This window comes from Bidens hawaiensis, unplaced genomic scaffold, assembly GCF_021521415.1.
Source record: "Bidens hawaiensis isolate Kalapana, Puna unplaced genomic scaffold, B.hawaiensis_p1.1 tig00005637_1, whole genome shotgun sequence".
Taxonomy (NCBI): domain Eukaryota; kingdom Viridiplantae; phylum Streptophyta; class Magnoliopsida; order Asterales; family Asteraceae; genus Bidens; species Bidens hawaiensis.
Window position 1 is genome coordinate 636,438 of NW_027491366.1, and position 72,089 is coordinate 708,526.

Sequence of the window (72,089 nt, forward strand, 5' to 3'; positions counted from 1 at the left end):
ATAAGGTTTTGGATAATCTGGTTCAGTTCATTTTTCGGTTAAACGTTTAATTCGGCTTAAAACGAGGCTAAAACGGTCGTTTTTCGGCTTAAAATTGAAATTTATATAAAACCGATTTAAAAACTTCAAAAACTTAAACCACGGCATTTATTATCTTAGAACATCATATTATTAATAATCGCGCATCTTTTTCGGCTTGATCGATCGTCTCTTGCTCGGTTTGGTATTAAAGGTTTCGTTTAACGTACCGACGTACCATTAAATCGAAATTCTTTTTCTGTGCCGTACTTTACTTATCCCGAAGCATTAATGCTTCGTAACATCACTAAATATCATAGATATCGTCTATAATTGAACCCTCAATTCGTTCGGGTTTCAATAACTATCGATCGATTAATCGCATAATCAATACGATGAATTATATATTCACGTACAATCAATACAGTGAACCCTGTATCCTCGTATAATTACTATGGTAATTCATGTATCCGACATTAAATATGACGTAACTATTATCTACCGGTTAGGGTATACCGGGTTTCGTCGGAATCGTTACAGGATCAGCAGGACAACCCTGTGTTTAATGAGGAGCGTTTCAGGACTGATAGGTCTCCACTTCGACCTCCTCCTCAACAATCATCGCCTTTCCCCGTTCGCCAAGAACCTTCAGGTTCCCGCTATTATGGAGACGCGAACTTGGGCGACAGGCATGATCTGTTTGTCCCTCCATGGGATCTTACTAACGGATCTCGGTTTACTGACCCCGGGGTCTGTATGAGTTTTATGAAACATTGTGCGCCGCATGCTAAGATGGCGTAACAACATGACCTTTCCCGCCACGATCTTCATACGAATGTAGCTTATCACCTGGCTAATGCCTTAGCCGGTAGCCAGGAGATTTTATGTGAGCGGCGTACTCTAGGTGGGAAGGTGGGAGAGGCTCGTCGAGCCGCTGAGAATGCAAAGAAGGAAGCTGAGGAGCATCGCGTTGCGGCCCATACTGCTAGATGGAAACAAGCCGACGCGGAGAATGCCCTCAAGAGTGAGCAAGACCGTAATGCTGCAGCTACTCGCTGATGGAAGGAAGCTTGTGAAAAGCAAAATTCCCTTCTTGAGGCCGCTCGGGCTAAGGCTCAAAAGGAGAAAGAAGATTTGGCCCGGGCGCAGGAAACAAACTCGGCCTTGGAAAATCAAGTGACCCTTCAGGGCACTCGAATCCAGGAGCTTGAGTCGAAGTTGAAGTTGCAGAGGGAGCAAACTGAGCTTAAAGACAAAAGTGTTCTTGAAATTCAAGCTGCTAATGACTCCCTCCTGCAAACTCATGAGGAAACGGTTGCGAGATCTCAGGTGCTTCAGGCGCAACCCGAACGCGCAGAGCAGGACCGTCAGTGGTTCCTAACTCGAGGGGTTGATGCTGTAAGTTTTTTCCACTTCGATGCTTGTTGCTTACTTCTGATTTTTGATACTGAAAACTTTGTATTTTTATCCTGACAGGTCGTCCGCCATATCAAGGGAAGTAAGGAGCTTACTGACAACTTTGCTAATGTAATGGTTGCTTCTTCTTCACTTAGACGTGTGTTAGGCTTTCACGAAGGAATGAATATGCTCAAAGTAACCGTTCATTCAAAGATCACCCTCTTCACGGTCTTGACGTTAAACACGAGCGGAGAATACGGGTTGAGGAGCACGATGGTCTACGCTTCCCGCTTCAAGACATGCTTCCGGAGTTTGCATCCGCCGAAGATGGCGTGCAGCAACTGAGGAGTTACTTAGGCGATAACTCTGAAAATGATTCGTCTGAAGATACATCGCCGAAGGCTCCAGAAGACGCAACGACCTCAAACCCTTAGGATAGGTTTAGGTGTCTTTTGACTTGTAATTTTTCTTTCCATGTTTGTAATATTTTCCTTTTGAATATTTAATGAGAAAGAACTTTTTGTCTTTTGTAAATATCCAACTGTTTTAAAGAAAATAACTTTAGAAGATATTTTTGAATTTTGAAAGTCGGATAACTTGTATGACGTGGCGGAGAGAGAAATTTCTGTGGATAATTGACAAGATGTGTATGACGTCTTTGACAACCTGTCTACAGTTTCTTGAGTCTCCCGCCTGACGTGTCACTCATCTGGTGGTCCGCGGTTTCTCTCTCCTCTGGCACACCATCAATCGCATTAATTGCGATGAGTATAAATATACCGCTTGAGATTTCATACAACTTTTATTGCTTTCAAACTTTCTTCTTTTCGAACCTTCAAGATATACAAGCTTTTCTGTGATTTCCTTCTTCGTCTTATCAGATGGCCGGAGAAAAGAAAGGTACTCCTAATATTCACGACGTCGTTGTAAATCTTAAAGACAAAGAGATTTTGATGATGTTGTTAACGTATACGGTCTGGCACGTCCAGCAGAAGATTTTGTTGTCACCAGTCCACCACCGAAGAAGATGGCTTTATATGTGGATCACTTCACGACTGGGAATTTCTGAATTCCGGTGACGAACTTCGTCAAGTCGGTTTTGACAACCTATGGGATTCATATTTCCCAGGTTCATCCTTTTGGGATGTTACGAATTCGACACTTCGAATTTTGTTGCCAAGTTCGGAATTTTGAAACGTCTATCGGCATGTTTGCCGTATTCTACAAAATGACCTTCCGCGACGGATGGTACAGTTTTGCTTCCGCTGGGAAGAACGTTATAGGCACAGAATGGATCCGCAGCCTTCATGGCTGGAAGCCTAAATTTTTCTGGATCCGTGAGGAGGTTATCCCGTTCCCGATGACTTGTCGGAAGGCGGAGGATACCATTCCTGTGGTTTTGGCTTCCGCCCACGAGGGGCTTTCTTGGTTTAAAGCCTTAACTGCTACTCCAACTCCCATGCGCCCTATCCACGAAGGGGTAATGTTTAGTGCGAAGATGAGCCGTTTATGGCCTTTTCCCTCGTTGGAACCGTACTACTAACAGACTAACAAGAGTAAGTTTTGGGAGTACTTCTTCTCTTGTTTTAATACTTTTCAGATTTATGACTGTTATCATTATTTGTGCAGGTGAGGGTTCCGCCTTTAGCACCTTGTTAGATCATGAGTGGGGGATGATGGTGCGCCGCCCAATCGATGAAAGGGATGCTCCCTTTCTTGAGCGCACCCGCCCGAATTTTGTTTTTCCCACCGCTTTTCGCCCGGAACCCATAGTTTCCGAGGCGATGTATGCCAAAGGTGAGGCATACGTTAAAGATTGCATCCAGAAATGTGAGGGCATTCTAAAACCCCGACCTGTGACTGCTGTGACTTCCAGCGGGGTGATTGTACTCTTTTCCTCCAGCGAAGAGTCGTCACTCTGTGAATGAAGTTTTCTAGCTGATGCTAACAAAGTTGTGGACTCAACTGCATGTCTTACCCGGCAGAGAGCCACTACTAGCCAAGCGGCGGGTCAAGATGATGTTAACGCTGCTGCGGGGGAAGACCGTCCTTAACCTGATGATGTTATCACTGAAGGTGAACATCCAATTATTGACGCAGACGGTTCGAAGGTGGCTGGCAAGCGTAAGGTTAATCCTGCCAAGGCCGCCCCTAAGAAGAAGTCCAAGAAGGCGAAGCCTTCTGCTTTGGAAACACGTTTGGACGAACTTGACGCAAACGATCCTTCGTTAGGTAAGCGAACTCTTTTTACTTGTTAACTGCTTTGGATTAGAATGTTTCTAACATTTTGTTAATGTTTTTCAGTGAATCTGGATAACCTCTCTGAAGGTATTACCGGTTTGAAGGGTTCAACTTCTCTTCCGCCACCACCGCCTCCTAACACTGCTAAGGATCCGGTGATTGTGGCTGATGATTCTTCTTTGAAGAATAAGGAGGTCGACAATACTGAACATGTCAGTATGTCGCCTTCTTACGATGTTCATCACTTCAGGGACCAAGGAGGCGTGAGCATGTTTCCTCACGCTCCTTAGACTTCTCCACCTCCTCAGGAGGAAGATCCTGCCCCACACCAACCGCGCTGGTCCTTACGTCGGGATTCAACATTCCGTGACGTGGACTTATGTTTTGAATACTTGCGGGAGAGTCCTCCTCCTGGTGAAAGGGAGCGACGTCGTCGTAGTATTCGCCAAGAATTACTGAACTCCAATTCTTATTATCTGGCGGATACTATTTCCACTAACCAGGAAATAACCAAGGACTGGTTGGCGATGAATGAGCAATGAGATGAGCTGGCGGCCTCTGCAACTGAGGCCAAGGAGGAAGGTTTGAAAGCTATAAGCGAGGCCCGAGAGGCCCGCCAGGCTCTGGAGGAGGAGAAGGTTGCTCGGTCCGATGCCGAGGATGCCAGGATTGTTCTCTAGAAACAATTAGATGATCAAGCCAAATTAATGGATGATCAATCCAAATTAGTGGAGGCTCTTCGAGCTGAATCGGCAGCCAAGGACAAGCGTTTATCTGACCTTAATGCCAAAAAACCGGGATCAAGCTTTGGAGTGCGCCGGTCATAAGATGGAGCTTGTCCGGGCCAAGGCGGACCAAAAATGGCTGTTGGCGGAAGCTATCCCCAAGCTATGTACCTTGTTTTTATTATAAATAATCTAAGTATTTAAAGTTACTTATACATGATTGTTCCAATAGGTCATCGCCGATGTTCGGGCAAGTGATGAGCTTGGGAACTGTGTTGCTGTTCTCTTGAAGGCATCCAAACAAGCTGGCCGCAAACTGGGTTTCGAGGAGGGTTACCAGTTTGGTTCAACTTTCAGGCTTCCTGAGGAGTATATTTTGGCTGGCCAAGATACTATTGCCGTCCTTAAACAGAAATCAAAGGATTTTGATTCTTTGAAATTCTCTTTGACGGAGCAGATATCCAAGCTTGCGGATAAGGAGGACAGCATCAAGCAGCTAAAATCTCTTCTTGAGCTTGATGAGGAAGATGAAGAAGATGCTGAGGATGCGGAAGGCGGAAGGGCGGGACACAATGATGTCGCGCCATAGATAGATTTTTCTTTTTCTTTGTAATTATCTTCCTCATATCTCTGTAATCCTTTTGTATGAATAAAGAAGACGTATTTTTTATATCCGGTACACTTTGTTTATTTTTTATAATATAAGTGTTTTGAGGATCTTCTTTGTAGGCCAATAAAGGATTACATAACAATACAAGTCTTAAACGATTGAAATGAAAATTTCTATAAATGAAGCATAAGCCGAATTACAAGAAATCAAATTACATAAATTGTGAATATCTAATTAGGCACGCTAGCCAAAAGAAAAACAAACTATATGTAACATTTCTTTAGTTGGGCCCCATTCCAAGTTCTAGGGATCTCAGTCACATCCAACTTTTCTAACTTGTAGGCACCTTTAGATAAAACTTTCTGAATTTTATAGGGTCCTTCCCAAGTTGGGGCCAACTTGCCCGGAGGCTTCATTATTGCGGAAGACATAGTCTCCCGCATCGAACTCACATCTTTGGACCCGCGAGTTATAATAATTTTGCAACTGTCGTTTGTAATTATGCTCGCGGATAGATGCTAGTTCTCTCCTCTCTTCGAGGATGTCAAGGTTCATCCGGAGTTCATGATCGTTGTTCTTAATCAATAAAACTCGGGCAGATGGGATTCCAATCTCAGCTGGAATCATGGCCTCTGTGCCATAAGTTAGACTAAAGGGGGTTTCAGAATTGCTTGAATTCTTTTGGGTGCGGAAGGCCCATAGTACGTGGGGCAATTCGTCGACCCAACCAGTTCTCTTAGTCCCTAGTCTTGTTTTGATTCCTTCCTTAATCGTCCGGTTGGTTCTCTCAACCTGACCATTTGCTTGCGGGTGAGCTACAGAGGTGAAAATTTGAGAAATGTGTAACTCTTTTAACCATTCTTGTAGCCCACTATCCGAGAACTGAGTTCCGTTATCACTAACGAGTTCCAGAGGAAGACCAAACCAGCATATTATGAATTCCCACAGGAATTTCTTAACGCTTGCTGCTGTTATGGAAGCAACCGGTTTAGCTTCCACCCACTTTGTGAAGTAGCCGATGGCTACTATCAAGAATTTGACACGTCTGGGGGCCTCGGGGAACGGTCCCATTATATCAATTGCCCATTTCTGGAACGGCCAAGCCGAAGTGACTAGAACTAACTCGTTCTTTGGTCGTAGCGTGTTAGGAGCATGACGCTGGCATGAATCACACTTTCTGATTTCGTGCACAGCATCCACATGCATTCCTGGCTAATAATATCCGGCGTTCATTATTTTTGCTACGACCATGCGTGGACCAGCGTGAAGACCACATATGCCTTCATGAACTTCTTTAATTAGATAATTCGCGTCCTCGGCATCCACACAACGAAGTAGTTGTCCGAGGAAGGAACGTCGGTATAGAACACCATCGTGTAATTGATAGTTCAAGGCTTTGTGTTTATCTTCCGGGCCGCTTCCTTTCCTTCTGGGAGAGCTCCGGATGACAAGTATGATATAATGGGTGTCATCCAGGATTCCACTCCCGTTTGGATCACTAGCACTTGATGTTGCGGAACAGACGGGCGGTCTAATATTTCGATGCGGATGTCTTTGGCAAAATGCTCAAAGTTTGTTGAAGCCAATTTACTAAGAGCATCTGCTGACTTGTTCTCGCTTCTCTTTATGTGAATGACCTTGCATGAGGAGAACTGAAGCACCAAATCTTTCGCCTACGATGCATAAGAAGCCATGATGTCACTCTTTGCTTCATATGTGCCATTAATCTGCCCCGCAATTAACATGGAATCCACACGAGCTTCCAAATGTTTGACCCCAAGCTTTTTAGCAATCCGTAAGCCTGCCAAGAAAGCTTCATATTCTGCCTTGTTGTTAGTACTCTTGAAGTCTAACTTTATGGCATATGTGAATTCGTGGCCTTCGGGATTGACTAGCCTGAGGCATGCGCCACATCCCTCACTGCTTGAAGCCCCGTCCGTGAACAAAGACCAAATCTGTCCTTGTTTCGGAGGTACTTGGGGCTGTTGCTCGATCCAACATTCTTTCTCTTTGTGTTGCGGGACTTCAGTGACGAAATCCGCCAACACCTGCCCTTTGATTGCTGGTCTAGGTTTATATTCTATTGTGTGTTCACCTAGTTCGATGGCCCATTTAGCCAATCGCCAAGACAATTCCGGCTTGCTGAGAACGTTTTTAAGCTTGTATCCGGTTAAAACGTTGATGGGATGCCCTTGAAAGTACCTGTGGAGGCGTCGTGCTGCATAAACCAATGTTAAGACAAGTTTTTCCAACATGGAATATCTCGTCTCCGGGTTTGACAGTGTTCTGCTGACATAATAGATCGGTGTTTTAACATTTTTTCTATCAATCAGAAGGACAGCCCCGATAGCAATGTCTGATGCTGACAAGTACATCGTTAAAGGTTCTCCAACATAAGGTGCTGTCAACGTAGGTAGTTCCATCAAACATTTTTTGACCTCCAGGAAAGCTTGTTCCGCTTCCGCGGTCCATCTGAATTGTGCTTTCTTGAGGCAGTTTCTCAGCGTTGTTACAAAAGGATAAGACTTGGCTGCATGATTCGCCAAAAAAACAATTCAAAGCAACCAACCGACCGTTGAGTGTCTGAACTTCCTTGAGGGGGGAAGAAGAAGGCATGCGGGCTACAGCTTGGACTTTATCTGGATTAACTTTGAAGCCCGCACCCGTGACAATTACTCCAAGGAATTTTCCTTCCTCCATCCCAAACGAACATTTAGCTGGATTCAGCTTCATGTTGATGCTTCTCAGGGTTTCGAACGTCTCTTCAATATCTCTCAACATCTGGTCTTCCTCAACACTTTTGATCACAAGATCGTCCATATACACTTCCAGATTTCGACCAATTTGTCCTTTAAACGCTATATCCATCAACCGTTGGTATGTGGCACCTGCATTCTTCAATCCGAAGGGCATCATTTTGTAGCAAAAAGTGCCTTGGTCGGTGCGAAATGCTGTTTTGTCTTCGTCGCCCGCAGCCATGCGGATATGATGATAGCCTTTGTAGGCATCGAAAAAACATTTGAACTTGAACAGTGCCACAACATCAACTTTGAGATCTATTTCGGGCAGAGGATAGCAATCCTTGGGGCACGCCTTGTTGAGATCCTTGAAATCTATTCACATCCACCACGTCCCATTGCTTTTGGGAACTATAACCAGATTGGCGACCCAAGTTTGATATTGAATTGGTCGGATGATTCCGGCCTGTAAGAGGTCCTAAACTTGCTCATTCATTGCTTTTGTTTGTTCCGGACCCATCTTACGTTGTTTTTGAACGATCAGTGTAAACATAGGGTTTACCCTCAGTTTGTGTTCCGCAATGCTCCGCGGGACACCAGATATGTCCGCGGGCTGCCACGCGAAGACATCAATATGTTTTGACAATAGCTGCTTCAAAAAAGTCCTCACTATCTCGGAGATAGCAGGTCCAATTGTTACAGTTTGATCAGGAAACTTCTTGTTCAAAACCCAATTTTCAGGCTCAGTTCGTTGAGTCTGTTTTGGAATCTTGCTGGGTTTTGAACTCTCAGTTGTAAAGCAATGTCGATTGACATGAATTATTGCCACGCCGGTGGGTGTTGGAACTCCCACCGCACCGTGAGCAGTTGACGGATGAGCATTGAAGTCACCAATGGCTTCTCGCCCAAGGATGATATCATGTTTTGATGTTGCTGGCAGAACTAAAAATTCAACCTCCTCAGTTCTTGATCGAACTCCATCACTCAAAGTATCCGGGAAGGAAATTACCCCTCGCGGATTCATTATTTCTCCCCCGAATCCTGATACTAGAGCATGAATAGGTTTCAACCTTTCTTTATCTTCGTCATCCAATTGCTCAAAGAACTGTTCGTACATGATGTCCGACGTACTTCCAATGTCAAAGAAAACATATTGGGAACGATAATGATCGAAAACAGTAGTGATAATTAAGGGATTTTTGTTACTGGGACCACCTTTGATCCACGGAAAAATCACTGGTTCATTTTTTCATTCTTCCTCATCACATTCTCCTCTCTTTCCTCCCGTCTTTCGTCCGCCTTGGATCATATGGACGTTCAAGTCCTTGACTTGTTTTTTGGATGGGCCCTGGTTGTCCCGCATAGGAGCTTTACCAGTCCCCGGCTTTCCATCTTTCACTAGGTGTCCAAGTTTACCAGACTTCACAGCCGCTTCAATTTCGCTTTTTAAAGCATTACATTTGTTCGTATTATGGCCAATGTCATTATGGAACGAACAATGTTTTTTGTTATCGAGGAATGACCTCCTCGTGAGTGGTTGGGGCTTCCGGAAATTCACGTTTTCAGTGGTGAGGATTTCCGCAGGAGTTTTTGAAAGAGGAGTCTACCTGTGAGGACCCCGACTCGAGGGTCCTGTTTTGTTCTTACTGCCAATGAGGGATCTTGCGTCAAATGGTTTTGATGCCTATGTATTCGGCTGAAGTCTTGACCAAATTGGCCCCTTTGCTTGTTTATTGGGTCGTGGAGTTTGAAACTCAACTTTGAATTTTTGTTTTGAACTGTTGTTCCCCAATATTTTTTCAGTATTAGCAAATAACTTTGCTGCGGTCATAAGATCATCCCACTCTTTTGGCATTCCATCACGGCCAGTAAGTGTACGAATCAATTCGTCACACTTGATATTCTTGCGGAAGGCACCGCGAAGCATGTCCTTACTTATTCCACCAATGTTCAGACTTTCATCATTAAATCTGGTAATAAAGTCTTCAATGGATTCATTATCCCGGCGGACAACATCCAGAATTTCTGATTGATCACGCGTGTTTCTTCTGTTGGCTGAACTGTTGTGAGAATTTCTTCACCAAATCATCCCAACTAGAAATTTGACCATCAGGGAGTTTTTCGAACCATTCTCTCGCTGCCCCTGTTAGTGTCAATGCGAACATATGACACCAATAAGGGAGTGTTCATCCGCTCACACCACCTACCGCCACGAAGTTTTGCAAATGATCACTTGGATCAGTCATGCCATTATATCTACCCACCGTTGTAGGTATTTTGGCATTGACAGGAAAGGGTGCTGTCGCAATGCTAGCTATGAATTTTGACTTCTCGGCAAAGGCTGCCAGACGGTATGGCTTGGTTCCTCAGCATCGCTGTGATACTCGGTATGGCGGACGACATCATGCGGACGGCTACTTCTTGCTCTTGAACTCATCCTGCTATTGCCCGTATAGAAGCTATCTTCCGGGTGATAAGTTGAGTCATAACTGTCATACTCGTCCAAGTAGGAAGGCATCCGCATGTCTATGCGAGGACGAGGACATAGCCTTCGTGGTTCAATAAATTCTTGATCAGTTCGTTGGCTATAACGAATTTGACTTCCTCTCACCGTTGGAGGAGGTGAAAGAGATCTCTGAGGAGACTCACCGTAAGTCAAAGTACGAGCATGATAACGTTCATTACGTACCCTGCGTTCGTATTCAGCCGACAAACTTTCTTGTTGCACGCGGAGCCATTCATCCGGAGACAACATTCCTCTAGATCTGGATTCATGACGATGAGATCTCGCTAGTTCAGAGTCTCCGAAATCAACTTCCAGATCCATAATTGATCTAGTATGACGAGTCTCTCTCGTAATTCGTCCTTGATCTGCCAAATTGGAACCCCCCGGAGCTGTAACACGTCTCAAATCGGCGGGAGTTGGTCCGGCTGGCGCAACAACATGCTCAAGGGTACGGCCTTCCAGAGTTATACTGGGGGCACGTAAACCCGAAGCCAAGCCACGTGCAAAAATACTGGAAGCAAAACCTTCGGGTGCTTCAGTATTATCGACACGTTGTGTTTGTACAGGAGTTCTCGTCGGCCCTTCTGAAAGTTTACTCATACTTTAAATGAACCAAAAAATCAACGAAGAAAAAATTGTGCAGTTCTAACACCAAAACGGATGGCGCCAATGAAGAAACACGGATCCGATCCCCTGTTATGGGTCCTGGATCCAATGAGTCCACAGGATATGGTACGATAACCACTAACACAGTATGAGCACAACTTCCCAAAGTCCAATGACCAGAACCTGCAAAACAGACACCGTGAGTCTCGTTACAGGAAGGACAAGGTGGGGGGTCTTCCTGTAACCACCCTCCGGCGTGAGAATCAGTAACGTTTGTGGTGAAGAAAGTACTGAAGTAAAGTAGACTAAGTGTAGTCAGAATGCGAGTGAGTGAGTGTCAATGAATACCTCATGCAGGTTGACAAGGTACTTATAGCCAAAGAGGTAGGAAGGTGATTGGGCTAGCTGTCTTCTTCTAGAAGATCCTAATAACCGCCTGGACGCGTGTCCTCTTATGATAGGAGCTATATGTCCTATGTGCATGGGTATAACAACCTGGACACCCGTCACCTAATGATAGGACGAATTACACCCTGGCCATGTGCACGGTTATAACAAACTGGCCAGGTGTCCTTCTTTTATTGGTGGGCAAGTCACGTATTCCCCAAGTAACAATCGTGGACGTTCTTCTAAAGTATAGTTAGTTATTGACAGCTGTTCAATTGGCATTGCCCTCCAGTCATATTGGCGGACCAATGTCATGTCCTGCGGATGACTTCTGAGGGTGCCCGAATGCTTCCGCGCATGGTATGAGGACGTTCTTCCTCTTCCGTGATATGCGGGTGATCCATATGTCCCGCGGGTGACATGTGAGAGACTCCTTTATGACCCGCGGGTAGTACTTAAGGGTATTTGGGTCTTTTTGGTACCCAACCTCTATAATATGCGTTAAATTTTCTCAGTTGAACATATGATTCATTTTAATTATACATGAATAAAATGCTACACAATTCATATGTTTAGGATCACCAATAGAAGCTTGTATATATATGAACCCGTGTTAAGGTGATGGTGACCGATTTTATCTGGTTTATGGAGTCGTTAGGTTTGGTTGGAACTTTACATAGGTTCTTCTAGTATGGGCATCACAAAAGTCACGTTTATGATAAGAGTCACTAATCTTGTTCTATCATGGACTCATTAGAAGAGTTACAACAACTCTCTAACCAATGATGCATTATATAGTATATCAGCCCAATGAGGTTCAAACTAACCAGAAAACTCAAGTGTTCCAAGTTCAAAAACAGATAACGATCATTAAACATTTGACACATCACAATAAGAATATGAGCATACTCTTATGCAAATGGGAGCCTGTTGGAGAGAAGATTGTTACTTGATATATAAGAAGATATTCATAAAGAATCATGTAAGGTTTAAATTTTTAATGAAAAAATACGTTTTTTTAGTTTTTATTCACAAATGCCTTTTCTCTACATAATAGACTTTCAGTAAAAGTTCTATATTATTACTAAAATATCACACTAAAAGTTCGATATTATTATGAAAAAAATCACATTGTCTTTTAAGTTTTAATCCCTGATCACACGATTTAGAGTGACTCGTAACTAAAGGCTAAATATTTATACCTTCCCTATTGCATATAAGCAGATAAATAGTTTTGAGTAGCAATAGTGTACCAACACCCCTTTACAGTCTACTTCACACATAATGCATATATTTGTCTAGTCTTTGCAAATTCGACAAATTCGTCTAGTCTTTGCAAATTCGACAAATTCGTCTAGTCTTTGCAACTTCACACGTGTCACGTGAACTCCATTTCATACCAGACTACTGTTATTTTATGAATTTTAATAGTTCTCCAATGGCATATTGGAATATGTAACCAACAGGAACATATCAAAGAACAAATTCAAATAGGTCAACCAAACTTATCCTAAGATAAAACTATACTATACGTGTATACGGTATAGCATTGCTAATTTGCTATTCACATTATTACTTTATTCAGATTTCATGGTTTTCTGAACTTACGCAAAATCTGATTTAATAAGACCTTCATTAAGCCGAATGGCTGCAGCCTTCACCAGTATGAGATGGAGCCGAGTCCGGGTCTGGGTCCATCAAAGATGAACCTTTTTCACTTGGAAGATAGGACCATGCTAATGCAACACTTCCAATTGTAACAGCAGCAGCTATCGAGCCCCAGATCCACCTATGTCTTCTTTTCCTTCCTTCTCTCGCACGTCTCACTGTTTCTACACATAATAATAATGCCAAGATTAAAACTCATTTAACATGTTTTGTTTCATTGGAAACAAAATTATTATTAACACTCACCAATAGTTTCTTGGTTCCTTTGAGACATCTCATGATTAACAGCCTCATAATACCTTAACCTGTCCAACAACCTAGCAATCTCAAAGTTCTTGGACTCTAACCGGGCCTCCATCTCTGCTTCAATCTCAGCCTTAGCAATGCCCCGACCAATAGAACTTGATACAAACCGGATAACATCAATTTGATGAGTCAACTCCTTTTCAAGATCATCGTCAGATCGATCCTTCAACATGATAAGATCTTCCGGAAGATTCAGGCCAACAAGAGACAAGTGTTCACAAATCCTCCTCCATTGGGTTTTCATATCATTCATGCAGTCTTCTGCTTGCTTTCTTTTATCCACTTCTATTAATAAACTCAGTCGTGTGTCACGTAATTCAGCCTCCACATCGTTTGAAGCAAGCTGGGACCCACTCTCAGATGATAATTCTAATGATCAATAATTAAAAGTTATGTTTTGACAGTTGTTTTAACTTATAAACTTAAAATACAAACCAGATGATTACCTTCCCAAGCATCATAGAACTCAGAAACTGAGGAGTTAAGATTCAAAGAACGAACCAATCCATCAGTGCTGCTGCTAACGCTTAATGAATCTTGTGGGTCAAAGAAATCATCCGTGCTATCCTGTCCAGCTACTAGCTTCAAAAGGTATCTACTGCTTCACCCTTTTCTATTTAACACAAAAACAATTGCAACATCAGTAGCAGAACAATAGTTACAGTTCTAATTAAGAACAATCAGAAACAGAAACCTAAATCTTCTCACTACCGCGATATCTGAAAAACTAACATAATTTACAGCTGGAACTCAATCACTTATTAACATATCGAATCACTACAGACTTCAAACACGAAGAAAGAACATATCACTTTATCAGAATATCAAAATAAACTATAGAGATACTTATTCAATACTGATTAAGAAAAAAATATGAAAACTAATAAACCTAAGTCTTCTCACTTCTGCAATGTCTGGCCACCGAACATAACTTAGAACTAAAATTCAATCACTTATAGGTTATAATGATGACGGAACTTCCATATCTTCAATTGCATTTCAAGTTAAATTTTATTTCTTTATTATCTCTAGTTTGAAAATAACTCTTGTTTTAGTTTATCTTTCTTGTGGTTGAATGTTTATGTCCAAAGGAAGGTCTTTAAAAACCCTTTAAGAATGAACGTGAAGATTAGTTTTTTATTTTGAATAAACATTGGAAACCATGAAGGTTTAGAACCCTTTGGCTCCAAAGCTTTTGACTAATAATCCTATGATTTTTTAAATTGCCATTTGACGTGTGCTTCTAACTGCATCATATAACACCTTCTATCTGATTTCACATCAATTATCATGAAAAATTATACATCGAATCACTACAGTCAATAAACACCAAGCATAACCGACTATGAAGGGGGGCAGGGAGGTCGACCGTCCCGGGCCCGATCACCTCGGCGGTCTCGAAATTTTTTTAAAAAACTTACATATTTATTTTTGAAAAAACATTATGTATTTTTAATGTTTTAACCCAATTACTCAACTCATTTAAGATTTTAAACCTTTTTTTTTTAAAGTTGCACAACCCAAATCATAACCAAGTAAGCCCATTTAAAATTTAAATTTTTTGGACCCGATAAAAACTCTTTTACATAAGTCCCAAATTTTTTTTCACCTTCGGCCCAAAAACTTTTTAACGATTCTCGAAGACGCCCTGAAACCAAGAATCAAAATGAACAACAGAGATGATTATTCATCTACAACACAATTGAAACCGTAGAACATCCCCAAACTGGATAATTGATAGTAACAGTAAACAGAAAGTGAAATCATAAACACACTTTCACATATCAAAATCAGATTCACACACAAAAGATATTTAACACCTTCAATCTGATTTCACATCAATTAATATGCAAAATTATGCATTGAATCAATCACTACAAACTATAAACTCTAAGAATCAACATATCCATATATCAAAACAAACAATAGAGACGTACTTATTCATTTATAACAAAAACTGAAACCCTAGACTATCCCCAAACTGAATAATCTCAGCACGAAACCACTTCAGCTTCAAAACAACCAGTAATTAACACACACACACACACACCAAAACAGATTCAAACACATAAAATAAACATAATCACTTGATTAAAGTAAGAAACAGGAAAAAAATAGCTTGTCAATTGAATATGCATACATATCTATGTATATGTGACTAATATGCAGAGTAAGCATAAAGAGTTGTACGGTACCTTAAGGAGTGAAGTTAAGTGCAATAATCAGAAGCTGCAACGAGAATATGAATATGAATATGAAGAGGAGTCGTCATTTGGTAGGTATTTGTTTTGTTTCCGTGGCTTGTGGAAGAAGTCGAGAAGAATCATCGTCAGCTTTGTTGGCTATCTTACGCGCCACGTATAACTCTCTGACTCGCCGGTTTTTTTATTCTTACTTTGGACGAAACTATACTTTCTTTTGCCTGGACGCATTTTAAGTCCTTAAAGAGTGAAGAGGTAGACTTATAATTTATATAACCTAACGTTGCACTTCTTGAATTTAAACTCTCACACTAGGTCGGTACCGTATTGGTAGCAAATTTTAAGAAAAATGGGTACCATATCAGTATCGTACCGATCCCGAAACCAAAAAAAGGTGGTACCGAATTGGTACGACTGTACCAGCGGTATCCGTTTTGATACCGGTTCTGTACCCGGTACCATTTGCTCATCTTTATTACATACATTTATACAGTGCAAACAATATTCCAATTACTATTATAACCGCTAGATCACTAGATTATGGGTTGATAGTTTCAAGTGGTTTATAGTTTTACTAAACTATAATTAACTAATGAATAATAGCTTAGTGTAACAAAACAAATATATTGGTTCAGCCAACACGTTCGAGTCCACCTGATCTCAAGTAAAAAAAATGTCTTTTTAGAAGCTTTCAATTTATTTGGGGTAATGGCGATGGAGAAAGCGTTGGTGGCGGGTGCAGTTGCCTTGACAATAGTGGCGAGATGTTAAACTATCTGGACGCATTCTAACTTAGCAAGTTTAGTAGGAGTAATTAATGTTTTTGAAGATCCAAATCAACTATTTTTTGAAGATGGGTTATGATTGTGACTTAACCTTAACCATAATGTAATATCTATTATGAAATAATCCACAATCAAAATTGTTAGATGACTTTTAAGAGGTAGTAGGCCTTATTTTTGTTTGTGCGTTGTTTTGATTATTAAAGATTTTGTTCACCTTTTTTTTATAAAGGAATTCATTATTGAAGTCAGAATTCATGTAAAAAGATAATAATTAAACTATTTGGTTTCTCTTTTAAGATAAGGGTCTATATAAACTAGGGATGTTCACGAGTCGAGCCCGAGTCGAGCCAGGGTGGTTTCGAGTTCGGGTTTGAAATTAAACGAGGCATCTCATCTAAGACTCTAGCTTGATTTTGAAGCTAAACGAGATTTAAATCGAGCCAACGAGCCGGGCCATGATCAAGCTGAGCCTAGGTCGAGCCGAGCTTGATTATAAAAATGAGCCAACTCAACTCAGAATGTTTCAAATCAAGTTTTTTTAGCTAGTTTTATTCGAGCTTTTATCGAGCTAGCCAAGAGCCCGAGCTTCGAGCCTCGAGCTTTTTGAACAACCCTAATATAAACCCATTAATTTGTTTATATTATTTTATATCTCGTTTTTTGTTTTCGTAACATGATTAATATCAAAAGCTCTTAGAGCAAACCGTGAGTCGGTGGACGTGTGTTTCGTTGTTCTCGATACCCACTTCCAAGTTTAACACTTTTAGACAGGTAGTAGGCATTATAATTTTATTGTTTTTGCATTATGTTGAAATTCAAAGTTAAACCATGGATAAATACAGGGACTTGTAACAACACTTCAGAAACTTGATAGGATTTATATCAGAACAAAATCAAAATACATGACACAAAATGTAACTTTATCATTAAAAAAAGTTAGTGGCCTCCGCCCGAGGCACGATGATGATAAGATTCAGATTCTGGTGTCTCATCGACGTTGATTGCAAAAACAACCAATTCAAGGGAATTTTATCTTCGTTCATACATTTTATTTGTCAAATGATATAAGATTATCTATACATGCATTTTTATGTTTCACAAAAACATTTATTTATATTTAAAAGTTTTCTGCGTGTCACATTTAATATATGGTTAGTTTATTAAAACACTAGCTGGGTGTCCGCGCGATAACGTGGAGTATGCACGCACGCCAACATGACATTGAGCGCGTAATCGGTGTTACTGTTTCATTACGTGCATGACTTCAGTCCTTCATAATAGTACGCGCGTAACCCGACAATAGTATGCTCGTCATGCAACATTGGAAGCTTACGGTGTAGTAAGCACGTCACACAATGACTGTACGCTCGCAATCAGGTGTCGGTGGGCACATAACGCTACATTGAACACGTCTTGACCCGCAACCTATTCGCCTGACATTGTTCTAACCTGAAATCCGTTCTGACTTGACCCCGTTCGACCCGAGCACGTTCGAACCCAAACCAAATTAACCCTTTTTGTATTGACCCATTCCAACTTTAACCTTTTAAACCCATGACTAGAACGGTCGAACCCACCCAACCCGTTTGCCCGTCCTTAATGTTAATCACGTAACACATTAAGTTTTTAAAATGAAAAAAGTATATTAATACCATACTCGAATTAAAAATAATAAAATACTCGTTTTTATGGTATAATGTTTAAAAAAAAAATATAAACGTAAACGTTTGAATACTTATAATTTAAAAAAAATTATATAAACTCATGCTTTAAATTAGGGGTGTCCAAAATACCCGAACCCAATTAACTCGACCCAAACCCGAATAAGCAAATTTGGGTCGGGTTAATTAGGTCAAAAAGTATTAATCGGGTTATTCGGGTCAACCCAAATAACCCGAATTGTTAATAGGGTCGGGTTTAGGGTTCATTTTTGAGAAAAAGTCGTGTTTCGGGTTAACCCGAATAACCCGATTAATGGCGATACTTAACTTTATATACAATGATTAAAAGGTGAAATAAGCACTATAAAGGCAATAATGTTTCATTTATGTTGTGTTCATTTAAATAAACGAACGAGCATGAACACATATTTCACTCGTTCATCTATGTTTGTGAATGGTTGTTTATGATCGTTCATTTAAGTTTGTTTACGTTCGTTCATGTCCGTTTACATATTAATAGAAAATTATTAAATATTATTTGCATTTAGTAATTATATCACCCTAATATGTTTTATATTTGTTTGTTGTGTTTATTTAAATGCGTTCATTTATGTTTTTTAATGTATGTTTGTGTTCGTTAATGTATGTACATATATGTTCCTTCATGTTCGTTTATTTTTGTTTAATTATGTTCATTTATGTTCATGAATTCTTCGTTTAGATTTTAAATGAATGGTCATGAACACAAATATTTTTTCGATTAAGTGTTCGTGTTAGCTAAAAGTTAAATGAAAGAATACGGACGCCTTTATTCATGTTCGTTCGGTTCATTTACAGGTTTATATGTGAAATTATAAGATAATTACTTGTAAAATAAATTGAAAATTAAGTGGAATGAGAAATTGTGCAACCTATAAGTTACAAACACATAAAACAACTTAAAATTATAAAGTAACATGGTTAACCCGATTAACCCGACTAACCCGACCCGACAAACCCGAAACCCGAATAACCCAAACCCGACTAACCCGAACCTTAATAGGTTTAGGTTGTGGGTTAGATATTTTTTAAGGAAAACCCGACTAACCCGACCTGATTAACCCGAAACCCGATCGGGTTGACCCGATTAACACCCCTACTTTAAATATAGTATATACATCAACTTGCTATAATCATCCTAAATGCTTATAAAACGCTTACAGACATATCCAAAATTAATTACATACAAGCAGATGATACAATTATAATAAAACGCTTTGTAAACGCTTAAGAATATATCCATATTAACACAATCATAAAACGCTTGTAATACGCTTAAACCCAAATTTAAAACATAATTTCATTTGATAAAATATAGAATGATACAAAGCAATACAAACGCTTACAAAATCAACGGTACACTGATGAAACCCTAAAACGATTAGAGTTATCATAAAAACCACCTGATTTGATAGTAATCTGAGGTCTATATTGGTTTTCTTTTGATCTTCTTTCTTTTCTCATTGCAGATGATTTAGGGTTCTTTGATTTCTCCATCTTCGTTATTCGTCTAGTGTGGTTCAGTTGATTTTTAGGGTAGTTGTTGCGTACGCTTAATCGTCGCCGAATTCAGTGCGGTTATTTTTTGGAGTTATTTTAGGGATGTTTAAGGAGATTATTTTAACGATCTTACCCTTTTAGAAGAATTCAGGCGCGTGTTTTGAAAATTTTGATCGGACGCTTGAAGTTCTCGAGTACCTATCGTATGATAAGACATTAGCGTACAGTAACTGCACTATATATATATATATATATATATATATATATATATATATATATATATATATATATATATTTATATTTATATATATATAATATATAAAGAATCCTAGTTAAACCCTTACATATTCCAAATAGGTACAAAATATCAAACGTACACGTATCGTACCCGTAGTTGTACCCGATTGTAAATATACCGAAATTCAACAAAAACGAGTACCAATACTTGTACCAAATAAACTAAATCGGTATGGGTACGAGTACAGGTACCAAATACCCCTAGTTGGATCACATTTCCAGAATGGGACTCCATTTTACATGAGGCCTCACCGCTTCCCATGCCTTTATATGAGGAAAACCCTTTTTGCCTCCTTTAATCTTCATATAGTCGGCAAGTAACGTCGTGTACCATTGTCGTCTTGACCATTCGTTCAAACCGATCACAGCTGGTTGTAGATGCAATTGAGTTTGTTAATTTTAGTAGGTATATCTTTCCATTTCTAAATAACTTGGTGGACGTTCCGTTCAGTTGAATCAAGTTGATCGAGCAGCAGAAGTGGTCATGAATTGACTTCCAAAAAGAGTCGTTTTTTTTTTATTTTCGACCTTCTCGTCCTCTGATATGCGCACCAAGCCCTTGCTAACATGACTTATTCCTTGGTCCACATCCTTGGCTTCTTTTGGTCCATTGGCTTTTGTGGGAGTAGGCCCAATGACTCGTCGGATTCTTCGTCTTGATTTGCCAGATCTTCCTCATTTTGATCATCTTCGTTTTGGTCGGATTCTTCTTCCGACTCTTCGTGGTGGTATTTTTGGAATTTTTGTTGTTGGAATTGTTGGCAAAGTTGTTGTTGGAATTGATAATTTTGGTTGTTGTAAAATAGAGTTTACCAAAGCGTCGATGAATCCAAAAGTTTTGTTCAGTGGAGTAACTATTAGTGAATTTCTTGATATTGTGACGTCATTTGAGCCAGAAAATTTCCAAACATCGGAGGTTGAGTCAGTTGAATTTACGCGAACTACCGCCTCTCGATTTCTTCGAACCTTTAGCTCGTTAGGGATCCATACCCATTTTAAGAGAAATGTGCATATAAATGTTGTGTGTAGAGAGAATGTTGATTGATTCATGTTTAAAGTGGTTAATTGGTTTGTTTATATATATATATATATATAATTGTTTAAGAAAAATTTGACCATTAAATGGTCGTGAGAACTGTTGGTAAATGAGAAGGAGGGCGGCAAGAACTAAGCCCATCATCAAGTTTTGTCTGGTACTGTTGTGGACGGGACAGTGTTCCCGCACCTCATGTGCAGCAGCGGGCCTCTCTTGAACCCCATTGCCACCACCCTTAATTATATACTAGCAAATGTGCATGCGCGTTGCTGTGGGTTCGTGCAGATTATCTCCTTGTATTGGTTTATAGTGTTTAGCGTGGTGTGTAATGGGTTAGCAGTGCGAGCATGTGTTTCACATGTGCATTAGGTTTGTTGGGTGTTTTTTTAAAAGGGGGGGGGGGGGGAGTAAAATATTAGAGATGCATATATATTGGATATATACATCGTGTTTTGTGAAATATTTGTTAATAAAATAGATTTTTGGGTTACGTGAATTCTAATCGACATAAAGGATTGAATGTGTGTTAATCGGTGTGTAGTTAGAGTTGAATTTACACATGATATGAAAGAAATGCTCAAATTAAAGCTAATAAGATGTCGGACAACATATGGTGGTAAAGGGGTGGGCATACGTGAATTGGTTGTGTATATGCATACCGGCGTATGCACACATATTGGATCGTTGATGTTATAAAGTAACTTGTATTTAACTCGCAGAAACAAAAAAAATTTATGATTTGGGGCATTACAAAATTACAAGTAGAAATGTGATGGGAATTAAGAAAACGATACGGTGTTAACATAGTCATACAACCAGTTGAGTTACGCAAGACAATTCCATCAACTCACAAATTAACACCCATTCAACCCTACACTCAAATTGGTTACCAAATATATAAACACAACTTTACCATCCTTTTAACAAACTAACTGTTATTAAACTCATGTTAACTAATATTTAAATCGGCTTGAGAATCCCTGAAAATAATATATCAATTACTGATTGACTACGTTCAACATAAAATATCTAAACACATTAAAAAAACCATATGATTGATACTTATCAATTGTGTAAAGGCATGAATGAAGGCGAGTTTAAACAACCTCATATAAAATTAAATCCAATTTATGAAACAAAAAATAAAGAGAAATGAACCTAGAATGGAACTTTGGTTGTGATGTTACTCATAGCAAACATATAAATCCCGATAAAGACGAATTTATTGTGTAGTGAAGTACATATTGTAACTTGAAGTAAGACGAAAGATGCAGCAACTACGAATTGGATCGAAACGTGTGTTTATCAAAGCTAATAAGTTGTCGGATAACATATGGTGGTAAAAGGGTGGACATACGTGAATTGGTTGTGTATATGCATATTGGCGTATGCACATATATTGGATCGTTGATGCTATAAAGTAACTTGTATTTTACCTGCAGAAACAAAAAAGTTTATGATTTGGGGCATTACAAACTAACAAGTAGAAATGTGATGGGAATTAAGAAAACGATACGACGTAACATAGTCATAAAACCAGATGAGATATGCAAGACAATTCCATCAACTCACAAATTAACACCCATTTAACCCTACACTCAAATCGGTTACCAAATATATAAACACATCTTTACCATCCTTCTAACAAATTAAATGTTACTAAACTCATATTAACTAATATTCAAATCGGAATGAGAATCCCTGAAAATAATATATTAATTACTGATTGGTTAAGTTCAACATAAAATAATTAAAAATATTAAAAAAACCATATGATTGATACTTATCAATTGTGTAAAGGCATGAATGAAGGCGAGTTTAACAACCTCATATAAAATTAAATCCAATTTATGAAACAAAAAATAAATAGAAATGAACCTAGAATGAAACTTTGGTAGTGAAGAACACATTGTAACTTGAAGTAAGATGAAAGATGAAGTAACTACGAATTGGATCGAAATGTGTGTTTATGATAGCAGAAGTGTGAGGATCGTTCAGGACAAATGGATTATGCGAGCGAAGAAGGTAGTTTGGTAGGGTAAACTGCTGAACCAGTAACTGAGAAATTAATTGTGGCAAATGGGTTGTTCATAGTCCCAGGGTTTACAATGTGGTGTAAATTATTTGCGTTGTACAAACCTTTCAAGAACAATAAGGTTACATGACGCATGAAATGGTTTAAATCAATACATTGTAAGATAATTTGATAGTTAGAAAGAAAAAAAAAAGGGATGGCTGGTTTTTAATATTAAATATCATAGTGCTGACCACTTATCTTTATTATCACTTTTATTCAACAAACCATGGGTTCGAATCAGGTCATGTTGTCATACATAGATAATCAAAGGTTCATGCACAATGCACGAGCAATCAAACACCTTAAGTTTAATGTATCTGCTAAACTAATGTAGCAATTGACAATAAACTTGCAATATAAATTAACTAAGTTTTTCATAATCAATGTGTAAATAAGAAATACACATAACACATCGGCTTATAAGAAAAAAGAAATGAAAAAAGGCGATTCACCATTAGGAACGGCTACTCGTCAAATTTGTGTACCTTATTTGAATTTTTGAAAATTTATTATAAATACATGGTGTATCAATTTTTTTTCTTAAACATATGTGAACTGCTTGTTAACATATAAACTCTATGAAAGTTGCACCCAAGGTTTTGGTTGATAAGATAAATATTAAAAATACCAGTAACAAACATAAAATAGAAGTGAAACAATACATGTAGTTAGTAAGATAGCAAGACATGACAATTATTATTATAACCTTAATGAACGGTATTATTTTAAAAGCAACGATATGCCTGACGTGTCGTCTTTAGATACGGTGAGTGCGATCCTTGTTAGAAACACTCTTTTTCCTTGGTGTTCCCTGATAGCTATCTCAGCGTTAATCACGGTACGCTTGAACGCTTTGCATATTAGCCTTGTTCCCTTGCCTAGGTCGTTTGAGGGGTCAATGTTTCTTAGCAACATGATAGGACATCCGATCGTTAATCGTAGTTTAGTTGTGTTTGTAGTGGGTGTCGTTATTGCTGAAAACCAACAATGTTATTTTTGTTAATAAAAAACAAAATAAATTTAGTTAAATCATATGAGTAGTGAAATATATTGTGGGTGTATCAGGGTCTGGTCCTTTGGATGTTTTGATGTTGAATCCTTTATTGGAGCAGAACTCATGTTTATCTTGCTTGCTGGTGTATGAATTTTGCTTTTGTCATAGGGTATTTTTGGCATTGGTACCTTGTTAAATGTGTGAATTAAAATGGTGTATGTACATATTTAAGATGAATGTGTCTACTGAAGCTTTGTACTTGCCATTAGTTTTTTGAGAGCATGGTTTGTTCATCTGTTCCCTGGACTTGGGCCAGCGATATCCTTTTTCCTGAAACGTTGTGATGTAGTTTTAGTAACGTGACACATAAAACATGCAATAATTGAAGAGCATGTTACATTTGTGTGATGATCGATGTTATGGTTACAGCCAAATTCATTAATTGGTGTGTGACATTCGTCAATTTTGGGTCAATCGTATATTCGTTTTTGTATTTGTTTATCATGTAAACCGACCCGTTTTGTAAACCGAAACCTTTGATATAATCAAAATGATGGATTTTATGTTACAATATTGTTTTATACTTGTTGGATCTCAAAAACATCCATTTTGGTCCTTAAAATGCCTTAAAAACACTTAAAACCAACTCCAGGGGCCAAAACTGTCTTTTTTCAAAGTTTGAAAATTCTGGCCGCCCACCCCATCGCGCCACGCGATGGGTGAGGTCCCTATGGGGTCGCGTATCGTGATGCCCTGCAGGTTAGCAGCATGTTTGATTCTTGTTTGTGCTTTACATCCTTTTATCCAAATCCGATTTTTACACATTAAACCTCTTGCATAACCCCTTAAATCTTATACTATATATACAAGATCCTTATCTTCATATTTCACTGCTCATACTTCATCTTCTCTCTCAAAAATTCAAGTTTCTTAAGGTTGTTTTTCATTGTTCTTGGAAGTTTGACTTTCAAAAGTCAAATTGACCATAATACTTGATTCCAACTAACATCTTAATACTTATAACTTATGGCACAACATATATATATATATATATATATATATATATATATATATATATATATATAATATACACCTCTTGTTACCTTTGGTGGTCATTTCTACGGTCTCGGTCGATGAAGCGTCGGGCCTCGTAAGGCAAGGCTTTATAGAGGACTTTCGTGGTCCTTGATATATATATAATTATATAACTTGTTTATGCTTACTAATCATGTTTAACTTCTACTCATTTTAGTTTATATACCATATTTATGAAGTTCTATGGTTATGGTTTTGAAGAGACTAGCCTCGGTTTAACCGTAAATAGCTACAAACCGTAAACCGAAATCGTTTACTAGTTTTGTTAAATAATTATATAAACATGTTTTATGTTAGATTTAAGTTTCTAAAATCATTTTTATGAGTTCCATGGTTATGGGTTTGTAGAATCTAACCACGGTCTTGACCCGAAACAAGATCCGAACCGAAAACCGAACTTTCATTTAAAGACTTTATTGTTGACTTTTTGGTTGTAAAACTTAAGTATCATCATTTATAAATTATTATGCAAGTTCTTTGATGTTTGGGCGTGTGGTAACCATTCTTGACTTTATTTCAAAATAGAAATCGAACTAAACCGACTTCCCTAGCTCAAGACATACAAGTGTGTTTCTAGCTGTCTAGACTTGTATATTTCTTTAAAAATTATTTATAAACTGATTTTAATTATTTTCTAAAAGTACTTGGAATGTTGAATCCAACTTGATTTTATAACGAAGTTGGACCGACAAAACCAAACACTCGCTTAACGGACGTTATTAGTTCTAAAACAATATAACTACATACTTGGTTAAGTTTTCTTAGATTTTATTGAGTTATCTCATAACATCTATTATTTTGGAAAGTTGACTTTGGGTTTGACCAATTATCAAGACCCGAACCAACAACCCGAACACTCGTTAAAACCCGTTTTAGTATCTATATTATAAAGGGACTTGCATTCTTGCGTTGTTACCCATCTTATTATTTAACATAGGTTGAGTAAAAGGGCTAGATATTTTAACCCGGTTTCGAGCAAACTTATATTTTAAAGGACTATTATTATAATTTCTTAAATATTTACATTTTAAACCTTAAACTTTAAATTGTTTTGCATTTCTTATAATTTATTTTATTTTATTTCCTAAGATCCTTGCATCTAGGCTTTGCTCGTTAAACCCCATCCTTCCGGTTACTCGTCATTTTACCGATCAAGTTTATTACTTGAACGTGAGTACTTTTCATTCCCTGTTTTTCATCTTTCATTTTTGGGGTGATATTTCATACTTATTCAAACTAAATGTTTTATACTTGAGTCTTAAACCATAAACTTTATTGTATACTTTACTTAAATAAATGCTCGATTTGGTTTTATATGCTTACATGCTTATATGCTAATGTGTTTATCGCTTTTGGTTGGTTGATTCATAAATCCTAGTCTATTTGGCATCCCCTTATAGCAAGGTGTCGTTAGTGTATTCTTATTAACGATTTCATTATCTAAATTGTTGCTATTATTTATTGTTTTGTATACAAGTTGTGGAAATTTCCTATTACATATTATTGTTCAAAACTATGAAAATGCTCACCAACCTTTGTGTTGAGAAATTCTATTTTATGCAATGTTAACTTTAGGTTGACATGAGACTTGAAGAATCACGTAATCAAGACTATTAGGTTATTAGAAAAATGAACAATATATTATTTGCTATGATTTGAATTCGGTTATTTGTATGAACAAGTTGTGTGACTCATTATGATTTTATAAATTTAAATGAGTTGATTAAATATTGTCACTTTAAATAGTGTCTTGTGTTCTTGAGCAATCCGTTGCACCCCGGCATGTTCCGCCGCCTTTGGTCGGGATGTGACATGGTGTATAGAGAATGATTACATTAACTACCATGTATTTGTTGCATAAAACTAAGATTTTACCCACCATACTCGGTATTCACATACAGTGTCAATAATTATCGAAGAGCGTGACCCGAATAATGGTATGTGTACCTGTTTTCTTCGTAAAGTGCAGGAAAGACGATTATGTTTCTAACATCCTGAAAGTGTTGTATATATTATCTTGATTGGGATTACCAATACATATACTTGTTGTTAGAAGACTGGTAGATGGAATGTTTGATATTAACTCTTCTAATTGGCCAAATACGATGTTCTTCAATTTTTAGAGGTATATATGAAATTGCCACTTTATTGAATAAACACTCTTTAGGCGTGCGTTTTGGGCAAATATCGTTCTTGTTATCCAAAACTAATGACTTGACACCTGAATAATCATATAATTAACCAAAATCATAAAAACTATTCACAACCATTTCAAATCGCATTAATCATGAAAATTTGATTAAATTATGATAAAAAAAATGTACAGAAAGAAGGTAAGTATAAAATTCTAATTATATTTAACAGGTATATTTGATATTAAATTTTTTGATCGATCAAACATGATGTTCTGCAAATTTGAGAGGTATATATGAAATTGTCACTTTCTTAAATAAACACTTTTATACATGGGTTTTGGGCAAATAAATCGTTCTTGTTATAAAAAACTAATGTCTTAGACACCTGAATAATCATATAATTAACCCAAAACATAAAAACTAATCATAACCAATTCAAGTCGCATTAATCATAATAATTTGTTTAAATTATTAATAAAGCAATGTACAGAAAGAACAATACCGGCTTATTGAGTTAACACCTGAATTTATATAATTTACCAAAAACATAAAAAAAAACTAATCATACCCATTTCATTAACCAGAATAGTTTGTTTAAATTATAATAAAAATACAATAAAGAACAATACATGCAATTTGCTTTTCTTATTTAATAAAAGGAACATCAAACAAACTAATTTGCATTAACCATCTACTTTTAACATGAAATGTGTAATAATGAACATTAAATCAAATACATTTACAATATATCACAATATAGATTTATGATTATGAAGAGCTTTTCAAGGGCGAGGCATTAACAAAAAAATGTGACTAACAAGTTACCACCATGACTAAATAACAAAGATGGTATTATAATTTCAAAGTCGATGTTGGATAATATAAGTGACAGTTTTAACCTAATATGTCAATCTGGGTTAAGTATCATCTCTAAATTGTCGAACCAGTTAAAAAAAGGTTGAGAGTCACCTTAATTTGATTTTAAGGCATAAAACTCCCTGAATCACTATCAGCTTCTAAATTAGCATACCCAGTTTAAACAGAGAGACACATGCTTAATTCTCAATGGCAAATGGGCAATAGGCATCAAGACATGTAAATATGAATTTTCAAACAAAAAGGTATAAGTAAAGCGTGTAAAACTATATAAAAGAACGGTATGAAAAATTTTAAACAACTCCTCACATCAAGGAATACATTTATGGTCATATATATCACAGTTGTCTATTCCTCAACATCAACATAGTAAAAAAAACCTTTCGATGCCCACATTCCTTACAAATTCATTAGATAATTTAACAAAAAATGATGTTAAATTTTAAATGTTGTTATTCAAAATTAGAGTATTTTGGTTGTTGGTTAAATATCTAAAGTCAAATTAAACCAGTTGGTCAAGTTTTTTTATTTTTTGTTTTCCTTCTTTTTGTTCAAAAGTGCAATAAATGAAAAACGGATCATCATCACATGACCAAAAATAAAAATATCACAAACCTTGAGGTTCATGTAATCACGACTAAGTGTGTATCTTCTAGCTCTTCCAAATTTTATATTATATGTAGAGGCTTTTATTTAAGTGATAATGCTTGCTTTGTCAAACATCCAAATTACATTTACTATTTGTGACAATAATAAAAAACTTTTAAGCTCACAATTACACATGTTATCGGACACATTTATAAGATTAAAAAAAAAGAATAACAAAGAACCTGATTTTGAGCACGAATAACATTATCATCTTGGTTACCAGTATGTTTATGAAAAATCCCCTCTTGCAATTTCTCTCAAATCATACCTCTTACAACTAAAATATATTCTACAAGTATAAACACAGAGAGACATTGTAAAAAGTGAAAATATTCCAAATCAAATGAACAACAGTCAAAGAGATACAAATTATAAGCGTTCATGCTGCTAATTTTACAGAATGAAAACGTCAGTATGTTGGGAACAAATGCAATTACCATTCATCCTTGGAACATAAACCAATCACCGTGCAATGCATATAACATATATATATAAGATTCCTTAAATATACACATATATATAAAAAAATGATGCTACATAAGTAACTAATGCTAACATTATTAAACTTTAAAATGCTAGTATTGTGGATAATAATAATTATCATAATTACTTGAATCCCAATAAATGTTAAACCTTTGAGCTCCTCAAACTAATGCTAACATTATGAGACTTTAAGATGCTAGTATTGTGGATAATAACATATAATAATTATCATAATTACTTGAACCCCACTAAGTTATATTTTTTTAATTATTTTGTTTCTTTTTGTTCAAAAGTGCAATAAATGTAAATCGGATCATCATAACATGACCAAAAAGAAAAATATCACAAACCTTGAGGTTCATGCAATCATGACTAAGTGTGTATCTTCTAGCCCTTCCAAATTTCATATCATACGTAAAGGCATCCAAACTACATTTACCATTTGTGACAACAATAAAAAAACTTTTAAGGTCACAATTACACATGTCATCCGACACATTTATAAGATTTTAAAAAAGATTAACAAAGTACTTGATTTTGAGCACGAATAACATCATCATCTCGGTTACCAGTATATTTATAAAAAATCCACTATTGAAATGTCTCCCAAATCATACCTCCTACAACTAAAAGATATTCTACAAGTATAACTAAGGAGAGACATTATAATACGCGGAAATATAGCAAATCAAATGAACAACATTCAAAGAGATACAAATTATAGGCGTTCATGCTGCTAATTTCATAGAATGAAAACATCAATATATTAGGAAACAAATGCAATTACCATTCATCCTTGGAACATAAACCAATCACCATGCAATGCATTAATAGGGGATGGTTCATGCGAGAAATGAATTTAAAGAGAGAAGTGCGAGAAGTGATCTTACACCATTGATTTGGTGAAATCAATGGTCTAAAATTATAAAGGCAATTGTGTAATTAAATGAAAAGAGTTATGAAAGGTTTTAATGATAAAGGGCACAATTGTCACCATTTGTGTTTTGTAAGTTACTAAATTTAAATAACTCTCATAAACTTAAATAACTTAATTAAATTATCCTGCACTTTTCTAAATGTAATTAAATAAATATTATTTTTTTAATTAAATAAATAATAATAAAAATCCCTACATACACATAGTTATGTAGGATTAACTGTGTATGAGGTTGTAACATTGTGTAGGTACATTATTTTTCTTTTTTACAATGACCGTTAATTTGTGTATGCAATGATTGATCTGTGTAGGGGAATTTTTTGTTATATATGTATTGTATCAGTAGGTATACATAGTATGTGTAGGAAAATACTAACTTAATTAAATATTTTTTAATTGCATAAATAACAACAAAAAAACACATTTTATGTATAAAAAAACAGACTTACGTAGGATTAACTGTGTAGGCAGGTTGTAACATTGTGTATGTACATTATTTTTTTTTCTTACAAGGAACGTTAATTTGTGTATGTAATAATTAATCTGTGTAGGGAATTTTTTTTGCTGTGTATATGCGTTGTATCATAAGGTATATCTAGTATGTGTAGGAAAATATTAACCTAATTAATTTATCCTACACTTTTCTAAATTTTATTAAATATTTTTTCAATTACATAAATAACAATAAAGGTACACATTGTGTAGGCAGGTTGTAACATTGTGTATGTACATTATTTTTTTTTCTTACAAAGATCGATAATTTGTGTATGCAATAATTAATCTGTGTGGGAAATTGTTTTTTCTTGTCGTGTATATGCATTTTATCATAAGGTATATCTGGTATGTGTAGGAAAATATTAACCTAATTAATTTATCCTACACTTTTCAAAATTTTATTAAATATTTTTTCAATTACATAAATAACAATAAAAAGTACACATTTTATGTATAAAAAATACAGACTTATGTAGGATTAACTGTGTAGGAAAATTTTTTTATGTGTTTGTATATGTATTATAATATGTAGTATGTGTTATAATATGTGAATGTTAATATGTGATTTGTGAATCTAACAAAACACATTGTTTAAAGATATTTATTTTGGTGACAATACGTACAAACCAGATAAACCAATATTTGTTAATGTGTGTGTTTATATGGATATGCTTGTGTAGGTATCTGCTGTTTAATATAACAAACCAGATAAACAAAAACTAAATCAAGTTACCTAACTACATTTAAAAAAATATCCTATAACCTAATTAGTTAATTCATAACCTAGTTAATTCAGAACCACCCAACGCTTAATAATTTGGTCATAACATAATTCAATTTCATAATGAAAACATAATTAAAGATAAGATAAATACCAATTACTAAAAAAAAGTTAATGAGATGTAACTTACATTCAATTTAATTAGCATTAGTTATCAAAAACAAATAAATTCACATTTTACTATTGTGCCCTTGTATATAAATAATTAAAAATAAAAGAGAAAAAAAATGTGATTGGTCAAATGTCTTCTCGCACTTCTCGCGCTAAAAACCACTTCTGAAATGAACCCAATCTTACATATATATATATATATATATATATATATATATATATATATATATATATATATATATATATATATATATATATATATCTGACTATCTATATAATTGCCTACCATAAAATCCTACGTGTCGCTCTCAGGTTGTCCCCTCATTCCTTAGAGCCACCAGATTGCTTGATTTCTAAATGAAGGTTTCTCATACATTTGACCCAAAATCGCGGGTATGGGTCTTACCAAACCCAGATAGTATTTAAATGGGTTATAACATCTCATTTATTAGTGAAACTCTTTCATAATCAAACAATAATTTTCGTGAGTCATGGGTGTCAACAAACCCGGATAATCCTTAAACGAGTTATAACATCCCATTTATTTGTGAAATAACTCCTTAATCATCAAAGAATAATTTCCACAGGTTATGGGTCTTACCGAACCCTAATAGCTCTCAAATGGGTTATAAGATCTTATTTATCGGTAAATACTTTCATCCTCAAAACATAATTTAATTTATCTTCTTTACATGTACTTCATTGCTGGTCTATCTGTTGGTGCATGTTTTGTAACAGATGATCTTTTGTGTTTGTTAGAATTGAGAGCAACGGTCAAAGGGGAGTCTGTTGGTGCATGTTTTGTGACCGTCGCTATGCAATTCTGTTCAGCGTTGTGGAAGTACGAAGTTAGGCAACTTCGCCATAGGCGAAGTTGTAACAACTTCGCCTACTGGCCCAAGCCCAAGCCCAAGCCCGTGAAGTTGTGATTATATATATCGGTTGTGTCTTGTTTAGGTTAGTAATCCAGAAAGTTAGTGAGTTTTGTGTCCAGTTCAAGTAGCTAGAGAGAAACCGAGAGAGAGAGCCGTGTGGGACGGCCCGAGGTAGAGCTCACCTCGGGTCGGCCGTGTCATTTGTTTTCATGTAAGTGTTTCGGTTATTATATAAAAGATCTGTAGATGTGTTTATTCCATTCGTGTGTTTGTTCGTGTATGTGTTTGTGTGTAATCGTGTTCTTCGTCTTGTACACCATTAACGAGTCTAGGAGGATTCCGCACTCCTAGACCTCGTGCGGATCTCGTATCGATCGGCGACGTCCCGGGGGGACCTACATGTGGTATCAGAGCCTTCGGCTCTTATGCTATGGTTCGAGATCTGCGTTTTAGTGTTTCTGGCACGTTTCAGCAGCGTTTCTGGCCGAACAGCTGCTACAGGCGAAATTATGTGGTTAAGCGAAGTTGTCGCTTAAATTTTAGGGTTTATGTCAAGTTAGCAGTCAGGCGAAGTTAGCAGCCAGGCGAAGTTATAGCCAGGCGAAGTTATGGACAGGCGAAGTTGACTTTAGGCGAAGTTAACGAGAAAAAAAAAAAGAGTATTTTGGTGTTTTCGTCTGTATGGCCAGGTGTACACGATTATTGTGAGACCTAAGACGTTGTTCTGTCAACGAGTGAAAGTTGTTATCTCTTGGTCTTACGTGTGAACAAATACGTGTCAACTCTGGATATGGAGTTGAGTTTGTGAATGAGATATTGATTGAAACTGGATATTGACACATATTTGGGTGTTTGTGGGCAATAAAATTGTTGTTGTTCGAGGTTGACCAACTGAAGAAAGTCAAATTGAACTGAAGGTTTTCGTCATTACTGGATTGCGGTCAGAGCATATTATTTATGTTATTTTCAAGGCGTTCGAGAATTGGATCCTGAAACGTGATGCTTATTTATTAAAGTGAAAATTCTGGAACAAGTTGGATTTAATCGGGAATTAAAGTGTTTATGTTCTTGATTGTTATCCCTGGTGATTGAAGATGCTTCGGATTAATTAATGGTCATGTGTGTTAGATTCTGTCAAGGTGGTTTTGTGATGAAATTGATCACTTGATGTTGAGTAGTTGAAGATTAAACCTTATCGTATGCCGACTTGTTGGTGAAGTTGTGGAGGGAGCCCAACTTCACGTGTTGGTGAAGTTAGAAGAACTTCACGTGTTGTGAAGTCAGAAGGACTCACGTGATTGGTTGAGATGATTAATTAGGCACGAGGATGCATGCATTTCAAAGACCTCAACCTATATAGTCGGAGAAGCTTACACTGAAGGGGAGATCTGATATGGAAGACGCTGGGTGATTGGTAGATTTGTGAAGCTACAAGACAGTTTCAGACCCGGCTGGTTGAAGAGCAAACAGAAGATCATCAGTTAAGAGGGAGTCTGTTGGTGCATGTTTTGTAACAGATGATCTTTTGTGTTTGTTAGAATTGAGAGCAACGGTCAAAGGGGAGTCTGTTGGTGCATGTTTTGTGACCGTCGCTATGCAATTCTGTTCAGCGTTGTGGAAGTACGAAGTTAAGCAACTTCGCCATAGGCGAAGTTGTAAGAACTTCGCCTACTGGCCCAAGCCCAAGCCCGTGAAGTTGTGATTATATATATCGGTTGTGTCTTGTTTAGGTTAGTAATCCAGAAAGTTAGTGAGTTTTGTGTCCAGTTCAAGTAGCTAGAGAGAAACCGAGAGAGAGAGCCGTGTGGGACGGCCCGAGGTAGAGCTCACCTCGGGTCGGCCGTGTCATTTGTTTTCATGTAAGTGTTTCGGTTATTATATAAAAGATCTGCAGATGTGTTTATTCCATTCGTGTGTTTGTTCGTGTATGTGTTTGTGTGTAATCGTGTTCTTCGTCTTGTACACCATTAACGAGTCTAGGAGGATTCCGCACTCCTAGACCTCGTGCGGATCTCGTATCGATCGGCGACGTCCCGGGGGGACCTACACTATCATCTCCATCGCCGGTTAACTTCCGATACTACCCGACATCGTCAACTTCATCAACGTCCCCTTTTTCATTAAACAAATATTTGTGTTCATGTTTGTTAATTTTAGAAAATCAACATGTTTGTGTTCGTGTATTTTTGTTCGTTAAAAATCTAAAAAATCTACACATATCAATAGAAAATACCCAAAAGCAAAAAAAATATAATAACAAACTAATATATATATATATATATATATATATATTATATTAAAACAAACTACGTTAAAAAATAAAATAAATAATCATAAAATAGCAAAACGATTAAAAATAAAAATTTAAATAAACTCCCGTAACACGGGAGGATCAAACTAGTATATATATGTATATATATATGGTCAAGTTATTCTACAAAGGGTAATAAAAATGAGAAGTGTGAGAAGGCATAAATAATTGATACGTGTCAAGTGGAGACCAAAGGAAAAAATGTATAGAGGTAATTGTATACATTTTCTCTCCCCACATGCAATGCACATGTTAATACCCCCATCATTTTAGAACGTTTATAACTTTTTCGTATGATATTTTTTTTTAAAAAAAAAATCATCATAATAACAAGCGTTTTTTATCTTTAATATGAGTATAATTTTTGTTATATAAAATTTAAAACAAAAATCACGTCATTGTGTCTTTTCGCACACCATTGTGTCTTTTCGCTTATCATTGTGTCTTTTTTCGTCATTGTGTTTATTCGCACACCATTGTGTCTTTTCCCACACCATTGTGTCTTTTTTCGTCATTGTGTCTTTTTTCGCCATTGTGTCTTTTCACACACCATTGTGTCTTTTTCGCACACCATTGTGTTTTTTCGCTTATCATTGTGTCTTTTCGCACGCCATTGTGTCTTTTCGCACACCATTGTGTCTTTTCTCTTATCATTGTGTCTTTTTCGCACACCATTGTGTCTTTTTCGCACACCATTGTGTCTTTTTCGCACACCACTGTGTTTTTCGCTTATCATTGTGTTTTTTTCGTCATTGTGTCTTTTCGCACACAATTGTGGCTTTTTTCGCCATTGTGTCTTTTCTCACACCATTGTGTCTTTTCGCACACCATTGTGTCTTTTCTCGCACAGCATTGTGTCTTTTTTCGCACAGCATTGTGTCTTTTCGCACACCATTGTGTCGTTTCGCTGATTATTGTGTCTTTTTTCGTCATTGTGTTTTTTCGTTATTGTGTCTTTCAACTCATCATTATATTTTTTTAAATACTAATAACACCATTGTGTAATAATAATATGTAAAAATAATGATAAAATAACAACAAATTATCTAATACATAAAATACAATGATTAATACATGTTACACAATAACTTGAAATGCAAAAAAAAATGGTGAATACGCATAACACAATGCTTAAAACGTAAGACACAATGGTGAATACGTATAACACAATGACCTAAAACGTAAGACACAATGATGAATATATATATATAACACAATGAAACGTAAAACACAATGGAAACAACATATTACACAATGAACAAAAAAAAACACAATTAAATAACCCATTATTTTTTTTTTATTTTTATATAACAATATGATACTCATATTAAAGATAAAAAATACTTATTATTATGGTGATTTTTTTTTAAAATAATGTCGTATGAAAAAGTTATGGACATTTTAAAATGATGGGGGAATTGATATGTGTCTTGCATGTGGAGAGAGAAAGTCAACAAAGGTGTGTTATTACCTTCATGCCTTTTCCATCAATTTTTATTTATTAAATTAATCTCAACCATTCAAATTTAAGATCAATGGACTGGATTCCTTTTCACCCTTATCATTTTTGTTGTCCTTTGTATTTTAACTTTACCCATATATATAGTGATGCTACATAAGTAACTAATGATAACATTATGAGACTTTAAGATGCTAGTATTGTGGATAATAATTTATAATAATTATCATAATTACTTGAACCCCACTAATGGTAAACCTTTGAGCTTCCTCCAACTTCATGTAACATCCCGTTTTTCGGGTTTTCGGTTAATAAATTAAAATACAAGTTATTATGAGTCGTGCTAGTGTTGGGTTAAATGGATATGGGTTATGGACTTGGGCTATGAAAGAAAGAGGAAAGGACCATAGGCTTAAGCCCATGATCCATAATTATATAAGTCATTAAATGGCCTTTAATCATTCATTTCACACATTCTATACACCTCCCAAAACACACACTTAAGCTCTCTCTCTCTCTAGTCTCTCTCTAGCCGAAATATCGAGGAGGAAACGGATCCCGACCCAAGGTATGATAGTATTTTGTCGTATGGGCTTAAATCCGTTAGATATAATCATGAAACGACGAGCCGACACCGTTAAACCGTTTAAGTCATAAGATCCGGGTGGAATCGGGTATAAACCGAACCTAATATGAGCTTAGGGGTCACCCTAGCTCAGATCTGGATCGAACGGGACGAAAAACGATGAAAAACGGTGTAAAACGGTGAAGATACGTTTTTCCGGTGAGTTTTCCGGCCGGAAAAACGTGTACGAGGTTGTCAGGGAATGTTCTGACAAATCTGACCTAACCCTAGTTCGCTAAGGAATAACTAGCGAATTAGAGGTAATTCACCAGCTGATTCGCTAAGGAAAGATTAACGAACTAGCTGTAGTTCGTATCCAATTCGTTAAGGGAAAAGGGTAACGAATTACCCTTGATTCGTTATGACCAGTTTGTTAAAGGAGATAACGAATTAGAAGGTCCAATTCGCTACTTGGACTGGTTCGTTACATGGACTGATTCGTTAAGAGTCCAGTTCGTTAAAAGTCCAATTCGTGTAAGTAACTAGTTCGTTAAAGGTTCCAATTCATTACAAGAACCAGTTCGTCATGGCAAGTCAGTTCGTTAAGGATAAGTAACGAATTAGTAGTTTAACAGAATGACCGAATGGTCCCTGGACTTAGAAAAGAATGATTTAATTACAAATAAGCCCTTGAACTTTTAAATAGCATATTATTCAATGATTCAAAATGCTAATAGAAAATGTGTTAAGACAGTTAATGAAAATAAAATTTTTCCAAGCTGACCTGGCAGCTTAACCCCAGCCAGAGGCTCTGCCCTTTGGACCTCGCTAGGGGCTGCCGCCCCTAGAACCCCGCTGCCAGGGGCGCTGCCCCCGGACCCCCGTTCGTTGAGGGTAATAATTAAACTAGAAAGGCGATATGTGTAGTGATAGTTTACTGAAATGTATAATTATTATACAGTTAGTCATGCGCAGCTCAAGAAGGGAATAACCGTAAACGGTGAACGCAACCGCATTGAGGTGAGTTTCTAGCCCCACTTCCTTGTTATGTTTTCGGGGCTGTGTGCATACTCGATGTGATAGTTAATACACTTACCTTAAGTGGTAAGTGTATGCCTTGTATGATGTATGTATGATGATTGCTTGACGGTGCGTGAACAATCTTCGGATATTGCATGTACCGTCAGGTGGTAGCTAAAGACGTGATTGCTATGTATGATGTAAGATAAGATGCATGTATGAATATTTATGATGTATGCATAATGTACGTATGATAAGTTAATGGTACGTGAACGCTCTTCGGAGATTGCACGTATTGTCAGGAAAAATATTTAAGGACAGGTATAGTGTGAAGCTATGGAAGAAAGGGTACCAGACCCTAATAATATCCGAGGATGAAGGGTACCGGACCCTAATAATATCCGAGGATGAAGGGTACCAGACCCTAATAATATCCGAGGATGAAGGGTGACCGGACCCTAATAATATCCGAGGATGAAGGGTGACCGGACCCTAATAATATCCGAGGATGGAGGGTACCAGACCCTAAAAATATCCGAGGTATGTAGGGTGAAACGCCCTTTATAATGTATGGTTAGATATGAATGTGTATGGACGAATGCTGATCTTGATATGTTGTAATGCGTACCTTCGGGCACGTATATGTGTATGAAAAGTAAGTTATGTGATTAACTAGAACTCACTCAGCATAGCTGACTTTTAGTATGCACGCAGGCAAATAGGTTGAGGCAGCTTGCGTGACTGAAGACACATGGCATGGAAATCGAAGATACTGACATCTCAAAGAAATGTTGTGATGTTTTAAAGACTATGTTTTGTTTTAATTGACTGCGAATGTTTTATAAGACATGATTTGATGGTTATGTAAAATGTTATGGTTGAAGTTTTATTATTCCGCGAAAGTTTTTGTTAACTCTGATATTTAGAACTGCGTTTATGAGTAAATCCAACGTTAAAGTAGGGCTACCGGTAACAGGGCCTTACACTTCATTAAGCAAAGGACGTAGGAGTAATTTCGTAAGTGGATGCAGCTTTATCAAGTTGCACCAGACACTTTAAGAATGAATCCACGTGTTAGCAAAATACTTTTTATGCCCAATTATGAAATGTCTCTTTTGCCCTTGTCATATAATTGTGAAATTACCTCTATTGCCCATCACTCTTCATTTATATATAATATAGATATAGATATAGATATATAGTATAGATTATAACTAAAAGTTATATAAAAGTATTAAAAATATATAAAATTTAATTAACTAATAATTACGACCCGAGCCTAGAACGAATTATAGCTTGAAAAACAACTCATGACTTACGAGCTAAGTAGCATGGGAACGGGTACGAGACCAGGATACAGGGACGTTACGAGTAAGGGAAACGGAAAAAAAATCAAAAATTCAAGATATGAATACGATAATAAAAAATACAAATATATTAAACATATTTCAAAACAGATATATATTGTTTAAGAATTGAATACGTTACTTTAACACTTAGGGTTACAAATGAAATACACAAACCTAGATATAATAGATCGGAGAAAATATACTTTTATTTAAAAGTTTAAATGTTTATGGAATAGATGCAAACAAGTAAATGATAAAGAGATTAAATGTATATAAAAAATTAACTTGTTTAAACATAAGAGACGCAATTCTATTTCACAAGTTACAGCCACAATCTTCTTCTCCCTTCTTATTGTGAAATTCAGCAGAAACAGTTGCTCCGCCGCCGGAATTCGCTACGAGGTCGCCGGAAACGTCCCCAAAGGCCTGAAAACGTTTTGGACCCGTCCCCTTTATCCAGATTCGTTTAGGAAATGTTTCCGACGCGGCATTTTACGTCTTCGGGACAGGGACTCAACCCTAATTAGCGTTTCCGTCCATTAGGGCTTACGTGTCAAACTCAAGCTTTAAAAAAGAGCTCAAAACGAGTTGAGTTCACGCTCTCGGCGTGTTGGTTCACACCCCTAATGGTATAGTATTAAACCAAATTAATCGGAGAAAACGGAAGGCTCAAAACATAATACTCAAGTAAACGAAAACAACCGAAAGTTTCCCCATTTTACACCACCATTTGATTACTTAATCAACCTCATAGTTCCCAACACGGTTAACTAAACATTTTAATAACGTAAACCTTTACAATATCAATCAATGGATCACAGGCTTAGGATCATTAGCATTCCAAATACCTCCTTCCTTAAGATACTGCATATACCTTGAGAACTCCGGTTTAGCCGTTGCCTTCTTCCTTCGGCCTCGCTTCTCGAATATACTAAAGATCGGATGAACCTTACTGGCCTTCTTCACTTGCTTGTCTACGTTATGTTCTCTCGCGGGCGTCCTCAGTTCAGCCTCAAACGTAATAGCTGAATCACCGAAGAAACTCGTGGGCAACGTCTTGGATCGGATCATCTTAGCTTCGGAGAGTAGTTCGTCGACCGGGGCTCCGCCAATAACTAAGGGCTCGTATCCCTTGTTGTTTCTCCTTGTGCTCATAGCCCTAAACATGGTTACTAAAGTGTGTGTGTGTGTGTTTAGTGAAGCTAGTGGATGATAAATGGTTTTATATAGGCAAGGAACATGGCAATAATAAGAATTAAGAAACCCTACTTTAACTTCATACGGAATTTTGTTTAATGGTCTTTATTGGTGGGCGATACAAAGTTACAAAGGGACAGGCATGAGTTACTAATTTATTATATCTTGAACATGATATATGTATTTTAGTCACGGAATCATTAGCAGAAAATTTACAGCACAAACGCGTATATCAAAGTAATTAACAAGTGGAGAAAAATCGTTTCAGTATGATTGATAAATGATTATCAATGATAATTATAGGGTTGTTCATAATAGATTATAATTGTATATAGGATATATTTGTATAATTAATGAGATAATCTTATCTCAAAATATGTTCATCTCTTTATATACGTTTTGAGATTAATGAGATTAACCAAGCATTCAATAAATATTTTTATCATGGTATTATTCTTCAGATCCTAACCTTATACAGCCGCCATCCTCTTCTGCCATCTATTAGTTCAAACTGCTCGTCTTTCGTCGCTCACTTGAAAATTGCTTGAGAAAGCCTCGCTCGGTTAGGTTTGGTTCGGTTCGTTTTGCTTGAATTATTTTTTATTTATTAGTTTTATATACGTATATATGTGAAAGTATACTATTTATTTTAAGTTTTTAAAATTTCTCTATTTGTGTTGACTTCAAAGTTCAAATTTAAATCTTAGCCACTTGTTTATATATGTTTTGTTGTTAACTTTGAGTTTAGACATTATAAAGTTGGAAATTTGGAGATTTTAGGGTTAAAAGTCTTGAATTAATGATATTTTGGAGTTTCAGAAATTTAAAATTGAAAACTTTGTGTAGATCAAGCAAAACCAAGCCGCTCGGTTTCATACCAAGCCAAGTTCAAGCATAAAAATATCGCTCATATCTTTAAATTCAATCCGATCAGTTCAGCTCGCTTTCAAATCAAATCAAGTATGAGCAAATCTACGTTCGGTTTAACCCGGTTCGTGAACATCCCTAGATAATTATAGTTAATGGAATTAAATAAGTGTTTATTTTGAATTAAATTAACGTGTATTAATTAAGTGAAGACAAAAATATGACAAATCAAGTGTGCTAACAACGTTTCTGGTAACGTCTAGTTCCAAAGAATAATATTTATAAAACACTGTCTACTTGTTAATTATGTTTTTTTTTAATTTATTTGAAATAGTATGAGAAATTCGTCTATGCAAAACTAGTGTGGCTTTCTCTTCTCCAGGATATCGTAATAATATGTGAGTAAGACTATAAGAGTGCAGATTCCATCGATTCATCATGCCATGAACGAAGGCTCTATCGTTCGATTTGTGGATATAGGCGGCAACCGACAAACTTGGAGGAATCGATATATAATGGTGTGGTTGTATAAAATGCATCATGAGATGTAGAGAATCTTTTTGTGACACCAATAAATTGATTTTATCTATCGTATATAAGTAAGTTTATTAGAGTGAGGAAGTTAGAACCGAAGAAAAGTCGATAAATTAACTATATATAAGGTGCTATTCAAATTTTAGAAAAAAAAATAAAAGGTAATACCCTTTAACATTTTTTATATATAATTAAATTAAAATTTTGTCTTTTTATAACTTATCAAAATTAAATCACACCTTAATTACAAGTTTGTATTTTTGTATGTTACCACGTTTAATATAAATTAAAAAAACTTAACTCGTTGGATCTAAAATATATATTATTCAGGCATTATTACATGATGAATTAGGAATAAGCCAAAATTAGTTGAAAAGTTAACGTGAAGTTGGACATCGTTGAACAAGTATCAAATTCGATTTGTCTAAAATTCTTTCATTTCTTTCTTCTAATAAAGAAAATATCAAGATATTGCGATTATATCCGAAAAATATTAATCTTTTCTGAGTTTTGGCATTCACTAGTTTGAGTTTGATTAACTTTAAGTCATATCTTATTCTCTAACTGGACCGATTACACTTGTTATGGCTTTGTTTTAAGTCAACCAAATGGTTGCTTATATATATATATATATATATATATATATATATATATATATTCTTTACGAACTCTAAAAAAAGTTAAGAACTCATAGAAACTCTAAACAACCAAACTTTTTTTTTTATATATTAACATTATTCAAGAGTAGTCTTATCATATTTTACATAAAAATTGTTGATTACATATATTAATCACAATTTTAAATATGTGTAAAATTTATGTACTAACAAATTTACATAAGTGTAAACAAAACATAGATATGTATAAAAACTAATTTTCAAAATTGTAATCGTAAATACAGATATAAAAAATGATAAAGCTACACTTAAATAACATATAAACATACAAAAAAATTACAAAAAAATGTTAGTTTTCAAGAGTTTCTTCAAGTTCTTAAATAATTTAACAGTTCTGTAATGATACTCATATATATATATATATATATATATATATAGGATCAGGATTATGAGAGAACCTTTTTTAAATTGAGAACTATAGAAACCATTTTGGACCACAAAAAACCCATAAATAAAAAAAATCATAAAATAAAAAAAAACACAAAAATCAAAAAAGTAAAAAAAACCAAAATTCTTATTTTATTATCCCGGTTTCATAAAAAAAATAAAACTCGGTTTAGCTAAGTTATATACACATATGTATAATATATACATATATGTACATTTACATGTTTTTTTGTACACATGTGTATAATTTAAGATAAATGATACTGTACATATGTGTATATTACGTAACTAAAGTTTATATAAAATTATACATATGTGTATAATACAACGTTTTTTTTTGTTTTTTTAATGAAACCGGAATGAAATATAAGAATTTTGGTTTTTTTACTTTTTTAAAATTTTTATTATTTTTTGTTTTATGATTTTTTTAAATATTTTTTCTAAAGATGTTTTTGGTGGTCCAAAATGGTTCTCAAAGTTTTCAATTTGCAAAAGGTTCTCTTAGGATCCTTACCCTATATATATATATATATATATATATATATATATGTTTAGGAGTATTATAATCCTATTACACCAAGCGTAGTCATGCGTTATGACCCAAAACGCCGGGGCACACTGCACCACCCACCCCCAACTCCGCCGTTTTGGGTGGTGAGATTTGTCCCGGCGTTTCATCGATAACGCATGTTTGGCTCGATTTAAAAAAATATTTTTTTAATCTCAACGGTAATATGGCCGTTGTAACAAAAAAAAAATTTGTTTTATATATACTAACCAACTTCATCCCCAATCAAAACTCACCAAATTTATAAATCTTTCTTTCTACTTTATATTTCTTCACACCAACTTCCTTATAAACCCTATATGAATTCTCCTACTTCTATATATAATCAATTTTTCGGGCCCGACCGACAAGCCGAAGACGACGGGGAGGAAGAGGCGATTACGAGTTCGATTGTGCTCGCGACAACTTATATGAATTCTATTAACTCTCCTCCACCCCGTTTCAAAAAGAACATACATCGAACGAGATCGTATCGAAACCAACAACCGGTTGATGGCAGATTACTTCAGAGACTCGCTGAGATACAAGAACCTGAAGACCTTTAGGCGTCGCTTTCGGATGTCTAAAAATTAATTTATGCGCATCACCAATGATTTCGAGCGTTAGCTTGATTACTTTAAGCAAAATCGGATGGTCGAGTGACGCTAGGATTCACGACTATTCAGAAGGTTACGTCAGCCATACGCGTGCTCACCTACGGAAACACGGCCGACATCAACGACGAGTATTTAAAGATGACCGATAAAACAACTAGGGACACCTTTGAGTATTTTTATTACGGTACGTTTCATTTTTTTTAAATAATTATATCACTTGTTTACTTTAATAAATTATTTTATAAAAGTTGTGTAAAATATAGGAATATTGAAACTATATGGACCACATTATCTGAGAGAGCCCAACGAGAACGATCTACAACGTCTTTACGAGGCCCATGCAAAGGTGCATGGTTTACCCGGCATGATAGGAAGTGTAGATTGTATGCATTGGGAATTCGCTAATTGTCCAACTGCATGGCGAGGTCAATACACACGAGGTGATCAAAAGGGACCAATGGTTAGCCTTCAAGCGATTGCTTCATACAACCTTTGGATTTGGTCGTCATTCTTTGGTGTTCCCAGTTCCAACAATGACATAACCATCTGTTCGTCTTAGAACATTCGCCTGTGACGGAGAGTTACATATCTGGGACCGTTCCCGTCGCTTCGCTTCGCTTTGGGCTAATGATAACTTCTACCATCATGGGTACTATCTGGGTGATGGAATATATCCATAGTATGCGATTATCGTGAAACATTTAGAGACCCGTTGGATGAAAAAAGACACTATTTTAAGGAAGTACAAGAGTCTGCGAGAAAGGATATCGAGAGGTGTTTTGGGGTTCTTCAACAACGCTGGCATTTTGTTAAAAATCTTTGTCGTCTATGGTCTTTAGAAAGAATGAAAAGTGTTATGTATGCGTGTATCATAACTCATAACATGTTCATCGAAGACGAGGGAAGAGCAATATGTCCAACTTTCATGCCGGACTCGGATCTACCACGAACTCCAGCAAGTATGAAGCAAATACTTGAAAACTCGTATTTCGTGCGGTCAAGAGAAATACATAACGCACTAAAGAGGGATTGGTCCAACGTCTTTGGATGAACCGGCGTTTGTCAGGTGAAAATGAGAATCAAAACGAGGGCAACAATGAATACGATGATGAAGACGACGAAGACGAGGGTAAAGACGATGGAGACGAGTTGTTTTTTTTTTAATTTTAATGTAATATTTATTTAATAAAATATTATTATTTGATTACTTTTAATAAAAAACAAAAAAAAAAAACAAAAAAGTGTAAAAGTGACTGGGCGCCATGTGACGCATAACGCCCATGGGTGGGGCATTATGACTACACCCTCTTTTTGTAAAAAACCATAACTTTGACTGGACGTCATGTGACGCATAACGCCCAAAGGTGGGGCATTTTGACTACACATGGTCTTAAAACATAGCACATCAATAAATCGCAATTTATTTTTCCTTTTTCAGATGCAACTTCTATAGTAAGTAGTAACAACCTAAAGCATCCCTGCCAGTTTCTTCACAAATGGATTTGATCATTTTCTTAAAAAACATTATTTTTCTACGGCATTTGATTATTCTTAAGAAGATTTTCAAACGTAACTTCACAAATACTCTCATTATGGCATTTGACTGAACTTAGTACTTCATTAGAAACAACCTTAAGTCTCAACGACCACATAATGGTAACGCGTCTTATAGCAAGAGTAGGTTATTTGAAGAAGTGAGGAACTAAATCGAATTTGTAGAATCCTGAAGAGGACTATATATCATCTATAGTTGGCATTGAAGGAGTATGGTTGGAGACAATGCAGGCCCACCTTAAGAAGGAAGCCTAGGTTAAATGACTCCACACTTTTTTCCTTATATGTTATATACATAATTGAAAATTGATTGACCTCATAGTTTTTCGGATGATGATCCCTATAGTTAATTTTGCTATGTGATTAAATTGAACAATGAAAGTTTTTTTTTGGGACGGCTAACTTACCCACTAATCCCACTCCTAAATCTACACCATTTTGAAAAGCTTCATATGCTCTAAGAGGATTTATGCAAAATTTCTGGAATTATGTATTTTTATTATGAACTTTTTCATGGCATTGTATTTTGTTTTTTGGTCATACCCGAAAACATAACTTACTTAAGTTGATGCACATATGTGAACGGGTTTAATTTGCACAGGAGTTAAAGTTATGCGATATTTTAGTCACTTTGCTTTTTGAAAAATTTAAGACACTACAATCATTTTGGGATGTTACTTTCCCTTTAAAATGTTGGCACATTATACAATTAGCAATTAAACAAATAGAACTTAAAATGTTAACAATAACTAGTGATGTCAAAGTGCAGAACCGACTGGATTTCATTTGGGCCAAAATGAAATCAATAATTACACTTTTGTGTCTATGAGTCTTTGCCACTTAAATCGAGAATTGAGTCAAGACTTTTCGATTTGTTTGCAAATTACAAGATGGCCTAAATTTGGCAATTAGGGTTTATTTTATGTTCACTAAGCATTGGCTTGGGCTATTGACAAACCTTGGCTTGGGCTTACATAACAAAATAAGATGTATTTCTTTCAACTATTAGTATTCATCAAGGGGGTCGTCTTTTTTAATTAATAGACTTTAAGTTTAATGCTATTTACTTAGATACCTCGTCGGTGTCACCGACCCACCTTATCATATTTATTTCACTCAAAGGAAACCTACATTTAGTGAGAAAATCCTTTAGCTTAACCTGAAACCCTCTATTTTTTTTGGTCACATGTGAAACTTAATAATAATAAAGATCTTCTACACCCGTAAATGATGCAGCATACTAATAGAGATTGAAGGTTAATCACGTTGATTCTCGGAATACCCGTGAAGTTCCTTCCCCAAACCCCCAAATTCGACCCAAAAGTCAAGAATTTGAAAATAAAAAGTAATTTTATTTAGTTCTGATCAATGATCAATCACAAACATTCATAGCATATTAATAGAGAATCCAAAATAGGTCATGGGCCAAAACAAACAACCAAAGGCCCAACAATAGCCGAAAACAAAACCCGAAAAGTAGACAAAAAACATAAAAATGCCTCAAAAGTGTATCTAGAAGGCTTATTTCGGAAAAATAAATGGGATAACCCTCATGCGGTTGGTTACCACAACGTGGCCCACGTTCCAACGGTCGTTTTGACTGATAGCACGTCTAAAACGGAGGCCCGTAGCCCAAGTTAAGCCTATTTTCATGCAATCCCTTTTGAAATGCGATCTTGGACCTCCAGAAACATCATGGCCCGCTCTTCTACCCTTGGGCCCACGTCGGTAATATCATCACTATTCGTCATTCTTCTTCCATTCTTGTAAGCTAAGCAATAGCTAGCCATCATCTCTCCCGTTGTTGGCCGGTAAATTTTTCTTATTATATTATGTACACTTTGATAACCCTGCAGGTTATAATGAAGAGTCAAAACTAGATAAACAAGTGCATTAAAGACTTAAGCGGATCCGAAAGCTATTAAATGGTTCAATAGCTATCGACAATTACATGTCTCAAAATGGACCAAAAAGTTCAACAACAAAGTTCTTATAAATTCAAATTCAATAGTTTAAATAGTAGATTAACAGAATTCATATGTTTATATAGTAGAGTAACGAATCTTAAATTCAAATAAAAGTCCAAACTTAAAATCGTTAAATTTCATTGCTCTACATAAAAAACACATGTTAATGGAGATTTTTGTTGATCAAAGACTACAAACTCCCAACCTATATTTCAAGCTGATACTCAATTAGGAAGACTTAACAGTTAACTCTATAAAGTGACACCCTTTCATTAGGGAATAAGTTATGTATTATATATCGTGCTTAGCCTCTCTATCCTTTGAATTGAGGTATAGTTTGCTTATATCTCACCATTCAAGATCCTACAAATAAATTTGTTATCCATGGTATTTTATCATGTATGATTATTGTTTGTTGTTTGTTGCAAGTTATGTATTATGAAAGACACATGAAGGCGCACATGCATAATCCTACATAAACGCATCTTTGATATGTAGTTTTAAGTTATCGTGATTGATACTTTCTCATGTGGCCTATGGGCAATAAATAATTCATGAGTCCACTCTTTGTGTGCCCGGTGCTTTTACTGACTTGAGGTGCCTCTAACACACAATACAATATATATATATATATATATATATATATATATATATATGTATGTATATACTATACTTGCTATATATTATAAAACATTTAGGAAGAATAGCTTAAAGTTTCTTTTTTGATTTTAAGAGTTTTATAATCTTCTATTCATATGGTACAATACCTAATGCATTTATTTTAGGTAATTACAATTTTTTTAAAGGGTAAAATGGTTATTTAGTCGATAGCTCTACATTCGGTTCATTTCATTCAATCCAGTAAGTTATAACCAATCATACATGTATTTAAATGAGCATATTACATCAAATGTTATTTTATTTTAGTTTTTTCTTAACATTTTTTAAATCTATTTAAATTTTGTTATTTTGGTCAAGCCAGTACTATTAAAGTCGGAAATAGTGCAGACACCAGTTATCCCGTAGACACCGTATCTAATGACACAAATGTAATCATGCACAGTATTAAATATTAATAGTGGGCTTGTTGTATAGGTTGGATAAGACGCAACATCGGTTATCCCGTTACGTTGCGCTGGTATCGTGCTAGATGTTGCCATGTTGGAGAACTAGTACTTACTTGGAACGTGCCATAAGATGTGTTAATGGCTCATTTTCTTTTCGTTGGACTTGCTTTTTAAATTTATAAATATTTACTAGGGTGTCAGTTTACATTAACGAAAAAAAAACCACCTTGCATACATAAAATCTCGCTATAATTTGCGAGCAGCCTACTAGCCAGTTCATAAATTTATACTATGGATGCATTCAATATAAATTTGTACACATTTTTTATATTAGATACAACTAGAGAAAAAGAGGGGCAAATTATATGGTTGATATTTGTATCACAAAAACAAAAGAACAAATAAATGCTTATATATTGAACGGAACTCATGGTATAAAGTAACAACTTCACACGCTATGCACTTAGTCCTTCTTTCAATTTCTCTAACAAATCAGTATATAACCGGCTTATCTGAATTAGCAGCCCAAACACCTCCTTCCCTAAGATACTGCATGTACCTCGAGAACTCGGGTTTAGCAGTCACCTTCTTCCTACGGCTCTTTCTCTCAAACAAGCTAAAAAGCGGATCGAGTTTGCTCGCCTTCTTTGCCTTCTTCTCTATTGACTCTACTTTCGGCGGTTTTTTAGGTTCCAACACGACTTTCACCGGTTTATCACCAAAGAAATGTGTAGGCAACGTTGTGGACCGGAACATCTTAGGGTCCGAGGAAAATATTAATGGATCGACATCGGATTCGCTGACTAGGGGCTCGTATACCCGGTGAACTTTCCTTAAACTCATGGCTCTAAACATGGTTCCTGAATTGTGTAGGGAAAGAGTTGGAAAGTTGATGGTTATATAGGTGTGGAAAGATTTTTCAAAGTTTGTAAATTGGTCGTGTATGGTTGGCGTTAAGATGAGGTAACGTTCTAGGAAGTTGTGTGTGATGTGAGATTTTCTGAATAAATTGTATATTGATATATTCTTTTGTCTTCCTCTAGTTAACATGACTTATGACCGTGTGTTTATTATATTACAAACTTGTGAATCTGGACCTTTGACAATTTATATCATATGAGATAACACCTTTGATATGGTAAACGTTTGATTTAAGAAATAATGTATTAAAAGTTAAAACTATTAGTATTTATCATTTATTAAGTAACCTTTGAAACTATCCTAGATACCTGAGTTAACCTTTTTAAGATATGAAATCAACCGTTCATACTGAATTTGAAGCTTCCTGTCTGATTCATCCAAAAACTTCATTAAAGAGGAAACTCACTACTTTAAGAAAACTTTCTTAAATCAAGTTTTAAATATAAAAATTTTCAAATATTAACTATCATCCTATGCTATTAAACAAGAAAATGTATTCTTCATATTTCCTCAAATTAAAGTCTCTAGCCTGACTTTTATCAAAAGCATCATGCGACTTTCACATGCCACTAAACATGGAAGTGCTTTGATTTTCAAACTACAAGTTGATGATGTCACATGCATATAAATCTAGATGTCTAAATAGTAAACACAGTAGTTACATACTCATCCACCTATTGTTAAAAAGAATTTTGAGTCCAGAGATAAAAATTTAATATTATCTAAATTACGATATTTTATGTGGTTGGATCAAATTCAATGTTTGTCCATTTTTGTTGTTGTCTTTCATACTTTATGGTTTATTATTTATTTAATTAGTTTTTTATCTTAGCCAAGTCAGATTTACTCTTCACTTATTTTGAATGATGGAAGTATCATTGCTATAACTTTTCGAATTGTAAATTTTTAAAAGCAACCGGCGCAAAAACGCCAAAAACGTCCTCCCCGACCCAAGCCAGAGGCGTGTCGACAACTCATCAAAAACAACCAAACTACGTGAAACTAAAATTACATCAATTTGACCAATATACTGATCGCCTTTTACATCTATCATTATACCAGAAAAATCCGGGTGCTCTAACTCCCCCAATAATTTCTTCAATCTTGACATCTTTCCTTCCGAACACCTTTTCATTTCTCGCTTTTCATACACTCCAAGGAGCTATGATAAGTATACATGAAAAACCTCCTTTTCTTTATCCCTTAAACCCACCTGATTATAAGTTTCCAGGATGTCTCTCATTGAGAACTCGGAAATCGGCCGAACTTTGCACCACCGACTTAAATGATCCCACACCACCGTATGTACCGAGCAACCTGTATAACATGCTCAGTCGTTTCCAGTGCCGATTCACAAAGAGAGCATATCCTACTAGGTCACTGAATTTTATAGCATTTAAAAAGATAAAGCGAAAGACTCATTTAAGAATATTAGATATAAAAAAATATTTTAACCCCCCACCTCCACCACACACACACATTTGCACTAATAGGTCCACCTCAATATCTTCCCTAACTAAAGATCACATACCTCCTACCTCGTAACACCAACGATCCCTCCAACCTTACAAGTAAACCATTCATGCCTCTCTTCTTGATCTCAGTTACCTTGATCGTTTGGTGGCAACTGGGATACATAAGGTCGTCACAAGTGACGAGAGGCCCAATATTGTTTGCAATAGTAGACATGGTTGGAGGGGGAGGTTCATGCAAATGGAAATTTGTTCGATTTCATGGTTGAAGTATATAGTGAAAAATCTCCCGCGATTCCATCGCCATCCTTTCATCAGTTATTTCAACAGACTTCGTTCTTCCTCAAAAACTTTAAAATTGAACAAAACTTAAATACATCTATTATAAAAACTTATTTAATAGTTTACGAATTCCTTAGGAGGTTTTTTACAAAATCACATGTATTTAAGCATACCTTGAACCTATTCTTATTTAATAATTTACGAATTTCTTAGGAGGGTTTTACAAAATCATATGTATTTAAGCATACCTCGTTCCACCTATTATGAATCGGTTATTTATTTATTAATGTTTCAATTTAGGACTAAAAACAACTCCAACACCTTAATCACTACATACTGAAGACGATTATGTCAGTCTTATTTATCATAGTTGAACTTTGTTAAATTTTACTCTTTTTAGGATTTTTTATCGTTTTATTTTGTTTTATTATTGGTTTATTTACATTATAAGTACAAAAGAATATGTTACATTTGAATTTAGCAATGTGATTTTTTTCCTATGATACACGATTAATCTAACACGAAAAAACCCGAACCCGAAAAAGCACGAGGGCATATATCAATCAATCTAAGATTTGGACTTGCATAATGGCCCGCCCATATGGCACACGGGCATAAATCATAATTTTCTCTATTTTATTTGTTGTTTTAAAACTGATCGAAAGACAAGGGTTGTCACACCCCCATCTTAGGCCTAGGGGCGTGACTTGACAGTTGGTACCACATTTGTAAATAAATCAGAGTTACGAGTTTAAGCGGAAGACTTTATAAAACATGTGGATTTAAAGTTAAATATTTACATTACAAAAGGACGAGACGAAAGTCTCGTTTAGATTTACTTGTTTATAAGTGTTTTAACAAAATCATCATATTTTAATATTCAACAAAATATCCGAGCCATCGGATTTCTTGAGCCTTCGTCCTTCAAGCTCTATTCTTGGTTACCTGCAAAATGTTATAAAAATACGTCAGCAATGATTGCTGGTGAATATGCTGACGCAAAAATATTTTCTTTTACTTTGTTACCCCTCGAGGGTTACGCAAGCCTCGGGCCATCTTGGCTTAGGAATAACAAAGTTAAAACAACATCATTATAAACTCGAGTCTCTACACTAGGTCACCCCAGCAAAACACCGCAGCGTTTCGACGTACTTAGGTACCATAAATATACACAAGGTCATTCTCACTCGAACATACTTTGGTTCGGTCCATCGTGGCTGGAGGTCGTGAACAGGCGTGGTGCGATGTGCCCACCGCATTTAACCACATATGTAAGGATCCAGACAAACGTATACTACAACTTGAGGGCTAGGCTTTTACTCTTATTCATAATGTTTTTAGAGACACTTAGTCTCATGTAAAGTTTTACACATAACACGTTTATTTATTTGAAAACAAGTTTGTAAAAGTGGGGGCGTATTCACCTTTGATTGGGATCGGTTTCCAATACCGTCCTTGCGTTCTCTTTCTTGCTATCTCGCACCTATAGTACGAGTATAACTTTTAATAGTCGGATATACAATCCGGCTTAAGACCTTTAATCTTATTTATCTCGATGAACCTTTAGTTCAAAAGCAATATTTATAAACCTTTAGTTTATTATAAAAACCCGACGTTTCTTCTTTTCTAAGAAACGTATTCTTTTTCTTTTATTATTTAAGAATACCCTTATTACTTAAATAATATTCATAACAAAGAATTATATATATAATCACACACACATATATATATATACACACACTTTTATATTTCTTTCTTTTCTTTTCTTTGTTATATATTTTCTTTTCATAAGCATCGAGTATAATTCCGACTTAGGGTATTAAGCCTTTTATAATATTTTATTATTATTTTAGTCGGGCATTACACTTACCTTAACTCGGCTTATAACTCTCTAGATACTCGAGCAACACTTCTACGCCGCTTAGTCTTTTCAACACTCGCTTTGATCGCCACTTCCCTTCGGCACACTTCTCGTGGCACCAATACTTCACGGCACACACTTCGAGGTGATTGTCGGGATATCAAATCAGCACCACCTTCTTGTTCGGGATGTCGTCGAGGAGTGGTACGAATATCGAGGTATGGCACGGGTATTGAGGAATCGGGCACGGTTTTCGAGGTGGATCGAAGGTACGATTTTCGAGGTGTAGTGAGATGTTTAGAGAGAGAAGAGTGTGAATTTTGGTGTGTCAAATGGAGATCCCGGACTTGCTATTTATAGGCAAAATCTGGGATCCCATCGCGGTACGCGACATGTACCAAGGACCCCGTCGCGTAGCGCGACGTAGCCCATATGCGTCACAACGTAGGCCTGCCACGTGGCAGACGCTGTGCCACGTGTTAACACGTGGCGGACGACATGCCACGTGTCGGGACACGTGGCGACCGGTGTGCCACGTGTGGACACGTGGTGAAAAGGTGTTAGGTGTTTCAGGCCACGTCATCGCGGTACGCGATGACGTAGGCTTAACGGCGATCGCGTATCGCCGTTGACCTCTTCTAGAATCTTTGACCAAGCCCCATCGCGGTACACGATGGGCTCATCATTTGTCCGGTCGCGTATCGCGATAGAACAAGAAAACAGAATTTTCATTTTAGCCCTTGGAGTTTGGAAATTGGCAGAATTGAGCCCTTAACTTTGGAAACTTGAAATTTTTGGCTCAAAATTCCTGTGACGTTACATCCTCTCCACCTTGAAATAAATCTCGTCCTCAAGATTGCTTCACGAGAATAAGTGGGGGTATTTCTTTCTCATTTCGGTCTCGAGTTCCCAAGTATGCTCGGGTCCTCGTCGGGAATCCCATTTTAGCTTCACGATTTTTAAGGTTCGTCTTTTGAGTATCTTTAATTTTGAATCTTCGATTTGGATTGGACGTTCTACGAATTTTAAGTTCTCGTTAATTTCAACATCTTTTAATGGCATCGAGAGAGATTCATCGGCTAAACATTTACGCAGATTCGAGATATGGAATACATCGTGTATCCCTTGCATTTCCTCGGGCAGTCGCAATTGGTATGCGACGGTACCAATTCGTTCAAGTACCTCAAAGGGTCCAACGAATCGAGGACTTAAGTTTCCTTTCTTGCTGAATCGGACTACGCCTTTCCATGGCGAAACTTTCAAAAGGATCTTATCACCGACACTAAACTCTAACGGCTTAGGACGAACATTGGCGTAACTATTTTGGCGATCACGTTCCGTTTTAAGTCGTTCACGGATTTGAACGACTTTGTCGGTGGTTTCTTGGACTATCTCGGGTCCAGATAATTGATTATCTCCGGTTTCAGACCAGCACACAGGCGTCCTACATTTTCGGCCATATAACGTCTCGAATGGTGCGGCTTGAATGCTCGTGTGATAACTATTGTTATTCGAAAATTCCATTAGGGGTAAGTGGTCGTCCCAACTTCCACCTAAGTCTATCACACAAGCTCGGAGCATATCTTCCAACGTTTGAATTGTCCTTTCGCTTTGCCCATCAGTTTGTGGGTGATAGGCAGTGCTAAGGTTTAACTTTGTGCCGAGTGCTTGTTGGAAGCTTCTCCAAAAATGAGACGTAAAACGACTGTCTCGGTCAGAAATTATGGACAGTGGTACTCCGTGCAAAGCGACGATGTTGTTAACATAGATACAAGCTAGTTTGTCCATTGAGTACGACTCATTAATAGGTATGAAGTGTGTGGACTTTGTTAAACGGTCCACAATCACCCATATAGCATTATGTTGTCGAGTCGTTTTAGGGAGTTTGGTAATAAAATCCATAGTAATTAACTCCCACTTCCATACGGGAAGTTCGAGTTACTGGAGCAGTCTCGAAGGCTTTTGGTGTTCAGCCTTGACTTTTAAACAAGTAAGACATTTCGCAACATGCGAAGCGACATCCCTTTTCATCCCATTCCACCAATAGTTAGCTTTGAGATTATGGTACATTTTGTCGCTTTCGGGATGCATCGTATATTTAGACTTATGGGCTTCGTTTAAGATCTTCTCAGCAATCCTCCAACAATTGGTACCCAAATTCGGTTTCCCATTCTAAGAATACCATCATCACCTTTGACTAACAAGTCAATGGTGCCATTACGTTTTTCATCGGAGATTTGGTTCTCGTTGATCGCTTGAGTTTGAGCGGATTTGATTTGGTTAATAAGATCGATTTGTAGTTCTAACCTTAACGCTCGGACTCTTTTTGGCTTTTCATGCTCTTTACGACTTAAGGCATCAGCCACAACGTTGGCCTTACCTTCATGATAAACTATTTCGCAGTCATAGTCGTTGAGAGTCTCCATCCAGCGTCGTTGGCGCATGTTGAGCTCCTTTTGATCAAAGATGTGCTTTAAGCTCTTATGATCAGTGTACACGGTAAATCTTACTCCATAGAGATAATGCATCCATATCTTAAGTGCGAAGATTATGGCGCCTAACTCTAGATCGTGAGTTGTGTAGCTCTTTTCATGCACCTTGAGTTGACGAGAGGCGTAAGCGATTACTATCTTTCGTTGCATTAGTACACATTCCAAGCCGGAATGAGACGCATCGCAAAAGACAACGAAATCTTCAATACCTTCTGGCAAGGCCAGTATAGGAGCTTGGGTAAGCTTTTGTTTAAGTATATCGAACGCCTCTTGTTGCTTTGTTCCACATTCGTGTTTGATGTGTTGGTACAAGATGTCAGTAGTTCATGTCAAGTGTCTGTAATCGTGTTAGTTAGATTTATGTTTTGTATGTAAGCAAAGTTGCTAACAAGTTCGCTGATATGGGCGAACTTGTTAGACAAGCGAAGTTAGGGACAACTTCGCCTGAACATGCCAGGCGAAGTTGTCGTGTCTATATAAGCTGTTTAGGCTAACGAATTCAGTTCATTATTCAGAGAATGAGTTAGAGAGAGTCTGTATTTGGTGATCTTTGTGTCACGTGTTTACGGTTGCAATATAACGTGTTTGTGTTTATTGTAACGTGTTTAATCGTTTTGTCTTCTACGCTCGTAACGTCTTACGTAGGTATTCCGCACCTATGTAGAACGCGATATCTCGTGTAGATCCGACTGGGAACCTACAATTGGTATCAGAGCTTTTTGCTCGTGATTGTGGTTCGGGATTATCACGCGGGTGTAGAAATCGTTCCGTTCGACTATTCGCGGGACGAGTTTACTGTGTTTTTGTGTCCTACTCACCTCCTAAAATCATAAACAACCCTTTACACCGTCACAAACCTCGCAAAATCCAGAAATCAAACCTGCAAAAACCATCGTGTTCATCAGGCGAAGTTGACGTCACTGTTAGTAGGGTTTCAGCGAAGATATAAGGTTAAGCGAAGTTATCCACAACTTCGCCTACCTTCTCAAGTTCGCTTATCTCAAGCGAAGTTACCCACAACTTCGCCTATCTCACAAGTTCGCTTACCTTAAGCGAAGTTATTCACAACTTCGCCAAATCAGGCGAATTTAAGAAAGTGAGCGAAGTTCAGAATCAGCGAAGTTCAGACATAAGCGAAGTTATCCACAACTTCGCCTACAGTACTGTTAAGAAGAAAATTTTTATTTTTCGGGTTTCTTTGTGTTTCGTAAAAGATGACTTCAATAAACATTACGGAACTGGTGAAGATGGAAGTGGAAGCGGGTTCAGCTACTAAGGCCCCAAAGATGCTGAAAGGAACCGACTTCGTGGCATGGAAGGATCGGTTTGAACAATATGTCAAGTACCAAGATGCTAAAATGTGGGTGTGTATACAAGATGGCTACATTCCACCAACTGCTGAATATGAGGGTCGTGATCAGATTAAGAAATACAGCAAGATGGAAGAAGAAGAGAAGAAAATGTATGAGGCTAAAAGCAAAGCTCATGCAGCAATTACAATGGCTCTTCCACAAGAGATTCTGCACACTTTCAGAAAGTACAAAACTGCCAGAGAGCTTTGGGAAGCGCTTGAAAACCGTTTTGAGGGTAATGTGGGAATCCGTGCTTCAAAGATTAAACTACTTAAAACCCAGTTCTCGGTCTTCAAGTATCTGAAGAATGAATCACTTGATGATATCATCACTAGATATTATCATCTGATGACAGAACTCAGCAATTATTCTATTACTTACAAAGAAGATGAGATTGTTGAAAAGCTTCTTAATGCTCTCCCACCTAAATGGGAGATGTACACCGTGTTGATGAGAGAAGACAAAGACTTTGCCGACTATGATTTGGAAACGGCAGTAAACAAGCTACGAACTTTTGAACTAAACATGGTTCGTAAAGAGACATCTACTGATCAGATTCAAGATCCAGGAATGTATGGTGCAAAGGTCAACTCAAGTTCAAGTTCGAAGTCTGATTCGTCTGCTTACTACTCAAAGGGAGAGTCGGGCGCTAACTCAACACATGACGGTCATGTATCTCTCAACATGAATGGTGATGTGTGCTTTGTAGCTGGTGGATCTAATGCTTCTAGCCCTCAAACAACCAAGAGTAGTTTTTCCCCAGGTGTTTCAAACAACAACTACTCGAAGATGCCCATGAGTGTTAAATCTGCTGAACAGCAGTTTGCTCTCTACGCATCTTTCATTGCTTCGTATGAAAATTACATCAAGGGTAAAATTGTTGATCCAGCAACTTTTGATGAAGATTATGATCAGATCGATGCTGATGATCTGGAAGAGATGGATCTGCAGTGGCAGATGGCGATGATTGTGAGAAGGGTTAAGCGGTTTATGAAGAAGACTGGTAGGAAGTTTGTTGGTGAGAGACCAGGGTTTGACAAGTTGAAGGTTAGGTGTTACAACTGCCAACAGAATGGCCATTTTGCAAAGGAGTGCACAAATGAAAGTGTAGAGCGCAGTCAAAACAGGTCTACACAACAGAGTGGGGGTGTCAATGATAATAGAGCTATGATATCCAGACAAAATGGAGAGTACAACTGGAATCTGCATGCTGAAGAAGTGTTCGAACATGCCAATTTGGCAAACATCGAGACTGTAGATAGTGAGAAAGTGACTGGCGAAAATGAAGCTTACATGGCAGAAGCTCAAAATGAAGCTAACATGGCAGATGTGAAAGACCAGCTCTCCGAGGTAAGTACCAAAATTCATTGTACTAAATGTGAAAATCTGTCTGAACAACTGAAAACTATAACTGATCAGTTTGTTAGTTTGGATGCTGAATTTAAAACGTTAAAAGAAGATCATCATTTCAATAAAGCTAGAAAAAGCAGTTATAGAGTAAAAATAAAAGCTAGTGAAAAAGATATTAGAAGTCTGAAAGCAAATTTAGCTGAAAAAATACAAGTTATTGATCTTAGCTATGAAGTCTTAGAAGAGAAAACCAAACTAATAGCTGAAAGGGATAAACAGATAGCTGATCACCAGGTGAAAGTGGTGGAACTGAACAGGAAACTTGAGAAATTTAGAAATTCCTCCGCTATACTTGATAACCTCGTTAGTGATCAAGGTTCCCCAGTTAAAAGGGAAGGAATTGGTTATCATGAAGTTCCACCACCTTACAATCATAATTACACTTATGATCCTAGTAATCAGAAATCTGTCGATGTTGATTTTGGTCAGACAGTTCCGGTTAAGGTTACTATTAAAGAACCAGAAGTTAGTAAAGGCGAAACAAGTAAGCCTGTTTCGAGTGTGAAAATTTCTGTGCCTAGTCCTGTCTCATCTAACTCAGACAAGTCTTCCGAGTCGAGTGAGACAAAACAAGAGGCAGTGTTACCAAAAAGTGGGGAGAAACATAAAACAACTGAAAAGAAATCTCCACTAAACCCGTATGTCCCACCTTATGTGAGACAAACAGGCAGTAATACAGCCTCAACATCTAAAACAACTATGGAAAAGAAAGCTGAACACATGAGCTGTTTCAGATGTAATCAATTAGGACACCTAATTGCTGATTGCCCTCTGAAGCAGAAATTCAGAGGTGTGAGGCCTTCAAAATCCGAGAAAAGAAACAGTAATCAATATAATGGAAGAAATGAAAACCCATCAAAATTTAGAAATTGGTCTAATTCAGGTTTTCAAAGAAATAGATCTCAGTTTTTCACTGCTAACAACCAAACCATAAGTAATAATTCATTTAATTCACGACGGTTTGGATGGCCTCATAGTCAATCTCCAAGAAGGTATCATCTCAGGACTTACAGAAATTATTCTGATGCTAACTTTGGACAGCCAAGGTACGAGATGTATCGACCCAAGACCAAGAGGTCTTGGGTCCCCAGATTTTAACCCTCTGCTTTAATCGTGCAGGAACAGTTGAACAGGGCTGCAAACAATCTATGGGTTGTGGATAGCGGCTGTTCCCGGCACATGACGGGTAACAAAAATTTGTTACACGAATGGAAACCTGTTCAAGGAGGAAGAGTGAGTTTCGCTGGAGAGAGCGGTGGAAGGATCACAGGAATTGGGACTGTGACGAATGGAAAGATGACTTTAGAGAAAGTGAACTTTGTTGAAGAATTGAAGCACAATCTGCTGAGTGTTTCGCAGATCTGTGACAAGGATTACACCATGCATTTTACCAATAATGAGGCGATTGTGTTGCATCCTGGTTTTAAGATACCCGAGGATTGGATTGTTATGAAGGCTCCAAGAGAGAAGAATACGTATATCATGGACATGAGGTCGACTGAAATGGCCACAGAAGAATCGTGTCTTTTGTCGAAAGCGACTGAATCGGAGTCCGAATTATGGCATAGGAGAATGAGCCATATTCATCTTCGGAAGATGAACTACATTGTCAAGAATGGGTTGGTGTTGGGTGTTCCCTTTAAGAATTTCAACTTCGAAGACCAATGCTTATCATGCAAGAAGGGAAAGCAACACAAGAAATCCCATCACACCAAGAAGATTAATTCTATAGTCAGTACCCTAGAACTACTTCACATGGATCTCTTCGGGCCAGTGAATGTAAAAAGTCTAGGAGGAACATCTTACTGCTTGGTGATCACTGATGATTTCTCTCGATATTCCTGGGTATATTTCCTGAAGTCAAAGGATGAAACTGTTCAGATGGTAAAGAATTTGATTACCAAGGTTGAGAATATCATGGGAAAAAGGGTTAAGTACATCAGAAGTGACAATGGGACTGAGTTCAAGAACTATGAGATGGAGATCTTCTTCTTACAGAAGGGGATTGAACACCAGTACAGCGCTCCGTATACACCGCAACAAAATGGAGTGGCTGAGAGGAAGAACAGAACTTTAATTGAAGGAGCCAGAACCATGCTGGCTGATTCGAAACTTCCCGTGGTGTTCTGGGCTGAAGCAGTTGCAACAGCCTGTTATATCCTTAATAGAGTGTTAACTGTTAAAAGATTAAATAAAACCTGTTATGAACTTATGCATGGGAGAAAGCCCAACTTGAGTGGTCTTGAACCATTCGGGTCACCGTGTTCGATATTAAAGACCAATTCTAAATTTGGTGAAGTAGCCGACGAAGGAATCTTAGTCGGATACGTTGTTGGGACTCCCAACAGACGGGTCTTTAATACATCGACCAGCAAGGTTGAGGTGGTGTGTACCACTGATATCACAAGTTACAAATCACCAAAACCAAGCACGGGACCCACCGCGGTTTTCGACTATGATAGACTTTTTAAATCTTTTAACATGCCTTATTTGGATTTTGCAGAAGTTGAGGAAAGAATTGCTACGAAGATGATATGCGATGAGGAAGACACTTTGGTGCAACGACCACATATGATGAATGTCAGCCTTCCTCGTCAAATGCTGTCAATACCCCTGCTGCCTCTACTGAAGAGGAATTCATCAATCCGTTTCACTCTCAAGATCAATCACCCATTGATGAGCTATCTTCAAACTTGGAAGATAATCTGAATGTCAGTTCGGTTCCGACTACGAGAATTCACAAAAATCATCCTCTGGAAAATGTGATAGGTGATCTTTCCGATGGTGTACAAACAAGACAAAGCTTGAATGAGCACACCTGTGTTTACACAAGCATTAAAGAATCAGGCATAATCAACGAATGCTTGTACACCTGCTTTATCAGCCAGATTGAACCAAAGAACTATCAAATGGCTCTCAAGGACAGCTCGTGGGTCGAAGCCATGCAAGATGAATTAGCCCAGTTTAAGAAGATGGAGGTATGGAACTTGGTTGCAAAACCAAGGAATGTGCATGCGATTGGCACAAAATGGGTCTTCAAATGCAAGAGAGATGAGAAAGGGATTGTTATCAGGAACAAGGCGAGGCTGGTTGTTAAAGGCTTTAATCAGCAAGAGGGGATTGATTACAATGAGGTGTTTGCTCCTGTGGCAAGATTGGAAGCCATTCGGCTGTTTTTGGCATTTGCTGCTCATAAGGAGATGAAGGTTTTTCAGTTAGATGTGAAGAGTGCGTTCCTAAATGGTAAAGTCGATGAGGTTGTGTACGTTGAGCAACCTCCGGGTTTTCCTGACCCTGACTTTCCCGATCACGTGTACAAGCTAAGTAAAGCGCTGTATGGACTACATCAGGCACCTCGAGCCTGGTACTAAACGTTATCCGACTACTTGCTTGAGAATGAGTTTGAAAGAGGTAAGATTGATAGCACATTGTTCTTCAAGAGAAAAGGGAACGACTTTCTACTGGTGCAAGTCTACGTGGACGACATTATCTTTGATGCATCAAAGGTCGCCATGTGTCAGGAATTTGAGGCCGTCATGAAGAAGAGATTTGAAATGAGTGCTATGGGTGAACTAACTTTCTTTTTAGGACTGCAGGTTGATCAGAAGAAAGATGGTATGTTCATTCATCAGACGAAGTATGTCCATGATGTTCTCAAACGTTTCAAGATGGAGGACAGCACTTCATACGATACTCCAGTCTGCGTCAACCACAAATTGGGTGCTGAGTCAGACAACGATGCAGACGTGGACCCAACCCAATATCGGGCTATAATAGGTTCTTTAATGTACTTAACTGCTTCTAGGCCTGATATAATGTTTGTTGTTTGTCTTTGTGCTCGCTTTCAGGCAAACCCAAAGGAATCTCACTTGAAGGGTGCGAAGAGAATATTGAGGTATCTCAAAGGCAAACCTAAGCTGGGGTTGTGGTACACAAAAGGAGGAGACTTAGATTTGGTCGCCTACACAGATTCTGATTATGGAGGGTGCAATCAGAGTCGGAAGTCTACAACTGGTGGATGTCAGTTTCTTGGTGGCAGACTAGTGTCCTGGCAATGCAAGAAGCAGACCTCAGTCGCAATTTCAACCTGTGAAGCAGAATACATGGCAGCATCCAACTGCTGCTCCCAGGTTCTTTGGATTCAACAACAGTTCAACGATTATGGTCTGAATTTTACTCTTACTCCTATTTGCATTGATAACACTGCTGCTATCTCAGTAACTAACAATCCCGTTAAGCACAGTAAAACTAAACACATTGACATACGTCATCATTTTATACGGGATTGTGCTGAGAAGAAACTGATTGAGCTCGAAAAGGTTGATACGCTAGATAATTTCGCTGACTTGTTTACGAAAGCGTTTGACAAAACTAGATTTCAAAACCTTGTTGAGCTGAATGGGATGATCAATCCCGAGTAACCATGCTTTATGTTTTTGTTTAAAAAAAAAAAAAAAAAAAACGTCACTATCGCTTAGAATTTGTCGGTTGCCTCAGTTTGAAGGACATATCTTCGGATATGTTTGGTCCTCATTTCTACTTGTTGAATACAAGGATAGCCATTAATCAGATGACTGAAAGTGACCGGGGCGGTTTATGATGTGTTTCTATTCTATCGCTGAAAATTAGTCGATCATACTTAGTTAGAAGGAACATACTTGTATGTGGTCGGTCCAGCTGATCCATTGGATCTTCGGGATAGCCGTTTACCTGAAAACTTCAATTTGATCGGGGTGATTGAAGTTAAAAATTTTTCCGGGAGATGAAATTATTTTTCAAGTCTACTACTTCGTAAGAAGTACCTTTGCTATGTTTAACAGAAAATTGATCCAACCTTGGAAAGTGATAGATATACTGATTCTGTGTTCTTAACTAGTGAAGTTATTAGGCCTAAAAGACTTTAGAACAGTCATTGTATGTCATGGTAGCTTTTTATGGTGCGTAAAAGTAGAAGTGATACTAACTAAATCTACTCGATTTTATGTGGAAACTTCTTATGAGTTGTGCATGTCTCCATATATATCTTTCCGAATGATAGGCAGAAAGGCGATTACCCAGTCATACACGAGCCCGTGAGTGTTCTGATTCCCGTGAAGATAGCGTGTCAAAAAACTGCAGTGATCCAGATTCGAGACTTGCAGTAGTTTATCTGAAGTTGTGTAAATACTTAAAAAAAAAAAAATAATTTGAGACATTCTAGAGTTCATAATATTTATACTTCTCAATCAAGGTGTAAGAAAGAGAACGGGAAGCAAAATCTAAAGATCGAATAGTACTTACTATTTAATCAGACACTACGGGTCGAGGTCAACTCGGGGTGACTTGGGGAAAGCCAAATACGCTTTGAGAATAGATAGGAGGTATCATAATCTCTGAGTTGTTGCCCATTTAAAATTTTGAGCTTAATTGAACCTAACCCGTATCACAGAAACGATGAAAACCATTCTAGGTTATTTACCTGCTTACAACCTGTTTCTTTATGTCATAATACAGCTAAACACGGATCTGTGTGACAGTCACGTAGTTAGTATGATTCCTGTTCGGATCTTTTCTAAAACATGGTAGTCCCTATCAAGACTGAAATTTGATCCCGTGTATTTTATTTTTAAAATTTTTCTGCTTATGTAGTTGTTTGATTTTATACCTGGTTACTTGGTCTTAATCGTATCATTTAATTCTTTAAAGGTTGTTTTAAAACTTAATCGCAAATTGTTCAAATTATAGGGGTTTGTTTTGAAAATTTTCATATATAGGCGAACTTATCCATAACTTCGCCTGCAATAGGCGAAGTTATCCATAACTTCGCCTGTCAAATTTTGACCCTATATAAAGAAGTTTTAAGGTCAGACATGTTCATTATTTCAAAACCAGCGAACTTATCCTCCGAAACCTAAGCGAACTTATCGTATTATCGATCTCAATCATCTGTGTTCATTCTTTCTCGATTTCATTGTCGATTAAAGGTCTGTAGGGTTTATAGTTTCATATAATCATTGTTTTTGAGGTTAATCATCGGTCGTTTCGACTCGATTATCGACCTCGTCTTTCGAACCTTAACACCCGATTTTCAAACTTACTTTCACGTGATAGTAAACATATTAATCGTCCAAATCGACTCAAAAACTTGTGTTAACTGGCCGAAATCTTCAAAATTGTCCAAATCGATTCGATTGAACAGCCTTAACTGTCGCCGTTTCATATTCGGCGAAGTTATAGTTTAGGCGAAGTTATCCGTAACTTCGCCTGATAATAGTTTTTGAAACAGTTTATGAGGCGATGTTGTGGTTAGGCGAAGTTCTCATTAACTTCGCCTGGACCTTTTAACTTGAAAGTTAACAGACGAAGTTCATGTTGAAGCGAAGTTGTTTCCCAACTTCGCCCCACCTTTAACTTCGCCTGTACAGAATAGATCACAACTTCGCTCATGGTAACAAAGGAAATTGTGATTTGCTTTGACGTTTATATAACTTAGCCTGTTTATTGCAGATATGGCTGCTGTAGCTGGAGCAGGTGGTGCAGGCGGTGATGACGGAGGTGATAACCAAAGACAGTTCTTTCCGGGTCACAACATGTATATAACATTAGACCCGGAGGCGAGCGGAGTTGATGATTTCCGCGAAATCATCACGTTTCTGTTACGCTCGCGTATATTCCACGCGATCACTACAACACTGCCGATATCCTTGCCCAACATTGAGGATTTTTGGCAGACCGTGGAATATGACTGTAGAGTCAAGCCCCCGGTGATGCGCGCAACAGTCAACAATCAGATTGTTCAGTTCTCTTCTAAACAAATCCGAGCGGCTTTACGGTTTGGAAATGAGACAAGGGATGACCCGACGGAGTTTGTGGCTCCTTTCCGTGATGGAGCGTTTTTGAGGATGGGATACTCTGGTCCCTTGGGGGATACGCAGAGAAGGAAAGGGTTTTTGCTTGACCAGTGGCGCTTTCTCATGCATGTCATGATAGTATGCATGTCAGGGAGAAAGGCTGGAACTGATGGCATGGGCGCGACCATGCAGTCGGTGATGACTGCTCTGACTTACAACAAACGATAAGCTTTAGTCAGATGGTCTTCTATGAGATTGATCGTCAGAGAAGGGCGATGGCGCGTGAGAGATTCATCATGTATCCATGATTCCTACAAATGATATTGAATCATGTTGCTCCAACGCTACCTCAGCGCCGTCCGATCAGATACGTTGAAAGTGTGAATAAACGGATCTTCGCCCAATGTAGATCTTCGAGTGCGAGGAGCAAACCTGAGCTCCGTCCTCGCCATACTCCACTGTTTGGGTACTTAATCAACCCAGGGTATGTGCCTGCTCGTGGGGACGAGTTTCAGGACCCGGCACCACAACAGGCAGGAGCACCTCAAGTTATACCTGCTGCACCTGTTGTGTCACCGGAAGAAAACGTGGACCTTGATGCTGAGTTTGGAGGTCAAGGCTACTTTGATATGAAACGGGTGGACCCTGGAGAGTATGTGCAAGTCTCGGTTGAGAGGGTGTCGACTGTGAATGTTACTAGGACAGCTGCTACGGTGGTTGGTTCTGATGAGGCAAGAAGGATTATGGTAACTCGAGAAAGACTACATGGGAAGAGAAAGAGAACTGATGATGACAGCGAGTCAGACTATGAGGAAGAGGTACAACAGTTAATACGCAGATCAAGAAGGGAACGGATAGGTGAAGGATCTGGAGCTGGTGAGAGCTCGAGGGTGGTACGTTTCACCCCACCCGCACTATCCAGTATGACAATGGTTCCCTCAACATACAGGTTACAAGGCCAAGCGCTACGGATGTTCCCGTGGTGGCTACCTCATCTACATTTGGCCTCCCACCCACTACTTTCCAACTATCGGCTCCTGAGATTGTCCCGTTGCCGCCTCTAACTCTTACTCCAACGGAGGTCGTGGCATGCTTTATTGAGTCGACTGTTGTGGCCACTGCAGGGTTATCGGTGACGATACCACCTGCGGTTACGTCTTTGCCTACTTCTGAGGTCCCGGTTACATCGGAAATCCCTCCTCAGTACACTTAAGATATATCACATCTGAGGTTTGATTTCGATGCAACCTTATCAGACTCAGAACGAATAGCAGCACTTGAACGGGTCGTGGCAGAACAATCAAGGATAAATCTTATCCAGACCCAGGCTATTCAACGCCTAGTTGCAGAGAATCAGATGCAGTCGTCCCTGCTGGTAGAACATGGCAAAATCATTGATGCTTTGAAGGAGTTCTTGGCATCTCAGGGGGAGACGAGCTGTAAAGGCGATGAGTTGAGGACGAAGAAGCGCAATGATAGAGACGATGATCCCAATGCATCGAAAGGTGCAGGTGGTGAGTTGCCAAGAACTGTACAAGCTCTTGGGACTTCCACAACTCAGGGGGAGTCGACAAGTGCAGCTGGTGGTGATGATGTGGTGGTTGTGGAGGTTGAGGAGATGGATGATGAGTTGGTTAGTGATGATGATGTACTACCGAGTGATGAGATAGAAAAGATTGGTGAAGAGATAGTTATTGATAATGAGATTGAAGAGGGAGATATAGTAGAGGAGAAAGTGGAGCATGAGATACCAGAAGTAGATAAGGCAGATATGAGTCAACAGATTGGAAGTGATGAGACGGAATGGGAAGAGCAGCCTAGATGGAAAGAAGGCTACGCTCAGTGGTTCGTCAAAACGATGAAACCGGCGGTCCCTACTTTGTTTAAGAAGACTTACAACATTAGAGGCTATGCTGAATCGAGAAAAGGGATTATTTGCTGGATATATGATGAGCAGTTGAGGCTCTTTGTGATTAAGAGATATGATGGCGTTCAGTACTTCAAAAGATTGTTGAGATCATTGAATACATTGCCAGAATGTGAGGTGAAAGACTTAGCCAGATTGGGATTGATAAACCGAAGTGATGATAATATGGCTAGAGTTATTGGGAAGATTGTTTGGAAGGAAAGTATAAAAGAGAAGAAGTTTGAGCTGTTGAAACCACAAAAGGGAAAACTTATCGAAGACAAAGATCGTGGATTGAGAGCAGATGGTAAACCTTGGATGATTATGAAGTATAAGTCGATCCGGTGCCTTAAAGAAGTGCCGATGAAACAGATGCCCAAGGATGTGCTCAAAGATCTAAAGTGGTGGTATGTTGATTGTGAAACAGCTGAAGCAGTGATGGAAGACGAAGATGAACAAGAGCTGCTAAGAGTTTATGATCTGATGCATCTAGTTAACTTGTCGCAAGCTGATCTGCAGATGCTAAATGAGAAGAAAATCTTTTATATTCCTGCTTGGAAAGACGAAGCGAAGAAATATCAAAGAATTGTATCAGTTTGTGTACGCGAAGGAGTTCATGCTTGAAGATGAAGATGCAAGGTCGTTGAAGATTACAAGACACGTGTTTGAAGATAAAGAGTTGAAGCTACTGCCAGGGGGAGTCTGTTGGTGCAAGATGTCAGTAGTTCAGTGTCAAGTGTCTGTAATCGTGTTAGTTAGATTTATGTTTTGTATGTAAGTGAAGTTGCTAACAAGTTCGCTGATATGGGCGAACTTGTTAGACAAGCGAAGTTAGGGACAACTTCGCCTGAACATGCCAGGCGAAGTTGTCGTGTCTATATAAGCTGTTTAGGCTAACGAATTCAGTTCATTATTCAGAGAACGAGTTAGAGAGAGTCTGTATTTGGTGATCTTTGTGTCACGTGTTTACGGTTGCAATATAACGTGTTTGTGTTTATTGTAACGTGTTTAATCGTTTTGTCTTCTACGCTCGTAACGTCTTACGTAGGGATTCCGCACCTACGTAGAACGCGATATCTCGTGTAGATCCGGCTGGGAACCTACATGATGTTCTTTCGAGTCAAGGAGGTTAGGGGAACAACGATTCGAGAAAAGTTTTCGATGAACCTTCGATAATAGCCGGCCAATCCCAAGAAGCTTCGAGTATCAGTTGGCGAATTTGGATCTCCCACTTAGAGATGGCTTTAATCTTAGCGGGGTCCACTTGAATACCATTGACGTTGATAATATGACCAAGAAATTGCACCTCGTGTAACCAGAACTCGTATTTCGAGAACTTGGCGTACAATTTCTCGGTCCTAAGAGTTTCAAGTAACGTTCGAAGGTGATTTTCATGATCGGCCTTAGACTTAGAATAAATTAATATGTCGTCGATGAATACGATCACAAATTTATCTAAGTAAGGCTTACAAATACGATTCATCATGTCCATGAACGCAGCCGGCGCACTAGTAAGTCCGGATGGCATAACAATGAACTCGTAATGGCCATACCGTGTTCGAAACGCGGTTTTTGGAATATCTTTGGATTGGACTTTGAGTTGGTGATAGCTGGAACGAAGATCGATTTTCGAAAAGAAGCTTGCACCTTGAAGTTGGTCGAACAAATCATCGATTCGCGGAAGTGGATAACGATTCTTGATTGTAACTTTGTTGAGAGCTCGGAGTCGATGCACATTCGCATGGATCCATCCTTCTTCTTGACAAAAAGTATTGGCGCTCCCCATGGTGATGAACTTGGTCGTATGAATCCTTTATCGAGAAGCTCGTCTTGTTGTTTCTTCAATTCTTTAATCTCGGTTGGTGCGGGGCAATATGGAGCTTTAGCGATCATAGCAGTTCCAGGAATAAGATCGATCCTAAATTCTACTTCACTATCGGGGGGGAATACCGGGAAGCTCATCAGGAAAGACATCGGCAAAGTCAGAAACTACAAGAACGTCTTTGATTTCTTTGGGTTTTAGTTCCTCGGTGACGTAGGCCATGAATGCTAAACATCCTTGATTCAAACACTTGTTAACCCTGTCACACCCCCATACTAGGCCTAGGCATGTGACTCGATAGTTGGTACCACATTTGTAAATAAATCAGAGTTACGATTAATTAGCGGAAGACTTATAAAATATAAGGATCAAAGTTATAAAATATTTACATTACAAAAGATGGAAATAAGTTCCATTTGTGTTTACTTGTTTTAAGTTTACAAAACCACCATTTTAGTTATATTAACATTTAACAAAAATTACCCGAGCCATCGGATTCTTGAGCCTTCGTCCCTTAGCTCTAATCTTGGTTACCTGCAAAATGTTATAAAAATACGTCAGCAACGAATGCTGGTGAATATGCTGACGCGAAAACATTTTCTTTTACTTTTTTACCCCTAGAGGGTTACGCGTGCCTCGGCCCATCTTGGCTTAGAAATAACAAAGTTAAAACAACATCATTATAAACTCGAGCCTCTACCTAGGTCACCCCGGCAAGACACCGCAGCGTCCCGACGTACTTAGGTACCATAAATATACACAAGGTCATTCTCACTCGAACATACTTTGCTTCGGTCCATCGTGGCTGGAGGTCGTGACCAGGCGTGGTGCGATGTGCCCACCGCATTTTACCACATATGTAAGGATCCAGACAAATGTATACTACAGCCTGAGGGCTAGGCTTTTACTCTTATTAATAATGTTTTTAGAGACACTTAGTCACATGTAAAGTTTTACACATAACACATTTATTTATTTGAAAACAAGTTTGTAAAAGTGGGGCGTATTCACCTTTGATCGGGATCGGTTTTCAACACCGTCCTTGCGTAATCTTTCTTGGTATCTCGCACCTATAGTACGAGTATAACTTTTATTAGTCGGATATACAATCCGGCTTAAGACCTTTAGTCTTATTACCTCGATGAACCTTTAGTTCATTTCTTTTACTTTAAAACCTTTAGTTTTAAAAGCAATATTTATAAATCTTTAGTTTATTATAAAAACCCGACGTTTCTTCTTTTCTAAGAAACGTATTCATTTTCTTTTATCATATAAGAATATCCTTTATTACTTATATAATATTCATAACAAAGAATTATATATATTTCACACACACACACACACATATATATATACACACTTCCATATTTCTTTATTTTCTTTTCTTTGTTATATACTTTCTTTCCATAAACATCGAGCATAATTCCGACTTAGGGCATTAAGCCTTTATAATATTTTATTGTTATTTTAGTCGGGTAGTAAGCCTTACCTTTTCTCGGCTTAGCACTTCTACGCCGCTTAGCCTTTTCAACACTCGCCTTGATCGTCACTTACCTTCGGCACGCAAATCGAGACACCCAATCTTCTCGGCACGCACTTCGAGGTGATCGTCGGGTTGTAAGAACGACACCACCTTCTTGCTCGGAACGTCGTCGGGGAGTGGTACGAATATCAAGGTATGGCACGTTTATCGAGGAATCGGGGCACGGTTTTCGAGGTGGATCGTTGGCACGAATTTCAAGGTTTAGAGAGATGTTTAGAGAGAGAGTTGTAAGCTGAGTTTGGTGTGAATTGTGAAGACCCCGGACCTGCTATTTATAGGCAAAAATTTGGATCCTATCGCGATACGCGATAGGCTCCTTGTCACCCATCGTGTTGCGCGATGTAGCTTTGCATCGTCACCACGTAGGTCTGCCACGTGTTGCTACGTAGCAGACGGTGTGCCACGTGCTAACACGTGGCGGACGATGTGCCACGTGTTGCCATGTGTCGGGACACGTGACGAGAGGTGTGCCACGTGTGGACGCGTGGCAGTCTTGTGTCAGAGGTGTCGGGACACGTCATCGTGATACGAGATGACGTAGGTTCAACCAGCGATCGCGTATCGCTGTTGACCCTTCCAGAAGGTTTGACCAAGCCCCATCGCGATACGCGATGGCTTGTCCCTTGTCCCCATCGCGTAGCGCGATAGGAAAAGAAAACAGATTTTTCATTTTTAACTTTGGAGTTTGAATTTGGTAGGATTAGTCCCTTAACTTTGGAGAGTTGTCATTTTTGGCCCAAAATTCCCGTGATGTTACACTTATCATAGAGATTAGGCTAACTTGGCCAGCGTCCTTATCCCCTTCAATCCGAATTGTTCGTTTGTCCGGGGATTGGAGTTCAATGGTCTTGCTATTGCAAAGGATACGGGCATGGTTGTCGGATAACCAATCCATACCCAACACAACATCAAAACCAGCAAGAGTCATAGGTAGCAATTGAATAGGTAACATGTAATCGGCTAATAAGATTTTTCCGTTTTCTAAAGCTTCGGAGATTTTAACAATTTCGCCACTAGCGGTCTCGACGCTTAGAGTTTTATTAAGTTTGATTAAAGGTTCGTTTAATAGACTACAAAACTTATAATCTATAAAACTTAAATTGGCTCCTGAATCAAACAAGACTCTAGCATAGGAGTTGTTAACAAGGAACGTACCGGTAATAGTTTCCGGTGTGTCGGCCGCTTTCTTGGTATCCAGGACGAAAACTCTTGCATTGCCCTTCCTGGGCTCGTTCTTTTGACCGCTGCCACCTGCACCACCAGTCACGGGCTTATTCTTGGGGCACTCGAAACTAAGGTGTCCCATTTCCTTGCAGTTGTAGCAGGTCATCTTCTTCTTCCAACAATCGGATGTGGCGTGGCCGGGTTTGTGACACGATTCACAAAGTCGCGGAGTCAAATGGCATCTCCCCCTATGATACTTCTTGCAAATTTTGCATTGTGGGATGCCAGGGTTGAAGCCCGATCTTCGTTGATCGACTCCTTTACCCTTGAATAAAGTATTTCCTTCTTTCTTTGGGTCTTGTGTTGTTGCGATCCTCTTGTCTTCTTCTTTGTTGCGGATCATTCCGCCCATCAAGTACCCGGCCAACTCCATCGCGGAGTCTGCGGTTTGTGGCAAGTGCGACCTCACCATGTCACGGATCTCTCATGGTAATCCCCATATATAGCGTGTAACTTTTCTGGATTCCGGGGTAACTAGCTGGGGAACCAGGCGACAATATTCGTGGAATTTTGTATTATACTCACGAAGGTTTGTTCCAAAAACCTTATGAGATAAGAACTTGGTTTGAATTTGGTCCGTTTCTTGCATCGGATAGAACTTCGACATCAGCAACTCTTTAAACTTGC

General features: G+C 37.6%; 2 protein-coding genes across 2 annotated transcripts; both read right to left on the bottom strand.

Moving 5' to 3' along the window:
- Positions 1-12,239: 12,239 nt before the first annotated feature.
- On the bottom strand, positions 12,240-40,100 carry LOC143630302 (uncharacterized). Its single transcript, XM_077099358.1, has 4 exons — positions 39,808-40,100; positions 13,650-13,798; positions 13,144-13,572; positions 12,240-13,061 (listed from the first exon to the last, which is right to left on the bottom strand). Exons 1-4 carry the CDS (start codon positions 40,098-40,100, stop codon positions 12,865-12,867), a joined length of 1,068 nt encoding a protein of 355 aa, XP_076955473.1. The 3' UTR covers positions 12,240-12,864.
- An 8,739-nt stretch (positions 40,101-48,839) lies between these two features.
- On the bottom strand, positions 48,840-49,190 carry LOC143630303 (uncharacterized). Its single transcript, XM_077099359.1, has one exon. It carries the CDS (start codon positions 49,188-49,190, stop codon positions 48,840-48,842), a length of 351 nt encoding a protein of 116 aa, XP_076955474.1.
- Positions 49,191-72,089: the final 22,899 nt, after the last annotated feature.

Coding starts and splice junctions, on each gene's coding strand:
- LOC143630302 (XM_077099358.1), bottom strand. CDS start 40,100: ATGTTTAGGGCTATGAGCACAAGGAGAAACAACAAGGGATACGAGCCC. Junction 13,799..39,807: donor GCTAAACCGGAGTTCTCAAG/GTATATGCAGTA, acceptor GTGAAGCAGTAG/ATACCTTTTGAAGCTAGTAG. Junction 13,573..13,649: donor GTTCTATGATGCTTGGGAAG/GTAATCATCTGG, acceptor ATTGATCATTAG/AATTATCATCTGAGAGTGGG.
- LOC143630303 (XM_077099359.1), bottom strand. CDS start 49,190: ATGAGTTTAAGGAAAGTTCACCGGGTATACGAGCCCCTAGTCAGCGAA.